Source organism: Gymnogyps californianus, chromosome 10, assembly GCF_018139145.2.
Source record: "Gymnogyps californianus isolate 813 chromosome 10, ASM1813914v2, whole genome shotgun sequence".
In the NCBI taxonomy this organism is placed as follows: Eukaryota; Metazoa; Chordata; class Aves; order Accipitriformes; family Cathartidae; genus Gymnogyps; species Gymnogyps californianus.
In genome coordinates this window covers 6,018,708-6,090,226 of record NC_059480.1, presented here as the reverse complement: position 1 = coordinate 6,090,226, position 71,519 = coordinate 6,018,708, and the positions used below count along the sequence as shown (strand labels likewise).

The 71,519-nt window shown below is 41.5% G+C and overlaps 1 protein-coding gene across 1 annotated transcript; it reads left to right on the top strand.

Annotated features, from left to right (window-relative positions):
* Positions 1-15,010: 15,010 nt before the first annotated feature.
* Positions 15,011-58,197, top strand: CAB39 (calcium binding protein 39). The gene is made up of 9 exons (XM_050902537.1): positions 15,011-15,085; positions 36,873-37,029; positions 44,562-44,726; positions 48,605-48,723; positions 51,431-51,599; positions 52,355-52,414; positions 53,654-53,719; positions 54,552-54,695; positions 55,577-58,197. Exons 2-9 carry the CDS (start codon positions 36,916-36,918, stop codon positions 55,763-55,765), a joined length of 1,026 nt encoding a protein of 341 aa, XP_050758494.1. The 5' UTR covers positions 15,011-15,085; positions 36,873-36,915; the 3' UTR covers positions 55,766-58,197.
* The last annotated feature ends 13,322 nt before the right edge of the window (positions 58,198-71,519 follow it).

The following is a 71,519-nucleotide window of genomic DNA, read 5'->3' as shown; positions in this document are numbered from 1 at the left end:
TGCCCGTCCCAGGCGCCGGGAGGATGGGGATGGGAAGGAGGCACTCGGGCAGTGGGTCGCTCCCTTTCCCGATGGGCTCTTTGCTGCTCCGCTGCTCCTCTGCTGTATTTATAACCCAGAATTAGCATGTGAAAGGGGACTTTCCTTGGCGGGACTTCTTTTCCCACACGAGGGGTCGAGCCCGGAGGTTTGTGGCCATCAATCAAAACTGACAGGACACTGCTTCTTTTCAATGACCACGCCGGCCCCCCCAAACGGCGACAGATGTCCAGCCTCCGACGCCGGGCTTTGGAGGGATCTTTTGTTAGGGAAGAAGGGAAGGAAAATGAGCGCGCTCTGAGCAGCTTGCATGGCTCCTCGCTCAATTTGCACAGATTCCCAGGGAGGGAAACAATAGCCGGGAAGCGGTTGAGTTACACCTGGGAAAATGCCTTCTACCCATCTTTCTTCCCCTCTATCTCCTTGAAGCAATGCCTCTTTTTACCTGCTAACCCAAGCCGCAACCATTTTACATCTTTGAAGCTGCCTCTTAATTTAATAATAGAGTACTTGAGCTAGGAGTTCCTGCTCCCAGGAATTATTATTACAAGGTAATGATGATCGATTAAAAACTGTTGACAGCAGACGCCTGTAGGAACATTGTTTCCATCACAGAAATCCTCTAGGGAAAACACAGGAACTGTATTTACCTCTTGGGAACGTGAATTCTCCGTTGCACGTGGCTGGATGTAGGAAAATACACAACTCTTCTAGTTTTTGGCTGCTGTGTAGAATTTAATATTAAACTTATAGGCGATTGTAGATGCAAATGAACGTAGAGGTGAGTTAGTTCTGTGGGATTTTTACTATGATTTTTTTCCCCCGTGCTGCAAGGAGGCTTGGGTGGCTTTGGGCGGAAGGGTGTTTTTCTGTTCGCTCTTCTGAAATGCTAGTGCAGAAGCAGACAGGCCTTTGGCGGAGACTTGGCACAGGATGAGAATGCACTTTTATGCTTCCTCACTTCTGCCTGGTCTGGGGGGGAGTATGAAGGTGTTTTTCATGACCATGCTTTTGCTTTCTGACGGTCGCTTTGCTAATGAGCAGGATTTGGCAGTGTGCTGTTGAGTCCCGCAGGTGAAGCCCTTTGGGTTGGTGTCGAATGTGTCACCTTATTGAAATGGAGAGGAAGAGGCCGCAGCGGTTCAGAAGCACCGCAAGCCATCCCGACCCACCAGTGGGATTTCCCAGCACCCGGCGTAGCGCGGTGGCTGCAGAGCCCTCTCCCCCGCCCTCCAGCCGTGGGTGGGGATGTACCCCAGCGATAAAAGCGAGGACATCGCGTCCCTTGCTTAAACGCCACATGGGTGTGTGTTTGCCTGTGTGTAATTGCAAACATACTTGCAGCATGTCTGTACGCCCTGCTGCCTGGGCTCATCATGAAGACATGTCTCCAGACATGGTATCTTGCAGGCTGAGGTTGTTTGTCAGTCAAATGCAGAGCTGGGGTGCAGTTACCCAGTTTTATAAGTGCCCTACTTGGCAAGGGCCCGAGACAGGCTTGTGTGGTTGTTGCGCTGGGAGAGGAGGGTTTGGGAGGGGAAGGTTAATAACTTGTTCTTTGTGCCAGGTAAAGGGAGCAGGGATGGGCTCCTTATCTCAGGTGCATCCCCCGCACAGACAGCGAAAGGAGGTCCCACCGCCCTGTGCGGGAGCCCCTCACGTCAGCCAGCCCTGGCTGCTCACAAGTGAAGATTCCCTTGGTTTTTCAAGCTTTTTCCAGCCCACCCAGGGAAGTGGAGTGTTGCCGGTGTTTATAAAAGGCATAGCTGAGGCATCCATATCGCCACACAACTCCAGCAGCTCGGTGTGGAAGATGCAGTGGGTGGGCTGGGGTGGGGCTCTGCCCTGCACATGGGTAGGGGGGCACAGAGCAGGCACACCCCTGGCTCTGGGCAGTTTGCTAGGGTGCTTGAGGCTGGAAGCGCCTGCCCGTCACCTGGGCACACAGCTTCTACCTGGGTTTGGCTCGGACAGTGGGTGGGGAAGAGGAGCAGTCCCGTCCCGTCCCCAAACACCCCTCCACCAGCACCTTGTGTGGAAAGAGGCACCTTCCCAAGGCGATCAGGGCAGCAGGGGGAAGCCTGAGACCATCTTGGCTGCTGGCCCAACTGAGCATGACAGAGGTGTCAGCAAATGCAGAATTGCCTAAAAACTTGTCCAGTGCCCACTGGCATCCCTCCCTGGCCAGGCATGCCTGCAAGGTGCTGTGTGTGCCCCCCGTGTTAGTGGCCCAGGGGCTGGCCAGCCCCAGCGCCACCAGGAAAGGTCTCTCCGGTCTCTGTGGTGGTAGCATCTCCTCCCTTGTCCTCCCTTTCCTCCTTGGCCTGGACTTGCTGCTTCTGCCTTACCCTCCCTCCCGCTTTCCTTGCCCTGCGAGGTGCCACTGAGCTCCCGGGCAAGGGGGATGCTCTGCGAGAGGGTCACACACAGGCTTCCCCTGCAAAGCGGCTTCCACGAAGCAAGCAGGCAGGGGGGTGCTGGTGACGAGGTGGTGGGTACCGGGGGCGGATGGGTGTGATGGGGGGGCCAAGAACAGTGCAGTGGCCCCTGGCACCCAGCCAGGGTCCGTGCCCAGCCCACGCAGCGCAGCTGAGCCTCCAGCCTTGGCGGGGTGAGACCCTTGGCTTGCCCGCTGGCATCTGCTCCGGGTGAGCTCATTTCAAGGTTCATTTGTAAGACAGCACCGCAGTGAAAAAGAAGAGCAGCTTTTGCTGTAAACAGTTATTTTACACCTCTCAGTCAGGGCAAAGGCCTTTATTTTGGAGGCACAGGGCATGCGGGCGGGAGAGCGGCCCTGGCTTTGGGGGAAGGCTGACATCTGTGCCGGGGATTGTAGGGACCCAACAGGCCAATGCAAATGAGCATTAAAGGGAGCTTTCTGCAAATTCCTGCTTTCCTTTTGCATTGCCCACTGCCAGGTTTCACTGAAAAGGGGATTCTCCTTCATAAACAAAGCCTCCCTTTTTTCCTGGGCTTTCCAAAAAAAAAAGGAAAGAGAAAGGGGTCAGGGCTGCTTGGAGTTTTCTTTTTTGCTATTTGTCTACATTTCACACCCTGGAGAAAGAAAACAACTTTTAACATCTGTTCCTGCACTTTTTAAGAGGGAAAGAAAGGCTCTTGAAAAGGGGGAAAGTGTGGCAGATGTTGGCAGGTTCCCTCCGACGCAGATGTCTTGCTCCGAAGAAAACTTTCTTTGGGGATTGGCAGCCAGGGCTCCTCTTTGACTCGGGACACGCGACTGCCTAGCGAACGAAGGGACGTGGGAAAGCGCTCGTGAACAAAAGGGCTTATTCAAACAAACCTGAGAGCCGTGAACAATCTAATAACCAGCAGAGAAATGGTCAGCGGCCCCCAGCCCTGCCGGGGAGGGGTTCAGGGCAGCCAGGGGCCGCAGGACAAGGGAATTTCACCGCGTCCCCAGGGCTGCGAGCAGGGTTTCTTCTCCTCGCCCCCCGACTGCTCCCTCTGGGGCATCCAATGCAGCACTTTGGCCAAGGACCATCTTTCTCGAGGTGCTAAATGGTCTCAGCTGGTCCAGCTGCGCGGGACCTGGCTGCTCCGTGGTGTCAGGCAGCAGAGGAGATGGAGGGCAGGTACCTGCCGGGCGGCTGGGCTGGGCTGTCCCACACGCACTGGCCAAGGCACAGCGACCTCCCGCCGGCCAAGGCAGCGGGAGAGGAGCAACTACGGGACAGCAAGGATGTGGCAAGACACAGCATCTTTGAACACATATTTAATTAAGCTTTTTAATAAGAGGTTCTGCCAAGATAATAATAATAAAAAAACCCAACTCTATTGATTAGGACCAGATGAAAGATCCTTGTGAAACTGCTTTGGAGGAAAGAAGATTTTTTTAGTGGAAAGCAAAAATACTGAGAGAAGAAAGTATTCTCTGTGAACCTTTTGTTCACCCTCTCCTCCTTCTCTCTGGCTGGTAAAATAAAATGATTTAAAGTAAGTTTTTGCCATGAGAGCTGGTAATATTTTAGTTTAGATGATAGGAAAAAAGTGAGAAGTAGAGAAAAGGGAGCAGAGCCAAGAAAATTCCCATAAGAAAGTAACTAATTCTGGTTTGCCGTTAAAGCTGAGGAGCTCCGTGATTATTCCTCTAATTCCTCCAAGTTTTTTTTGGCCTCATCTCTGTCCTGATCCGTTTTCCCTGGACTCTGGGCAGGGCAGAGCCGCTCCTGCCGGCTGGGGCAGCTGTGCCTCTTCCCTGCGTGGGGCTGGAGGGGAAAGCCTGGTGAGATGGAGCTGTGTTGCTTCTTTGGAGGTCAAGTGCTGGGGCGAGCAGCCCAAACCCCTGCTGTGGGTGTCCCCCATGTTTCTGCCATCAGCAGAGCCCTCCCTGCATGGCAGCTGGGAAGCAGGAGCCATTTCAGCCAGGCTGAGGATCCCCATGCTGCAGGAAGGATGCTGTATGTCACCAGAGACCTGCACGTCCACCCAGTCTGGTCCCTCCTGCCTCCTGCAACTCAGGGCGATGCTCTGGACACCAGTTCCCAACCTGGCAGGACTAACCAGAAGGCTTGTGCAGCACTGGGGTGGCCCCTGAGTCCAATCCAGGCCCCTGGCCAGCTAACGAAACAGCCTCATTAATGTGGCTGAGCCTTTTGCAGGGATGGAATTGCCATGGGAGAGTGGGAGGAGAGTGGGAGGAGAGATGAGCTGGTTGTCCTGAGAGCTGCCTGGTCTGCTGCATGTGGGCTCATGGCAGGACCACTCCATCCCTGCGTCTGTCCAGGCTGGGGACACATCTGGACTGGATTTTTCCCCAGTTAAGCGATTGCTTGTCCCTATTCTGAGGCGTCTCTGCTGGCTGGGTGTGCGAGCCTGGGTCCCTGGCCCTCAGGAGGTGCCGGTGGGCAGGCAGCCAGGCGCCAGAGGGGATGCTCAGGGTGTCCTGCCCCCTCCAGCCCTCCCAGCTGTGTGTGGTTTTGCTGGGTCTGCTTTTATCACAGGGGCTTTGCCTTTGGCACACGCAGTGGCATGGGGTTTGTGAAGCGAGGAGCAAAGTGCGGGTTCAGGAGCTGCAGGAGCAGGCAGGCAGCGGGCAGGGTAAGGGGGGGCAGCAGCCGCTGCCGGCACGGGGAGCGGGTCGGCCCTGATGTGCAACCTCAGCGCACCCTCCGCACCCTGCGCTCCCTCCCTCGGGGACGGGCTCCAGACCCGCCTTGCCATAAGCAAACACTCACTGAGGAGAGGCTGTTTTTACAGGGGCTTTAGTCATTATGAATAAAGAGGTTTTTGTCTGGGTTTTTCAGGTCAGTTCTGGTTCAAGGTTGAGTCTTAAAAATGAGGGGTAAAGCTCTCCTTTAAAAGGTTTAAATCTGGAGGTTTCTCGATAGCTGTAAATCCCAAGCAGCCTGTCCTGAAGCCCTGTGTCGCCCTGGGGTGGTTTGCTCCCAAAATGTTACAGCAAGAGAGGAATGTGAGGAGTAGCAGGACATGCCGGCGTGGTGACTGGATGCACCGGGTCTGGAGGGGGCAGGCAGTGCCTGGGCAGGCAGGCTGGCTCCCGGCGCGCAGGCACGTAAACCACAGCCGCTCAGAGATTACTCACTGCTGGATTGCCTGGGGGGACCAGGGCTACGTCTCCAGACTGGCCTCAGTTTGCGACGTTGTACCCGCCATGTCGCATCTCACGCTGGTGCAGCAGGGTCTGCAGGGGGACCACGTGTTCCGCAGCCTGGCCAGAACAGGATAGCGCTGGAAATAAGCTGGGGCAGAAGAGCAAAGGATGATATGTCTGTGCTTGGGGTGCGGAGAAGAGCATTTGCAGTCATTTGCTGTTACAAGGAGAGTCGGACAAGAGCACAGCCCCGATGCAGCAGATGCCATCCACAATGGGACACGGGACCAAAAGCACCATCAGAGCTTGCAGCGAGGGGAGCTGCGGCTGTGCTGGGGAAGGCTGCTCCAGACCTGCTTTGCGCTGGAAGGCTGTATCGGTTATATCCTTGGGGCTGGGGTGACACTGTCTGTACCAGGTCACTGGTTTTGGCTGAGGGCTGGGAGGTGATGGGGTTTGTGGCTGGGCGAGAGTTGTGTGCCAAGCGGCGAAAAGGCAGAGGGGATCTGGCAGATTAGTCTTGATGTCTGTGGTCAAGTGGTGGCCTGTCAAGGCAATGTCCTATGCAATTCACCATGGTGTAGACAGGGGTAGGCGCACAGCTGGAGGTTCACCTGCTCCAAAGACATTTACAGGTGGAGAGAGCGAGGACATATGTAGCATTGGACAGGGCTACATGCAGTATTTTCATCATAGAGGAAGTCCAGCTCCAGAAGTAGCATTGGACATCTTCTGGAAATTCTGTTGACATCTCTTGATCCAGCTCCTTTACCGAGTGCACCAAACCTCGCTAGCCCCAGCTCAGCTTCCTCAGTACCAGCTGGCTCTGCCATCTTCGGGAGTGGACTCCTGGGATAGGAAATAATTACAAGGCTGGTACCAGCTGAGTAATTCTCTGCTTTTCTTTCACACACCCCCATCCAGCCTTTGTGTTAAGGATCAGCTGATGCTCCTGCCATTGCTCAAGCCGTCTCCCGCTTGGCGGGTTAGCAGTGCTCCCAGCCCCGGAGGAAGTCTTATCTGCTGCTTTGCAGCCAGAAAGCTGCTGCTTGCAACACCGCTCCTAGGTGAAGAGCACTTTATAGGAAGAAAAAAAATCTGATAAGCTGTGTGGGTGGTGACAGGCTGATAAGGGTTAGCTCCTTGCCTGTGCCGAAGTGGTGGTATGAGGGGGAAGAGCCAAGCTTGGTGGAGAGGGTGTAGGGGGCTTCGAGGGAGCATTCACGGGGGTTCTTGAACTTTCCTCATGGGGCATCCCAGGAGCTGTTTCATTCAGGAGGGCAGCTCTGGGCTTTCTCACGCCCTCTGTGTGTGTGATGTTACCAGATGTCACCTGATAAGAAGCCTCATCTATAATGCAGCAAGTGCTTGGTTTATTCAGTAAGCTTCACTTTCACAGCAACATGGTTGCCTGGCTCCCCGAACATCAGAACCCGGGGCTCAGCACCCCATACCCAGCCCCTGCACACCCCGTATCTCAACCCCTGCACATCCCGCATTCCAGCCCCTGCACATCCCGCACAGCCTGTTTCTTCTTAGCTTCTCGGTTCCCAAGGCCGCAGAAGGATCTGGGTTAAGTTTCACCTTTGTGAGACAGATCTCTCTTCTGTGACTGTGAGTAAATGCGGCTTTCGTCCCGGCTTGGCCACGTGCCAATAGCAGCTTTCTTTTTATAGTACGTGTGTGTATGTGTACTGACACCACATCCTGACCCCCTGACACAAAATACCTTGTCAGCACGAACGAGGCAACGAGGCCGGTCACCATTAACGCTCTGCAGGGAGGGCGACTTGCAGCCCTCCTGCCAGCACGTTGTCCTGGGCGGTGGGCAGGTGGGCTGCTGCTGCGGGGGCAGCAGGACGGCCCGGCGGGCACCGGGCTTAGCAGCAGCATTTCCTACGTGCTGCAGGGCTGGGATTGCAGCACCCGAGGAAGTGGGGAAACACTCGCTTGGGTTTTTTGCGCTTGCTGGTTCAGTCGCGGCACACCCCGGCTGCTGCTGGGACAGCAGAAAACACAAGGGTTTAGGATGGGAGGGCATGAGCCGCAGGGTGTCTGGTCTTTGTGAGCCAAGTCCGTCCTGGATTGTACATAAAATCACATCCTGCTCTCTAAGAGAATTTTTTTGTATCCGTATTTTTATATCTAGATTTTTTACCGATTAAAGCAAAAAGTTTTATACTGCTTTTTGTTTTATAAATACTGTCCGGTTTTAACCATCTCTCTCTTCTTTAATTTCTTTAATTTTTTTCCCTCTTCAAATATATCTAGGAGACTGTCCTTTTTTATAGGGGTGAGGATTTCTTATTCCACTGGAGGAACCAAAGGGTGTAGGAAGTCCTGCTAGCTCTTGGGGCACAGTCGCTCGGTGGAAGGAAGACCAGAGCCCTGATGGGATGAAGAGCAGCCAGGAGCCACGAGAAGGTGGGTGATCCTCCATGGGCTGGTCTGTGAAGGGGAAAAGCAGAGCTTGCACTTGTTTCAGCTTCTCCATAATGAGGCATGTAAAAATAATAACAAAAACCCCACTGTCATAACCCTTTGTTTCTTTCTTGTCTATTTTTAAGATTAGGAGCTGTGCCCGGGTTCGCTCTGTCAAAAAGCGAAAGAGGCCACGACACATGTGAGCTCCCCAAGGAGTTTTCCAGAAGAATACCTGTGATCAGCTGGATGTTTTGTTGTGTTTCGAAGGTGATGTTTCCTCCCGTCTCCCCGTTCCTGGTGCATACATATACACACATGCAGACAGCGACTCACTTGCACACCTGCACACAGAAGATTTTCAGAAGATACAGATTTCACCGTAGAACGTAAATGAACTCTCTTTCAAAGGTGAATCCCGGTGAGCTGGGGGAAAGGGGCTCAGCACTTCCCCAAACTAGTGCCTGACTTTGAAGGTAGGGACAGGCAGAGCTTCAGAGTGCCCTCCTCCTCGGGAGCCAGGGATCACATCAGGAGGAAGAGGAGGAGGAGGAGAGGCACAGAAAAGCTTTGGAGAGTCTCAGGGAAGGTCCCTGCATGTATTTGCTGGAGTGGCTTGACGTAGATTTAAGTCTCAAGCGACATGGCAATGGCTCCTGCGTTAACTCAGCCCCATACCAGCTGAGACCGAATCCAGCTGAACAGCAGCACTAAACCCATGCCGTTCACTGCAGCAGTTTTCTGCTGTAAGAGCTAATTAGTTTCTGCAAAGTCCTTTGAAGGGGTAAAGCGCTAAGTAAGTGCGTAGCAGTGTTATCCAGAGGGTGCGGGCTTCAAAGCTTAACGGGCGCTACTTAAATACGAACCGAGTTAGTAAACTTGGCTCATAATGTCTTTAAAACATAAAAGAACAGGGAAAGCATCTGAAACCCCCCCCCAGTTGTTTTGGTAGTGCTGAGCCTGAGGAAGCGTCACTAAAAGAAGCCAGCTCCCCAGAGGATGAGCAATTGGCTTCCAGTTCCCCTTCCCTGGCTTTCAGCTTTAACTTACCAGCACAACCAAGAAAAACCTTTCTCCTTCAATAGTTTTCTATTTTAGAATTGATTCAGTAAAAGTGGGAGGATAAAAGTGCTGAGAAATAATAGAAGAAAAGCAGTCCTTTCAGAAAGATTGGTGGGTAAATTCAGGTTGGTAGAGAAAGTTCCTGCGGTACCTCTGCGGTAGCTCAGCCTCTCTTCTCCCAAAGCCTTGTGAAATTTTTACGTGGCAGCTAGCCCTTGCACGGACACGTGCAGCGAGGCTGGCTCGCGGGGATGATGGTCATTCAGGCATGTTGGGTGACCAGCGGAGCAAAACATCGCCCACTGAGAGCACCCGCGTGGGCTGCCCACCTGGGGGGCACCTGGACCTAGGCTGTCTTCTACCATTGCTTACAGTACAGGCGTTAAAAGGATGAAAACTAAAGGCTCCTGCCAATATATGGAACATCCTTTTTAATTGTTTCACCAGTGTTCACAGCCTCGTGTCTTTCCTGCATGATTTGGGATTCATAGATGTATTTGCTTCCAGTTCTATTGAATTAATGGATGCATTTGACTGTTTTTTTGCCTTTTCTTTTTTTAAACTCAGGAAATACATTCTTCTATGGTGCTGTTTTTCAGGGCAACTTCTGTTATTTCCTTTCATGTTTACCACACTGATGGGAATGTGGTTTTGGCTTTAGTAGTAGATTCTTGCTGGAATGGATGCTGCGCTTTATAGATAACTTTCAATTGTTCCACAGTAATAAAAAGTTTATTAAAAGGACATGGTTCTGCGGAATGACATACTGCCCTTCTTGCTGTCCAGGAAAGGAATTTGCAACAGATTTTTTTCCTACGATTCTTCTGGCAATTGTTTTTCTTTTCTGACAATCTTTACATGCTACCCTTAGTTCTTGTGATTTGCAATAATATTTTAAAAATGTGTTTTAATTCTGAAATGGAACCTTGAATTGAGGATAAATCATAGCATCCCTGTGAGAAAAAAAAAAACCACAACTGGTATGGATGAAAATTACATTTATTTGTGCTTTCTACTGTAAATAGGTTTTGGGGGGTGTGAGTTTGCTCATTATGTATTAATTGAATGAACTGAAAGGTAACAAAATGCTCACCCAGAGATGTTTCTTTGCGAAAAGCTTTGAGAGTCTGCAGTGAACATCCCCAGCCAGTAATGGGTGAAACACGGTTTCGGGAACAGTCACAGGCACTTGTGAAACCTGGGTGATTAAATTCAGCCACTTCAGCTTGGTCCAAAGTCCATGGAAAGACTCAGGATTCTTATTCTTCCAAACTTTAAGTAGAAGATATTCAGCATAACTGCAGTCGTCCCTACTCCTAATATTTCCTCCCCAAAGCCTTTTCCCTGAAACACTTTGTCAGGGACCAGGAACCCGGGCTCTGGTCTGTGAATCACACCAATGCATGCCCATGCCCAATTAAAACATAAACTGGATGTTGGTTATGTTCTTTCTTCTTTGTGCATTTCTCAAGGCAGCTGGCAAGAAGACCCAGATTATTTTTTCAAATGGTCTGTGTCGTGCCTATTGAGATGGCCATGTAGGTGGCAGAGGAACACCTCCATCCCATCCCATGGCGAGGTGGTGACATGCCTGAGGTACGGGCAGTTATTTCTGCCTCTGTGCTCCCTGCCCCACTTTCCTATGATGGTTTGGGCTCTGTGCAAATGGGGCTCGTGCTGGGGAGCTCTCACGTGCACCACTGCCAGTAAAATTCGGTGTGGGGCTTTTTGTAGGAGTGATATTTACCTTGCTTGGGATTGTGCCCATTTGGGCTATGGGCAGGGACATCCAAAAGCGTGTGGCAGGCTGCAAGACCTGGGGGGACGCCGTGCGGGACATGACAAGAGGCACCCAGGACCTGCCCCTGCAGCAGAGTAGTGGGGGAGAGGAGGAAACACCCTCCAAAGGGAAAGGGCACGTGTGTCCTACTGCATTACAGCCCTGGAAAAGATAAAAGATAAACCAGGCGATGAGTTACTTCCCCTGCGTGAAGTACTGAGGAAGAGAAGGGTGCACCAGAGGGATTAAGAAATAAGCCTTGATCCCTGGGGATGGGGTGGGACAGAGACCCTCGGGGCTGCTGGGGACCTACTTTAAAATCGTCTTTGAGAGGCAGTTGAGTCGCCGCTCTCTGAAGGAAGCCAGCCTGGCGTGAATGACATCCTGCAAGCGTGATGCTCTTGCAGGGACGCATTGGCCCAGCCTGGTTTTTGGCTGAACTGCAGGAGCCCGTGGTGCTCTCGGCAGCCTCCCTGCCTCCACTTGCTCTTGCCTCAAGGAGAGCCGAGGGAGGCTGGCCCTGGAGAGCTACCTGCTGCCATGCAGGACCTGGCATCCCACGTGGGGCATAGCGGCTCTGCGTAAGGTATGGTCAAAGAAAAGCAGTGAGCAAAACAGAGCTGCTTGAAGGAGGATTAATTTCACAGGATGACATATTATTTTTCGCCACTTTTACCATTTGTCAGTGTTGGACGGTGATTAGAGGAGCTGAAGCTGAGCTGCAGGGCTCCCTGGGCCTCAAACCAGCAGCAAAAACCCCTAGGATCCCATTCAGCTGTCTGTCCCTCCTGAGCAAAGCACCTGAGTACTTGCCTTTCTAACTACCTTTTTTTTTCCCAGTGAAATAACTTGGATTTTTTAATGTTTATTCACTTCCTAATTTGCAAGGATTAATTAATTCACAATGGATGTCTTAGTCATGGCTGTGAATTAGCGAATTGCTAGTGTACTAAGAGCTCTTTCACATGTTGAACTTAATTCCTGCTTCTAAGAGCTTAGAAAAATCATGCTCTCTCTGCTCAAGGATTTCCCTGCAGTATACTACACGGGAATGGTAATTGCTCTGAACACATTACTTGCATGATCTTTTTTCCAGTGGTCATTTGTAAAGCAGTAGTGTCTATTTTCCAGGAGTTGGTGTCGAATTCCTGTGCCAGCGCTTGCCTTTAATTCCTTCTTCTCTCTAGTCAGTACCCTGAATATTATCTGTTTAAACTTGAATGTTTTTAGCATAATTACAGGTTAACAATTTGAACTCAGACATACACACCCTTTCCACATTGGCTTTGAAAACAACTATTCCCAGCTCACAAGCGGGATATACGAACTGTCAACGTTTTGCCGACCGCACGCCATGGGCCCAGGCAAGCTTGGGAAGCCATTCCCCAAGGTTCCATCACCTCACGCAGGCAGCGTGTCCCCCTGCCTGCTCTGAGTCCAGAGCTGCTTCATCTCTTATATCTTTATATAAAAGCAAGTATATATTTGGGGGCTACAAGCAAGTATATATAAATATATATAAAAATATATATACACACACACTTGCTTTTATATTTTTTCATATAAATATATATATCTCTATATACTTGCTTATACCCCCATGTCCTGTCCGGTGAGGTGCTGAGCACAGCAGGGCTGGCTGGGGTAGCCCCCAGTGGCACTGGCACGCTGCCAGGCTGGACCCGGAGCCTGCAGTGCCGGTCCAGGGAAGCATCCCCACCGAACCAGCACTGCTGCAGCTGCCCAGCCACACCGCCCAGGGCAAATTCCTCTGTGCTTCCATGCTGTCGGACGCAGGGACGGCTGCAAGTGTGGTCAGAAACATTTTTCTGCGTCCGAGCTGTAGCACACAGCTGACTAAGCAGGCTGATTCAAGAAGACCTGTTGGCCGAGCATTTCACATGTTCTATGAGATCTTTCCACATCGGAGATGGCACCAGGAATCTCTTTTCTTCTGCTGTTAGGAGTTGTTTCCCGCAGGATGTTGCGGCCAAGCCCAAGGAGCCATCAGGGTGGGAACTGGAGGAGAACAAGGGGACTTTGAGCAGGGAAGCCAATGGGATGCTGCAGGCAGATGATGCGCAAAGGGTCCAGGAATGAAAATCCATCTCACAGGGGTGAGAAGTTGGACTGTGAAATACTAGAGGTTGCTGCCAGGCTGCTAAAAGACATAGCTAGTGCAGAGCACACAGGATATATATCTGAAAATGCAGCACACGGGGCAGCGCAATGGCCGAGCACGCTGCTTGGGCATGCCAGCCAAGCACCGCCGGACCACCGTGTTTTCTCAGAGAGCTGGGGATGGTATTTGTTGCCTGGGTATAAAGACTATTTTTGCTTATGTTTGAGTTTGGGGTTTTTTTAAAATTTGATAAACTTCCAGCTCGGGGGAAGGGAACGCCTGCCAGGCATGGGGGAAGAGAGGAGACCCTGCAGTCCCCAGGGGAGTGTGTAGGTCCAGCACGTTGTGCAAACCCCATTGCACTAATTCAGGTGTCGCTACAGAAATTGCTTTTGCTTTTCACCCACCCAGTCACCTTACCACAGCTAGAGTAAATTCTCACTCTGTATAATACAAGCTCACTTAGCTGTGAGTACAGTCTAAGCGAGAGGAGCTTCAGCCCCTCTGTGCCTGACTGCCCAAGCCACCCAGCAAGAGCTGCCGTGTCCAGCGCAGCGTCCTGGCAGGAGCCCGTGGGGCTGCAGGAGGCAGCTTTGCCTGCCAACGCCACTTGCTTTTTGTACGGCAGACAAGGCAGCCGCGACACGTGAAGTTCAGAGCAGCAACATGCTGCTGCAGGGACAAATTACAGAATCGAGAAGCCCGACCCAAACCCTCCCCAGCGATGTGACAGTGAAGTGCAGGAAAGGGATGTGGAGACACGTAATTAAAAAGAAGCTGAAGACAGAAGCCGTCAGCTGGAGTTGTACAGTGCAGCAGAACATGAGGAGCTTCAGGACGTTTCAGGAAACCAGGCCAGCAAGTCCCACACTGCTGCACGGCAGTAATGCATCAGACCCATGGGGGCAAGGTTTCACCTCATAGCTTGTAAGAAATTCATGACCTGTTCCATAAAAATATATTTTTCCACTTTAAAATCATGTTGTGTATTATACTGCACTAATGGACAATATCAACTTGATCTATGCTGGGAGACGTGGGCTTTTTCCGATTCAGGCTAATCTGCATTTGTCACGGCGAGATTAATATATGAATATTACCTACCAGGCCCACGGAAACAGCCCGAAGCCCTTCCATGCCGCGATGGGAACTAGCAGAAAACCTTTGGACTATAACGTACCGGCAACCTGACGCGCAGGGCCGGCTGAAGTCCAAGTCCAAGGCGCGATGCTGCGTCACAACCCCACATCAGAGCCCTGAGGTTCGCGACACGGAAAAAAGAGTTTTCTGACAGTGCAAAGGGTGCAAGGGGCCAGCAGGAGGTTAGGGCAAAGAGGAGAGGGGGGGAATAATAATAACTAATAATAAATAAAAATTATAAAACAATAAATACTAAATAGTAAAATATAAATAATTACATAATAAAAAGAATACTAAATTCTACTAAAGAGCAAAAGAATAATAAAAAGGAATAAGACGAATAATAAATAATAAAATTTAAATAACAATAAATAACAAAAGGAATAATAATAAATGTCCAATACTAATAACACATAACCACTGGGGCGGGGGTGCTTTGGCACCAACGCCCCGGCCCGGGGGCGACGGCGCAGGAGGTCTCCTACAAGCAGCCGCAGGGCTGCCTGACACCGGGTTTCCCGCGGCCGGGAGGTGCGGCCCCCGCGCACCCACCCGCGGGGGCGGGCACGGGGCTTCGCGGGGCTCCCGCGCCCCCCGCGGCCGCGGCGCGGGTCCCGCGTGGGCGCCGCCCTCGGCCCTCCGCGCCGGCAGGGGGCGGCGGCGGGCGGCGGCGGGCGGCGGCGGGCGGAAGCGTCGCCGCGCTCTGCCGCCCGCTGCCGCCGCCGCCGCCGCGCTCCGCCGCCGGGCGAGGGAAGGGCCGCTGCGACGCAGCAGAGCGCGGGGCGGGGGGGGGGGAGGGGGCCGGGCGAGCCGGGGCCGCGCCGCGCCTCTGCCTGCAGCCGCCGGAGCCGCGCCGCCAGCTGCCGGAGCCGGGGCGGTCGGGCCGCCAAGGGGCAGGCCCCGCCGGACACGCCGCCGAGGAGGCGCCAGGCCGCGCTCCGCACCCGAGGTACCGAGCCGGCGGCGGCGGGGCGGGGGGAGGCCGGCGGCGGGTCGGGCCCAGGCCAGGCGGGCGGTGCGTGAGCGAAGGCCGCTGGGCCCGACCCGCGTTGTCCGTCGCTGCCCCCGGCGCGGGGCCGGGTCGGGCCGGGAGGCGGCGCCGCCGGGGCCGGTGCGTGCGGGGCGGCCGCTCCGGGCAGGGCCGGGCCGTGCCCTGCGGGCCGCGGAGGCCGCCGGGGAGCGCGGCCTGGCCCGGCCGGTGCCCGGCGCGTTCCGGCCCCGTCTCCCCGCTCGGCGGCGGCCGCTGCTGGGAGGGACCGGCCGAGTCCTGCTGGCCAGATTGGCCTCGGAGGCGGCGCTGCCTCCGCGGGGCTCGCTGGCGGCCTGGGGAGGGGGGCAGTTCCCGGCTGGTAGTGACTTCACCGGGGGGGGTCTGTGCCGTTTGGGCCGGGGCGGGTGTCGGTACGTTTGTGTGTAAAAGCTGGAGGCAGTCTGAAGGGGAAGGGTCCAGACCAGTGTCTGTGTTTCGCTGGTGCGGCAGCGCCTTTTATCCCGAAGTTCCTCAAATGCCGTACCCGGGTAACGAATTGATACGCAGAACTGCGCAGGGTTTACCTCAGGCCGCAGAAACGGAGCCGCTTCTGGGGTGGGAGGCAGCCGCTGGTGCACGGCACCGCTTGGGATGGGCAGCGGAGGGGAATACGCTGTCCCCGCCAAGCAGCAGGGGGAAATGGGGGTGGGCAGTCGTCACCTGAGTTAGCCTTTCGGTCAGGAGAACACCCGGTTAAAACCTCTTCTTTGTTATGTGCTTTATTACATGACTTGACTGGAGGTGCGGAGCAGGCACTAACTTACGCAGTCCTCTCAATGTCCAGGTCTAAGGCCTCTTCCTACAATTGTTATTTATGTTCATAGTCCTAATAGGCCTCTGTACAGAAATAACTGTATGTGAGGGCTGTTAAGATCCTAATTGTTTTGCAAACTACCCCATAGAAAGCTAACACAGCGTGATCTCTGTGTTCCATAAAAGAAAAAAAGTTTTTTCATTGTTTTTTCTTACAAATCTGAAATACTACTAGTATTGAAACCAGGATGTATTCAGTATTTTGTTGGGGTTTTTTTTTGTTTGTTTGGGTTTTTTTAGTTGGTTTTTTTTTTTTTAAAGAAAATCTAATTTTTGGTAAGTGATCATATAGGTGCGTAGGATTTATTTAAAACCTATATGCTGTCTTATGAGAATGGTGTGATTTAATTTGCATGATGAGTCAAAGATTAAATTACATGACCTAGGCTCTTTAGTTTCAGTGAGGCAAGTAACGATGCTTGGAAGAACAGTTTAAATGTAGATCAGAAATAAAATTTTATTAGCATCAAAATATTGTAAAGTTTTGTGTGTGTGTTGCTTTTTTAAACTTACCTGTCAGAAACTCTAATTCAGGGCCCTGTGTTTTCCTTTCAGCAGCGTAGTTCATCACCAGGAAATGTGTCTTCCTTTTTAGCACGAAGAGCTCATGAAATCATGTACTATCAGAGGAAATTTAACATCCTGAGCTTGCGCCTTGGCATCTAAGCTTTTAAATAGTAGATTTTTACTGTTTAAGACACTGTGTACCTTTAGTTAATACCTATTACCTAATACCTGTTGATGTGGCACATGCCTTTAACTGCAGAGAAAAAAAAGGCCAAGAAATATTCTGTGAATCAGAATAAGCATGGTATCTGTTTTGGGGTCAAAAATAACTTGATATTTTTTTTTTTTTTCAGTTATCCTGTACAAATTGGCAGCTTATCTGATCTGTAAGAGTGGCATGATGCCCCATGGCACTGTGTCTTGGTAGGATTCTGTATGTCATGGACTCGCTGTTGTAAGAATATTGTATTTTACAATTAGTTTCGTGGTAGTCTTGTGATGTGAGAAACTATTGAGTCAGCCAGCTAGTATACGCTTGGCTTAAATTTACTTGTATTTAAACTGTAATCTCGATGGTAGAGTGATATACGTGTCGTTGGGGGACTTTCCTTGGTCAGACAGAAAAAGTACCTTAGTACAGGAGGAGATTGTGTCTGGTGGTGTTGGGACCAAGCAGAATAAAGGTCTTATAAGTTTGTATGTATGGACTAACATGCTGCTGAATATTTCTGAATGCTGATAGCATTGGTTTTTTTCAAGTTAATTGCGTTCTCTTATTTATGTTGACGCGGAGTTCTTAAACTTTGATGCGTTCTATAGGCATTTAATGCATGGTTGTAGATGGAGAATTATAAAACACTTCATATTTTTATATATGTATTTATACAAATAAAGGAGACTAAAAAGTGCCAGTTAAGTAATACTTTGTGACAGTATGTCTTTGAGAGATAATTATGCTCTTTGGGTATTATCAAGTGCAGACAAATGCGTATTCCTAGTGGCGTGTGATAATAGTAAGAAAACTCTACCTCTTGGAATTCCTTGATTGCTTTTATGAAACAGTTATTCAGGAGGGAATGGTATCTATTTTGCATTCTATCGTGGAAGCTAATGCGTTAGTCTCTTATTAATTAATGGATGATAGTTGAATGAGACCTTACTGTTGCGCTGTACATGCTGCACTGTCTAGGTTGTTTTATGGCATTTTTATGAATATTAGAATTACCGACCAGCGTCCTCCCTTCTGAGTCAATTCCGGATTGAGTTTTTACAGATTTTTTTAATGAGATGTTTGCAGCATTAATTTTTGTGTAAAATCTTCTGAAAGCTTTGATAATCTCTGTAATGCGCCTAGTGGCTTTAGACACTTGCTAAAATGATGTGGGTTTTTGTACTGCATGTAGAGTTTTGGAATGGCACTCTAATAGATGATGCTGGTTTGAAGCGGGGGGCAGGAAGGAGCCTAGATGACCTTTTGAATTCCCTTCTGGCCCTGGTTTTCTGTACTTCTGACACTTTATAATATGGTTTAATTACAAGAGCAGCTATTAAAGTGTAATTACTTTTGTCTAATTGGAGGCATTTTGCAGCTTTCTATCAAAAATAAGATTTAACTCATCTGCTCCTTCAAAATCAATAGTACCACAACAGCCTGTAGCTATTTATGTGAATAATGTGCAAAGCAAGAATAGTAGTTGAATTCCTAATATTTTCTACATTGTACAGTTGAAATCTTGTAAATTTAGCAATTTCTGGTAAGGAAACAGTGGGCTGCGTGCACTTTTACCACTTCTTCTTAGCTGCAAGTTGAAGCCAGATATTAATCACATTGGACAAAAACCTTTTGAGTTGTTCAGTGTTCACTGTAACTGTATTTTTGTAGCTGTAGATAAACCTCAAGCAAGATGAAAAATTCCTTTTGGTATTAGTGCTCAAGATTGTGCTGTTCTAACAGGAGAACTTTTAAAATGCTACTTCCCCAATTTGTTGTCTAATTTAGGGTGTTTATTAGTCTGAATTGTTTGCAAGTTCAGCTCTAATTCCCTTCCGTCTGGGCTCTCTCTTTCCCCATGTTTTCTCTCAATATCATGCTTCTTGCACCACAAGATGTAGAGTTGTGAGCCAGAAGGAAGCCAAATGTCTTTAGTTAGAAGGTGAAACTTTGTGCTGAGATCCCTCCCTCTTCCCCTCCCCACCCCCCCAAGTGCAAACACAAAGGTTAAATTAGAAGATGAGGCTGTCTTGAATTATTGTAACGGACTTTAGCTAGGCTTTTAAATGCATGTTTCAGGAGTACTTAAGGCTTAAACTGGTGTCACGTGAGTTTGGTCTTTCTTTATCCTGAGCAGATTTATGTGCTTTCGTTATTCCACCTTATCATAAAGTGGCACATTCATTTGTCCCTATTTAAATATTCTTTATAAAGGATTGAATTCAGGATTGATCCAAACTGGAAGCAGCCAAAATACTGTGTGTTTACAGGAATAACTGTGGTCGTTCCTTAGGAGCCTTCATGGCCTTTTTTTTTTTCAGACAACATTAATTTAGAAAGTAAATTGCTTAGGTTTAAATAAACAACTGCAATTTGCTTTCTAACTCCCTCGTTTTGAGTATTCTAGCTAATACTTCCTATAGTCAAAAGACACTATAAAAAGTTCCTGACTGTGGACTTCAAATACGCTAAAAGGAAGCAAATTTTAAGCCTATCCACAAGGGCATAAAATTCTGGGGGAAATCACTGAATGTTGTAGCTAATCTTTCTGTTTACTGGAAATCTGCTACTTCTAATGAAATACCTAGTTCCTTTCTAAAGATCCATTTGCTCTGTAATTCTTCCCTCCCCTTCAAACACTCAGAGAATTCATCGCTAAAAAGTTAAATATAGCAAGACAGTTCAAAAAATGAGAAGATATAATTAGTACAGAACTGTAGTAATAGTGTAACATGTTCTTCTAAGTTCAGAAACATCTTTGAATGAAGTTATTTAGGAGTTACTACTTGGAGTTATGTTAAAATGTTTGGGTATACTGTCAAGTGTTTCACAGTGAAATGCCTGCACCAGTGAAAAATTGCTGTGTGTTGCTTTTGATCCTTACCCTGTTGTGTATTTTTTTTATCAATTTGTATTGATAACAAATTCATTTTTCTTACTTAAAGAATGTAACTAAAAGTTCAACTGCAAACCCTGCAAGGTTTGAAACGTGACACTTAAAAATAGCTAAGATAGAACTTGGCTATAAATTAAGTTGAATTGATATGTCAGCTTTTCAGGGAGTTGAATATGCGTGATTGCGAGAGAAGTACTTATGTTCAGTCATTCGTGTGCACGAAATGCCTTATTTCCTTTGAAGTTATCTGTGTTAAAACATATAATGAAAAAATTGAGAAGTGTTCCCAGAAATGTGGATGCATAATCTTTTTCTGGGTGCTAGAGGTGCACAGGCAAACAGCTGACATCTGAAGAAATACCTTTCTGAAAAGTTTTTACTGACTTTTAAGTAAAGCATGCTAGTGCACAGAAATACAAAGAAAGCCGGTTGAACAGACAGTTGTGGAAGGCCCCTCCATCTCGCCAGCTAGCTCTCATGTCTGGTGCTGCTTTGGATTTTGGTGGGCAGAAGCTGACTGTGCGACTTTCCCTATCGTTTTTCTCTTTACTCCCCTGGCCAAGAGCTCACCTGGGAAGGCTTACTGTGGATGGATACCTTTTTTCCAAGTATTCGTTCAGAGCCATGCCAGCTTCCCAGCTCATCTGCTGAGGAGGTTGCTTTAAAAAAAAAATCTGTAGACATGGAATTATCAGTAGCATCTTGTATGGTGTGGTAGATGTGTATGCTGATAGCACACATTCAGAGCATCCTGCTGCAATGGAGTCTCTGATCTCTTTGTCTGGGTAAGCAGTTTCAAGAGTTTTTGCTACAGTTGTAGAAATGAGGCAAAAGTTACTTGTGTCATATTTTACTTTGACTGTTACATCTGAAGTATGCCCTTTACTGCTTTGGCAGATGATAATCCTTTTAATATATATCAAAAGATTTTTTTTTTTTTGCTTGATGTATTGTAATGGTTTATAAAATTAACCAGCATAGAACATTTTGACTTTATTGAATGTCGTATATAGACAAAGAAAAAGCAAAAGAAAAGTTTGTTCACAGAGAAGTAAGATTTTAGAAAAAAAAAATGTAGGGGGTTTTATTCTACCTAAATGAGACCTTAGTGATAGACATGCACTGAGAAGTCTCTCCCACACAGTTTATGAATGCATCGTTCTTTTATCCTGTAACACCTGCTATTCAAGTCCTAAATTCCTTCTGACCCAAGATTGGTAGTGATGGAGAAACTTCACAAGGGAATTAAAAAAAGGTACCTTGTAGGGGAGAGAGTTGAGGCACAGTTCTTGATAAAGACTTTGTGTATGCTCAGTACTATGTTAGAAAAATGTTGAGAAAGTGAAGTCAATCTCTCAAAAGTTAACAAATATTCAGAACCTCACTTTGCTTATACTGATTTGCTACAAAAAGTTTGATTACGTGATTGTTTTCAGGTTTTTTTCAGCAGGACCTTTTGTTCTGTCAGTGCACAAGCGAACGCTCAGTGAAGGGGCATCCTTTGCATGTACTTGTTTAGTCGCAATGTAGTATTTGGTCTTGTGCTTTATTGCATAAAACTCAGTTCTCTGAAGACAGGAGGTTTCAGGTCTTTGTGGGTTTTTCATTGGTTCACAGATACTAATGAAAGTACATTTCACAGTTTTCTTCAGCAGCGTGGTGATTCTCCCCCTTTTGTTCAGGCATCGACGCTTAAGCACAGAGAATTTTCTCCTGTGTTTGAGTGCATGAGGTTGTGTGTGTTGTCTGGTGGAGCACTTGAGAGCTTACACTTCCAAAGCTTTTTTCCAGTGGCATCCATTCGTGATGTGAGATTCAGTTGCTTAAACATAGATATCTAGTATTATTTTAGATGCTCCAAGGCATCTGCCCAAGAGAGGTAGGAGGTCTGGATTTTCTGAAGGGGTGGTTGGAGACCAGCTGTGCTGTTTTAGTGCATTTGCAGTGGCATTCGTCCTTCAGGCACCTGAATTGCTGCCATAGTATTAGTTGTTAGTCTCAGAATCTCATTTTGGGTCCCAGAAGAGGGTGGGTACTTAAGTAGTGACCACATGTTAGACACTTGGGTTATGTGTTGCCTAATGAGAAAGGAAGATTTGGGGTAGAATTCTGCTGTCCGGGGCAGCATACTCTCATACTTGAGAGTCTTGACTGAGGGACCTGGTTTTGCTGTCCTCTGCCTTGTTGCATGCTTTCCAACTTCAAAATCAAATAAGGAAAAGTTCCTATGGAAAATTTGTCTTTTTTGTAGTCTGGTATAGTTTGTCAGTGGAATGAATGAAGGCTTCTCTTAAAAAAAGTACAATTGAGGAAAACTAAAATAATCAAGATAATTAGAAAACCTTAAATCTTGAAGTGTTGGGTGTTGGACTTAAGGGCCTTGCTACTTGAACATGAGAAATGCAGCTTGTCTTAAAATATGGTCTGAAAGCACACAGGCTCCAGCGACCAGGTCAATAGTCTTTTTCCATGGATTTCACGTATCGTGATTGACAACGAAAGAAGCTTCTTGAAAATATTCTAAATTTTCTAAACAAGTGCTGTTCTGGATGTGATTGTTTAGATTTGTAATCTCTAAGAAAAGCAGTATGTTGACTCATCAGTATTGACTAACGTAGTTCCGTTTTACATCTATAATTGACATTGAGCAATATTTAAACTCTGCTAACTCTGTAATAGGGTGGAGCTGGAGTAAACAGTTTTTCTGTTAGGAACTGCATCCATTCACAGAGCATTTTGGGCAGAGTCCTGGCATAGCTGTGCAGTCTGACTGGTGTTACTCTTAACCCATGTGTTATGGTCAGGGGATTAACATCCTTGGATCCAAAAGAGCCTCTTTATTTCAGGGTTACGGAATGTTTTCCAAAAAAGTCACAAAAACTTCAGGGCATTTGTGTGTGATGACAAACTTAGGAATGTATTGAAGTTTTAAATTCTGTGAAGGAATTGCATGTCAGTTTTCTTCATTCCTTTAACTTGGAAAAAACAAACAGCCTCCAACCCCCCAGCTTTCTAACTGGTGATTGTAGTTATTCCTTCCTACATGTATATGTACATTTTTATCTGTCTTAAAGAGAAATGAACTCTGTTTAGTGAGCTTTCATTCTTGTTTGGGACCTTATATGTATATGTGCGTGTGTGCATATGTATAAATAAAAAAAGTTCATAGCTCTATAGGCATGGATTTATAGTGTACATCCAACAGAAGACGGATTATGTTTTTTCCTTTGAGACTGACCATGCAAGGCTTTTTACTTCCCTTAGGAATTGCACTGAGTAAGGTCTCAGCATTGCTGCAGTCGAGTTGTTGGAGTGGAGTCTGAAGAGTAGTTCTGCTCTCCCTGTGGCATTGGCAGTCGCCCCTCATGTGTTTACGCAGGCTGAGAACTTAACAGTATCAAATCTAGGAAGAAATGTCAAATCTGTGTTTCAGAATTAGCTGTTCTCAAGCTCTTTAGTGAACAAGGAGAAGGATTGTTGGCCAGAAATACAGAATCTTTCCTCTCTAAATGGGTTATTTTTAACTTTCAGAATTACTTACAAGCATTGAAAATTGTTAGTAAGTACAGCAGAAGTTTCTACAACTTGTCACTTCTATTTATTATGGTACTCTAACTTCCAGTGTTGTGAATTCATGCCTCTGAGATTTATACCAAAACTGAGAAAATACGGACTTCAAGTCCCTAAATTAGATAACCAAAGTAAACTAATTTTAAAATGATTGTGAATGGGAAAATCTATATTTTAGGAGCTAAAACGGAAATCTGGGTAGTTTGAAAGGCAATAAAGTTTAGTGTCTTTCACATTGTTTATTTAAATCTTGTTTGACTTCGTAGTGAAAAAAATTATTTTAATAGATATTTGAATTCTGAAGTCCTCTGATTTACTTCTGTATCTAATGGATGGTTGATCAGATTCCAGAATTGTCACTGCCTGCATTTTGGTTTTGTTATTTTCAGAAATTTTAAAGATACCATTACAGATAATCTTACAGAATTTATAACCAATAGTACATTTTGACTGTAGTCAAACCTTAGGTTGTAGTTTTAAACCAGAGTATTGAAAACATAACCTTACCTTCTTCTTAAATTTAGCATTTTCCTAATATGTTCATTACTTTTGTTGTTGAAAATGGAACTACAGTGTAAAAATTTTTTTGGAGAATTATGATTTCTTTTGGCTCACCTTTGTAATTAGAACAAGTCTTTTAGCATAGAACAGAATTTTTTTTTAAACAGTTAAAGCTTTTGAATCACTTCAGAGTTTACCAAGGCTGTGAATTTTGATAGCTGCAAATTTTTTTCTAGAGTGTTTGATTGTTTGATTTAAGGGCTCTTGTTTGATTGAAGCCTGTTGGTGATGTAGAAAGCAATGGCATACTGTTGTAAACTCCTATCAAAGTAATTTTTATAATCCCTTATTTAAATAAAATTAGTGTTAAGCTGGTGCACCAATTACCAATTTTAAAGGTTGTTTTTGTTTTTTGGCTTTTTTTTTTTTCTCCCACATAGCCCTAAGGAAGAGAAGGGGTTGACAGGATACTGACGTAGCTGAAATAACTAATAATACACAATGTAGGAGTTTAAGTATCAGCTAAAATGCAAGCTTTTCCACCTGAGCTTGGTGTAAGCCCTTTGGAAGGTCTGCTATCCTTTGGAACGATTTTTTCAGTAGTTACAGAGATGATGTGTGATCGTTCTTTGGGTAAACTTGTAGAGATGATAACTTCTTCTGGTACTGTTCAAGTTTCTCTTGGTAGCGTTACACAGTAATTGCATTAGAGGAAAGTTAGGAGCTCTTGATTTTAGCATTGCGAAACAATTCGATAGTTCCTTTTTCCAGTCCAACTCTTCTTAGCAGATCAGATAAGGGAACTGTCCCTCAGAGATGCCTCAGTTTTTCCATAGTGTTAGCTGGCCTAATATTAGTCGCTTTTTGTTACAAGCCTCATTTTTTACTTGCAGTCTCTAGACTGGTAGCTCTCAAGAATTTTTGGTTTGTGGACCTCTAGGTGTGTTGCAGGAGAGATGCTGACTCCTATGTAGAAAATAGCAACAGTGCTGGTTTGAGGTACATTTTGTGAACCCTCTGGGCTATTCTGCCCTGGAGAATCGCATCTACAACAGCTATTCCTAGCTGCTTTGAAGTAAAATCAGTTGGGAAGTCTTCCTTTTGGAAAGGTACCTTTCTGCTGTGGTATTCCCCCTGCCTCCCCTTTTTCTTAATGCAAAAATGCTTTTTGAAACTTCTGGGCAACTTGTTTTAGTTCTAGCAAGCAGGAACTCTAACACATTTTCTTGTGAGTTTTGGCTGGAATAAATTTGAATGTTAAACTTTTCATGAGGATCTTCTACCCGCCTGTCCCAAGGTTGTTATTTTCTGGTATTTGTTACTCTGATGGAAGCAGAGAGGTTCGCTTGCCATGATGGGGTCTACCTGGAAAGATAACTCAAGTGTCCCCAAAAGGGAAAGACAGGTGAAATGTAGCATGTATGTATATCTGATGGATCACCACAGGCACCTGGCACGTTGTTTCTATTCTGTTTCCATTTAATGTACAAGTAACTTTCAGTACCTGGAACTCTCAGGTGGTGTCAGGAGGGAAAAGGACTTTCACATGGTTTTTTCAGGAATATCTGGCTTTTCAGAGTGTGTATGCTGACGTATCCTGCTGTATCTCAGATCTTTGGAATGGCTTCTTTGAGTCATCAGAAGGGCTCTTAGGTTGGCATTGCAAGAGCTTGGACACATTTGGGGGAGCAATCTAGATCATTCCCCCTTCTTGATTCCTATGCTGCAGAGTGTTTCATAGCATGAAGTGGAGTTCAGGGTTAAGTTGAAACTCCTCTCTGCCTCAAAAGATTTGCTACAAAAGGAAAATACAATGGCATGGTGTTAAAAGTTCTGGCTCTTGCCTCATTTCTCCTGAAGGTTTGCGCCATGGATAGTTCTCCTAACCCTGATATGCATCATCTCTGCCCTTAAATACATCTTTCTATGCTCTGTGATCTGCCTTGCCCCAAAGGAACACACCTGTCTTGGCAGTTGAGGTGCGATGTGGTTTATGTATCAGAAATCGAATCCATTAGTGACTTTCAAGATTTAGACCAAACGTGAACTGGCAGGAGAAACAGAGGTGGTTTTGAGGGAACTGTGTGAAGGACACTTTTTTACGGCTGCTTTAGGTATATTGTGATCTTGAAATTATTTATGTGGAATTTTTGTATTGCTGTGGCTGGTTGTTTTCTTGGGAGAATGGAGTGAATTATCCTTTAAGGTTTTGTTTTGTTTGCTTGTTTGTTTATTTTTTTATTATCATGGCACACAGTTTGATCATCAATTCAGTAGTGACTTCTAGTTTAGTTGGAAAGGGAGATAGGATTATTAATGTTTTTTCTATTTCCTGAACCCATGACAGTTTTTTTTCAGGCTAAATTTCAGCCAGCTACTTCTCATAAGTTTATTTCTTACAAACACACTGGTGTCTTGGTAGCAATGAGATGTACATCTGAATATCACAGATGTGTTCTGGCCTATAATGTGTTGATTTTTTTTTTTTTCTTTGCTGTTTCAAGTGATGCCCATGAAACTAATTCTTGATCTTGAGTATTTAGGGAAATAGAGGTTTCTCCTGGCTAGCCTCTGGTTTTGCCGATCTTGGTGCTGTTTTCCCATCTGCCACGTTGTCCTGTACTCAAGAGGAAGTGGGGATTTTCATCTGAGGATAAGCTGGGTGAAAGTTCCATACTAAAAGATAACTCCACACAGGTAGCTTGGGAAAATGGGACACTTGATTTATGGTGGTACTTATGTTGGTTGGCAGTGTGAAGGGAAGTGCACTCTTTATAAAGGTACTTAACCAGTAAAGCCCTAGCACAGTTGCAGTTATCATGGTCAGAGGTTGTGTTTTTTACTAATATGAGCTGTATCTGCACTAGTAGGATTTACCAACAGGGCTGTGTCAGTAAACCCTTTGTGTAGTCATCAAAATTATGTTTTAAGTGCCAGAGACCATGGCAAAAAAATAGTTTGACAGAAAGCAAATTTGTCAAATGGATAATGACCTTGTGCATCAACTCAGATACTGCCTGTACATCAGCTCCTAGTACTAGGTAAGAGATAATTTAAGGAAAAAAAATAACTGAACAACTTTTTCCCTTTACTGAATGAGGATGTAATGAACTAGAAGGAAAGGATTCACAGTAGTGGTGGGGTCATGATTCTGAGTCGTTTATTGATTGCCCTCTCCTGCTTTCTCTGTGACTCAGTACGTAACTCCCATAGGTTATTTGTCAGGAACTCCCTTTCACAGAGGAGATATGTAATCGTTGAATAATATGCCAAGTTTTCTCTGTTTCGTGTAGCAAGAATCGGCTTGGATTCATGAGAGTTGATCTCAGAATAATTTACATTTTAATCTTTGTGTTATGCCAATGAGATCTTTCAATAGAGGTAAAAATGGCAGAATTGAGGAGTCATCCATGGTCTCAGAGTCACCTCTCAGGAGTTTGACCAATTGACTCGACATCTTTTTGCAGCGCAGCTTGCTGTGCCTGTTGGTTTTGGGTTTCAGCCCTAGTTATGTCAAGCTAACACACAAAAGTAAACCCAGAGACATTAAGCTATGCGTGATTGCATGTCATCTCACCTAGTTTGTAAAGGGCTGTTGGGACTGAGGTGAATTATACAGTAGTCTAACATAAATAGTCTTTAATTCTGAACTCCCAAATTGATTATTTTGGAAGGGAAGCCTTCACAGGTGTAACATGTCAAAGCAGAGACTGATGTAGTTTGTTATATTCTGCCTATGGCAGGGACCAGTAGTAATCAGTTAGGGAAGATGGATGCTCCTTGATATATCTTCCCAGTTCTTAAGTCAATGTTTTTAGGATGTTCCCGAGCTATGTTGGGGTCACTGTTTTATAGCCCATTAACTTCATGCTTTAATGTTGTCATTCCTTAAGTGATCTTGTTCCTTTGTAGCTTACGTTTATTAAAGATCTGTTGTTCTTCAGGTAAATTAGCTGAAGAGCTATGGTGTGTTGAATATAGATAAACTTAGTTTGAACATTAGAAGTTTCTAGGAGGCCACAGAATTTAGTCTCCAAAGGAAGTAAAGGAACCATGGGAAAAATATTGTTGATTTTCTTAAATGTTATTTTTAAAAGTAATACTATGACACAGTTCTTATTGAAACTACATTTGGGTAAATACTTTATCCATTTTGAATTTTTTTTCCTAGCTTTGTTACTTGTACTTCTAGAGAATGGCTTTACTGAATGTAGTTTTTTGTTTATTGAGAGAATATTCTCTAAAGAAAATTGTACCTTAGAGGATTACACCTGGAGCAATCCCAGGACCATTCTCGCAGTTTAATTGTTCTCAACTTCTCTTCAAAACAAAATGCCCAAAAAGCGCACAAGCATTTCCCTTCCTATCTTGTGCTAGTACTTATGATTCTCATCCTCCTTCCTTACATAACTAATTCATGTTTTAGATAATCTGTTTTTCCTCTGTCCATTGCACCGGCTTTCTGGTTAAAACTAAATGCTGATGTTGTGGTGCTAGTGGAGTTTCCTGTCCTTTGCCTGTGTGGTTTCTGATATTCGTACAGCCGTCTTTAGTTACTGAAACATGTTAACTGTAGAGCGTATTGCACTATGTGAAATGAAGTCAGATATTAAACTGCAGTGTACTTTCTGCCTCCCCTTTTGCCACTTCTTCACTTTCAAAATTAACCCTTAGATGTATATCAGAAATCTGATGCAAAGAGAAAACCTCTGGAAAGGAATGCGAATAAATATATGCCAAGGAATAGAAATAGTTACAAAGGAGACTCTTTTGCTTTGCATTTTTGCTTCCAAGGGTGGGTAGAATGGCACGTACATAATTGCAGCATTTTATGTCATGTAACAAATATTCTGGGTTTTGTGATGATGCGGTAAAAGCATCTGAGCCAACAGGGGATTGACTGTCATGCCAGGTTACGAGAAAATTATTTGAGCTTCAACCTGGCCAGAAGTGGGCATATCGTCTGACAACCTTTCTTGAAGCTTGAAGTATGTTCTTTTTTGTGCTCAGTGTGTTAGAGATAGTTACTTTTTGTGGTGAAACTTGTGATTATTATTTTAAAAAAAAAAATTTTTACCAAGGAATGGGTGAGGCATTTAAATGCTTGTCTGTATACCATATTGCAATATATCAGTAAGGTTTGTGTGGAAATGAATGGGTGGGGTAACTCTAAACAGTACACCAGGGAAAGAAGCTGAGTCATAAGATTTCCTTCAATATGGAGAAAGAGCTGGGATCTCAGATACTAAGCAATAGTATTAACAAGCTTTTGTGCTTATGCTGGATCTCTGAAGCCCCTTAAAAGCAGCAGCCTTATTTAAAACCAATTCCTACTTAAGTTTCTGCAAAAGCTCTGTAGCTGTGTGTTAAACTGCAATGAATACAATAATGTCCAAGTCACAAAGTATAACATAGTTTTAGGAGGCTGCAGTGAGCTAGTAGAGCCTAATGGCAATAGCTGCCCTTCTCTTCCCCCAGCATGGTGCAGGTGTCTGCTGGAGAAGTAGGCTCTTGAAGAGGCAGAAGGATCAGTAAAGTAATTGAACGGCAAGAGAGAAGCCTGCTTAATGAAAGGAATCAGCTGGCATTTGGTGCTAAAGAAACAAGCAGGGCTGTGAACTGCTGGGGACTTAATTGCTTTGAAATTTTCAGAAAGCGAGCAGCTCTCTCACATTATGTATTTCATTTTTACATAGAAATTTATTTTCCAATTTTCCTTTTTTCTGAATCCATTGAATTGATCTTTTGTTGTTCACTTAATTGTTCATCCGTGTTACAGCAGAGATTTTTTTCTTCATGATTTTAATTTTTCTCTGAATTAAGTTACCTTTCTTAGGGGATTTTTTTTTTTCCATTTTAGTCTTTAAGTGGGTCACACCACAAATAATTCTGTGATGCAGAGTTGTGAAACTGCTTTTGAATCAGATTAAAGCTTTTGTGTGCTGCAGACTTGATAGAACAAGTTAACAGTGAATTTTAAGGAAGATGCTAGTGTTCAGTGGTGGGCGGGACATACCAGGTATGAGATGAACATGCCTGTCTTGCAAGAAAACTTATATCTATAAATTATGTTCCTCACAAAGTATCACAACAGATCCAAACAGATCATTGATTGCTTTAGCCATTTAACATGTCAAAAGTTTTACTACTTTATGTGAGACAGTTGATGCAGTCCTTCTGTCCACGCTTTAAAGTTATGTTGAAAGAAATGCGGAAAAGATGTGCAGAGGTATTTAGAGGATAGCAAAAATGCCTTAGAGCTGGAGTATACTCTTAAATTTTGCCAGCTGGTAGTGCCAGTAATTACCACTTACAACCATAGCCATACTGTTAATGGCATGCTTATACAGGTAAAGCCATGGTTATACTAAATAGTTCATGCTAGAGCCCTGAAATAGATTGAGGTGTGTCTTCTGCTCTTTATCAGTCTCATTTCCTCCATGATAGGAAGGTTTTGTATGTGAGGTTGTATTAATAAACTACACTATAGACATGTATTTTGGATGAGAGGCTGGCATATTTGAATTTGTTTAGCATATCAAAAAGAAAATTGAAAAATTATTTTGGTACAATGGGCTCTAGAAAATTGTTTAATCTAGTGGGAAACCACGTATCCAGAACCAGGGTTCGGAAAGACGTAGTAGAAAACAGCACGTGAAAAATGTGGAAGAATGTTTTAATGACGAATGTGAGTACTCAATTTAAATAATATACTGAAGGAAGTGATGGATGCTGCCTTCGGTCAACTATGCTTCTGCAATTAGAAGTGGTAAGACCTTTCAGGAAGACGTGCTGTAGCCGGGAATTTGCAGTGATGAGCTGGCAGTGGCATTTCGGATGCTTCCCAGTGGCACCTGGCTGCTGTCCTGCCATGCCAGCTGCTGCATGTACCCTGGTGCTGTGCAGGGCAGCTGCTGCTCTTCTCACTAATGGTACTTACAAAAAGTACAGTCAGTAACTTAAGTCTGGCTAAATACTCTGATAACCACTAAAATTCTATGATCTTGTACAAGAGGGCTGAATAGCTAATCTGGTGTCTGCTTCTGGCTTTGAAGTACTTGAATATTCTTTTCCCAAGGAGCGTGGTAGCTTGCATAAAAAATGGTTCTTGGATCAAAGGAATGGCTGTCAGTCTTCCTTCTGGATGCTGGGCATGTCTGAGAGTGAGGCAGTGCTTTTAAAAATGCATAATTTCTTGATCTATTTCTGTTTTTATCATTCCAACCAGACTTCACAGCGGTGAATTCTAGCTGAACTAACAGCTGCTTGTAACAATAAGACCTGATGAAAACTAATTTACGTTATTGTTGTCAATACTGGCTTAATGATGCTTGTTAATCCAAGAGGTGTACAACAAAAGAACAGGTTCTGAGGGGAAATAAGTTCTATCAGGACAAACATCCACTTGCTGCGTTATATTTTTAATACAAACATGCCTCTCTAGCAAGATGCAGCATGTTTTGTCAGTAATAGACTGATAAATTGTCAATTAAAAATCCGTATACAGAGTAGACCCAACTGTTTATTGTGAATCTAGGTATTTTGCCTTTGTAGACTCATTAACTGTATTTGCTTAAGTCAATCTCCTATGTTATTAACACTGTTGAATGTAATCAATGCATGATATGATTTCAGGATAGAGGTTGGCAGCCTCCCTCTACCTGGAGGAGGAGGAGGTGGCATGCCCTTCCCTTCTGCCTGCCCCAGCCATCTCACCTCCTCCTCCCTTTCTTGGGCTGGCTCTGGCTCACAGCTGAGAGTGCCTTGTACTGGTTTGTCTTAACCTTTCAAAAATCTCCCCCCCCCATTTTTGTTGGGTTTGTCTTCTGCCGTTTTGGTGAGTTCAGTCAGCACACTGGGCATTCAAGTATCAGACCACTCAAAACAACTGATGGAGAGTGACTGTCCCCCTTCAGTCCTGCTGTTAATTCAGCTCCAGCCTTACCATGAAGTGCCCCTAAGGTGAGATCATGAGATGAGGGAGCGGATTCACAACTAGTTGCTGGTCAAAGGGATGTGTTTTCTGCATTCCCTACACTACTCATTGCTTACTTTCCTTTTATGCGTTAGTTTTCTGATAGCTTAGTGAGTTGAATCAGCTCATGGATGGGTCAGTTGGCCCTGACGTAAAAGCAGGGGAAGGAGTGTGGTGCTAGGAGCAGAGGGGGAATGTGACCTCCCCATCAGCGGCAGCCGGCTGTTGGGTTGGCTCATTTGTCTTGGGGAACCTTACCGTTAATTATTTGGCCTTATTAAAATTATGTTGATTTTGTTTGCTCTTCAGCAGTTTTCTTATGTACACATTAACTGGATGTTACATGTGCTTTTTCACTAGGCTTGGATTTTTTTAACATGTGCAATTGTAGCCAGGAAGTGGCTGAAGGGTTTTTTCCTCCTCTTTTCCTCGTTAGGAGCTTGCTAAAAGTGTTCACCTTAAACTCTTGGTGTGAAGGCAACAAGATCTAGCTGAAGACTTAATATAGTGCAATTAGACTGTGAGGCCTACAATAGAATAAGAAATTGAGTTTATTGTACCTGGTGGTTTCACAAAATTGGGAATATAAGTTTTTTTGTACGTTATTTAAGTAGCATTTTGCATGGGGGAAAGGCAGACAATTGCTCCCCTGAGCTGGAATAATGTGAATAATTGAATTCATTTTATGCTTGCTTTATGGATTATACTTCTATGCAGAGAAAAAAAGTTACAACTTTTTAATGTTGTGGTAATTCATGGTGTGTCATAAGTAGAAAGGCTGAGTTTGCTTTTGTGTCTTTGCTTATACAGCTACTATTTCTTTACCTTCATTATAGCTTTAAAAGCCTGCATCGGTGGGACTTCAGTGCCAGTAATTCATTTGTCTGTGGAGTAACTCTTTGCACATGTCACTGCAGTCATAAGCGTTAGTGTACTATTTCTTGTACCAGTGTTTTTCTTGAAAATAGGCATGCAGGCATCTTACAATATGCTTTATTTAAAAAAAAAAAAAAAACAACAACAAACCAACCCACACCACCTACAACAAAAAAAACCCTTCTACTGTAGAGTAATCAGGTTTTAAACTGTAGCACACATTTCTGTTACATAGGTAGCACGTTTTCTGACCCTTCAAATAAGAAAAAGTTAACAATTACAAGAGAGAGCACACTCCAGGCTAGTGAATATATTATTTAGAGAATTAAAATTTATTAAGAGAGAGGGATTTGTTTATCGTGCTTCTGTATTTGTTCTTGCAGCATTTTTTTGCTGCAAGAGGGCTGTCCTCATAGAGAAACACTTTTTAGTGTTGTCTGCTTAGTTAAAAAAACAATCTTATCTGTGGAACGCATTAGTTTTAAATTGGACATTAATTGATTCTGTAGTCAATGCAGTGAATAAAAAATATAAAGCCTTATATATAAACTGTGCACGGATGCATGCTGCATTGACAGAGCTGGAAATTATATACTATCTGAAACAGTGGGACTACTCTCTCTTGTTATCACAAAAGCCCAAATGTCCCAGTGTGCCTGAGTGTGTGTCAGTCGCTCTATGTCAGTCAAGCTTAAATCTCTGGGTATTTGGCTGCATGCCATGTTATTGTTTGACAGTCCATTTGGATTTATAACGTCATTTAAGATTTCTAAATGTGGCCATGACACCAATGCTTTGAGGACCTTAAATTTTGTTATGTTTGGCATACTTGAGTATTGGTGAAATAAAATGCATGCCTAAGAAAGCCTGAGTTTTGTATATCGTTCATGATCTTGTTTAACAAATGGATAAAAGCAGTGGGGTTTCTGGGAAGGTAAGATAAAACAAAGCAGCCCAGCAGAGCACAGAGCTGTCCATGTACTTGTTGCAGTTTAACTCTTCAGGAGTCCTGTGATCCCTTTCTTAATCCACAATCAAAATTTTATCATGAATTTGCAAGGCAAGCAGGTGCTAGTAATGTGAAACAGTTATCATTTGACATGATGTTAGGTCTGTTCTTATTTACAGAAAATGTCATTTGATGTTGTTTCCTTTTTTTTCTCGTTTTGCAGATGTGGGTGGTTGCAGTTCTTTCCGATCTCGCACAGATGTTGTCATTGTCTATTGTGCACAGAGTGCTGCTTGGGGTGGTTTTGCAGGGCTGAAAAGGGAACAGCCTGTCTATGTTCTCGGTGCTGCATGAAGTACAGCTCTGAGAGAGAAAGGACTGCTCCTGCTTTTTTTTTTTTTTTTTTTTTTTTTTTTGGCAGGATGTGGCGCAGGTTCTTCAGTAAGAGAGTTTTACTTCAGGGTTGGTGTGGTCTTCAGTCTTGAGGCCCCAAATGATGTTCCTGGCAGTGCCACTGCATTCCGTGCAGTGATCAAATTGAAATAGCAGAAACAATGTATTTATTCCATTTTATGTAATAAATGAAATGTCTTGAAGCAAAATGTCACCTTCAGTAATGAAGGATGTGGATTTCCTTCTTACTGGTGCTGGCAGTCTTTCCTGATTTTTTCTAAATTGCTTATGAGAAATTCATACAGGAACTTACCTGAATTGGGAAACAATACTTAGTATAAATATATGCTAGTGAACTGTTATTAATTGATTATTTTCCATTAGATATGCTACTACTTACAATAAAACTTGTGTGTGACTTGTGTATGCATGTAGGTGTATCTGATTTATGCAGAACCTGGAAGAACCTGATGTGAATAAGTCAAAGTGGTAGACTGTTTTTAATTGAAAGAAGAAATTGACCACTGTCTGGAGGGAAATCAAGTTTTGCAAACCTAGACATTGGGCACACCATGAGGACAGTTGTTTGTCATTATTCTATATTTCTATGCTATCTATGTTTTCCATGTAGTCTTTTAGTTTAAAGTAACCTAATTGTGATCCAGAAAATGAGTGTGCAGAGGCATTTTCTTGGTTTTGATTTCTTTTCTTTGTATATTGCGGTAATACCAGATTTTGTGATTCCATATAATATTTTTATTCTCTCAAAGAACTGTTTTGATTCCTACTAGATATTATTGTGTTTTAACACATAATCCAAGGAATTAAGACTAGCAACTTTTTGAGCCAGTCCTACTCTGTCACATGGGCATAGCCATCTTCCAGAATAAATATGCTGAGTAGTTGTTAAATACTATTATTATCAGTGATGATATGCAAGTGTGAAAGAATCCAGCTTTGTTTTCAGGGCTCACCTTAATTTGGCAGGAGTAGTAATCAAAGGGGGAGATAAAGGGAACATTTCAAATGTTGCTGTGATGCTCGAGGTATGTCATCTACGTTGTGGGGAAATTGTGCTTATTTTCACACCTGTCTCCTAGAAGAAAAATTCTTGTGTGAAAATACTGTAATTTTCATTAAACATTGTTTTAAATACCATTACATTTTCATTAAATAACAATGAATAGTCATGCTTTTCTTAAAGGTAGGTTTCTGTTCCACTACATGTGACAAAGTTGAGGCATAAAATTCTTGTCTAAGGAATGACCTGTGAGCACTTTTTTGTGTCTTAGGGTACCAGTCCTGCGTTTGTAATTTCAGTGTTACCACCCCTTCTTTGTGCAGATTATGAACAAGAGATTAGTATAATTGGGACAATTATTATACTACAAAATAAAAGCAACAGAAAGTCCTTGTGATCTGTTAAAGAATGGAAATGGCTGGTGGAACGTCTTGTTTCAATCTTCATGCTGATACTTTTATCTGAAAGTAATCTGATTAAAAACTACCTGCCTTATGCTTTTCATCAGCTGTGTTAGGTCAGTTGCAGGCATGGAACAGTGAAGGTATGATCTCTGTAGCTGGTTACCTGAAATACCTATTTATGGAAATTTTCTTGGCTAATCATCTGAGTGCTTCTGTTCTTCACCCTTAAATTGTTGCTCTTGGGCCAGCCCAACTTGTTTGTGTTAAAAATCAAAATAACTCAAAACCAGCATCAAATTGGTATTTTTAATCCTTGATCAAAACATGATTGAGTAAGATCAGGATTAACATTTTGGAGTTCATGGTGAATGAGCTGGTATTCTAATCAAGGATCAAATTGCATGGTATTAGATAAGAAACTTTAACATGTACTGCTTACAGTTGACTTGTTACTAACTTCACAGATATTGTATGGAGATAGAAATTACTAACTTTCAGGGTAATATCCCTTCTTTGTAATGACAGTGTAATCTCTGCTCTGTCAGCTTCAGCTGTCTTTTGTGTCTAGCAGAAGTAGCACTGTCAGCATTTTTTTAATGCAGGATTTCCTTTTCTGTCTAGATTAGAGTTAAAGAAGTATGCTTTATGGAATTCACTTGTAAGAATTTTTTATTATTGTGTAAATGGGAGTTTATGCATTTAGTAACAAAAGCTTTTGTATGCTTATTTATGCTACTAATACTTTCCTATTTTGTACACATAAGTGAATGTGTGTGTGTGTAAAACAAATATATGTAAATATACAGAAGAATGAATATATTTGGACTCAAGAGCCAAATATTTTTAGGGAAGGAAAATTGCTCCCGTAAGACAAGTTTTATCTTTTTGCAAAAGATACATATCGAGTGTTTGGTTTTAATGTTTTCCAGTGCCTTATTTATGTCTCTGTTACTGGTAACAAATTTTGTTTCCTGTAAAATGAGTGGAGGTGAGACTGTATTTCAGTATGAAGTTACAATAATACTGATACAAAAAAGCCAGGACATACCAAATGTTTTGACATAGGAATAAGTTGCCATCTGTAGCCTCGTCTGCATCGTGCTTGTAGCTCTGTGCTAAGGTGCAGGCTTTGTGGTCTACTTTGCATTTGTTATGGAATGAATATGGGTAAAATCATGTACCAGGACAGTCGTTGCAGATCCACTGAGACATGATGACTTGTGTGTCAAAGACCTAATGTAAGAAGGCATTTTGCTTGACAGCATTAATTGGAATAATTTATCCTTGTTAGTCTTGCCCATATGTGGCATTTGTACAGTATGTGGCTTTGGATATAATTAATGTACTCTTTAATTTGTTCCTGTAGCATAAGATGATGATCTTAATGTAAGTTCTTAGATTATGTATCTTGTGTTTTAAAAGAATTAGAAACACAAGCATTTGTTTGTCATAGCAAGCTCTAGTTCAGCTGTCAAGGGTGGTTATTCCACGTATGAATACCTTTGCTACTCTCTCTTCATCTTCGTGTGTGTTGTTATACTGACCTCATGTTTCTATTTTTGACATGCTTTTTTTCTTCTCCTTTTCCAGCTGAAGCAGGAGCTGTAGAAGGAAGACCTTGTGGCTCGCAATCATGCCATTCCCCTTTGGCAAGTCCCACAAGTCTCCTGCAGACATAGTGAAGAACCTGAAGGAAAGTATGGCAGTTCTAGAAAAGCAAGATATCTCTGACAAAAAGGCAGAAAAGGTACAGTTGGGACTTTCCAATTGCTAAACAGTAATTGAAAGAGGAAAAAAAAGAAATTTACAGCTGTTGAAACCGAATCAATTAGGAATTATTTTGGGGTTTTAAAGTCCGATAAAGGGTAAGTTATTATGTACCTCTGAACAGGTGTGTTTCATGTTGGTTGGCTTGGCATTTTTATGCCACTGGCAGCTGATATGATACTTAAAATTATTTGATTTGGAACTGTAGGACATTGCATTCTTTAATAAGCAGCTCACAACCATACAGTGTTCTGGTGCTTGTGTCCACCGTAGTGGCTTTACTACTGTACAGTAGTTCTGTCTGTGCTTGTCCATGCAGATGTTCACAGAGCAGAGTCTCTGTTACTGAAACCGAGGAACTTTGTGTCTCCATGGATGTCAGTAGAGGATACACTTTTACCTTTCCTTGCCTTTTCTTCAGCCCACAGGAAGAAGTGGTGAAAAGTTCCTGTGCTGGTGCAGTTTCCTTTAGATAGGATGGTTTGCTACTTCAGGATCTGTACCTGTCGACAATCATTTACTTTTCAGCTGGTAGTCTTGATAGCTTTACTAGAAGTTCAGCCTGTGTGCAGCTGCATCCCATCTAGTGACTCGTATGGCAGGGGTATTTACTGTTTAGATGAAGTTTTTCCTGATAAACTCAGCACAAGGGCATAGATTTCAATACTTCCAAAAAAACCCCAAAACCAAACCAAAAAACCAAGCAAATAAAACATCTCCCTCTCCAATCTGCCAGCTTTTGAAGCAGGCTATGATACTCTCCTTGGATCCTCTCCCAGCATTATTTAACTGTTCTGTGCCATTCTTGGCATCCTTACAGAGTCACGTGTAGGAGTTAGTCACAATCTTTTTCATGTTCACCAGTATTTTTAAGCAGAGTGTGGCCAGCTTCTCTACATCCAGTTTCACCTAGATTTGGCACTACTACTTTAAGTGCAGGAGAATCTGGGTCTTAACTGAATTGCCGTCTTTATCCTGATACTCTAAAATCAGCATCTTGTACTCCCATGCCAGCACGCAGTATGTTTCAGGTCTCTTGCAGTGTACCATAGTATTTTTCCCTGATGCTTTTTCTCTCTTGCTGGAGGGAAAAATGTTATGGCCTGTTATGCAGGCCTGTGTGGAGGCTGGGAGGATTTTCATTTGCTGCTGCTTTTCTTCTTTCTCTGATAAAGACATCTGTCAGGAGAGGAGGGGTAGGTGCATTCTGAAGAGTCTGTGATGAGACATGGCACTGCCTCCTTCATCTCAGCCTCATTATTAATTCCTGGAGATGTGGCTTGGTCTTAAACTCCATGCTCTTTTGTGTCATCTTTTTCTTTTTGCTTAGACCTTTAATGGGGAACAGACCAGCTTCATTCCATTGTGCATAGCTGTGTACAGTATCACATGCCTGTGTTCTTGATGCTGTAGCTGAAGATTATTATGTACCATTTGCTTCTTGCTGGCCTTTAATCCCATACCTCCATCTTCTTTAAAGACCTCGTTTATGTGAGGCTGCTGCTTTGACAAGAAGTAATATGCTAAGCCTGTAGAGTTGTTTCTCCTGTGTCATATAGAAAGCAACACATTCTGCTTGAAGGAGAAAAGAAGGCAACCCATGTTCACTACATTAAACGTGAGGAGGGTTATATACTGACATTCACAAGACTGGGCTGGGTATGGTAGTGCTGGCCTCTGTCATCCTTGTTGTTCACAAAGGAGACCAGTCGATGAATCTGAACATTCACACCACCAGTGTTCACATTTCCATACAGAGATTCTTCATTGGCAAGCCAAGACTTCCATGAAGGTGGCTGTGGTTGTGGCAGTTTATCTCAGATTCTCAGATTGTTTGCTGGTTTGATAGAGAAAGTTCTTCAATATCTTACGGACCAGTCATCATGTCTTTGAGGGTACAGCTCTGATTAAACACCCTGAATTCGTACCCTCTTCCTATCCAGTCTATAGAAGTGACTGGAGTAACTTTGGAGTTAAGACAGTAAGGGTCTGAGCAGTAGCCATTATTAAAAAAGAAGAAAAATTTCTACATACCCATATCTCAATATTTAGGCATCTTTTTATCTTTCACTGCTCCTTTTATTATGATGAACCTTTCTGCAATGTAACTTTTCAGCCTCCTTTGGAGAAGAATTCTGTGCTGATGAAAGGGTGAGTTCTGTGGCTAGTAGTGGAACAGAAATAGAGAAACTCACTGTACATAAAGCACAAAAATTATTACCCTTTAGGAAAAGGGGAGAAGAATGCCAGAGTTTTTCTTTTTTTGTAACTCCATTTTATTAGTGATTAGACTTGTATAAAATAGAATCTCTCTCCTCCCCTCCCCCCCCCCCATTGTTGCTTGTGTTGTGCAACTGCACACACAGTTGCGTATTTTCTTTACTCTTGATCATACGGAATTTGAAATGTGTATGTAGATTAGACTAAAAGAAATTTCAGCACATGTTGAAGTGAACTAAACATTTCAAAATTTAATCGTCGTTTTAAATATTTCTTCCACAAAATGAAATTAATTGTAAATGCCCTTTTGTTTTATACCTTATGGCTGGCTGAGGTTCCAAAGACAAATTAGTACTATTTCTACTGCAGTACCACAGTGGGTTTGTTTTTTAATATGTAGTTCACTGTAGTTCCTACCATGCAGTAGCAGCACAATGCTGTTATGAAAATATTGTTTGCTACTATTTAGAGGATGCTCTTTGACAGTTCCCTAACACACTTGGAAATACAGATTTATAAGAAAATGAGACAAATAATTTTCCCTAGAAATTACAAGTGTAATTAATCATGTTTCAACAGAATACCTCAGTTTTTTTCAGTGCTTAGGCTGAAATTTAAAACCTTTAATGTTTTGGGAGAGGAGGGAAAAGCAAAGGAGGTAAGAAAGATTTTTAAAGCTTGGACAGTGTGTGTTCCTGTACGTTCTTTATAATCAAAATGGAAGAGATTCTTCAAAGCAAAAGATGTAAAACAACAGTAGTGGTCCCGATGCATCTTGTTCAATTATGAAACATTCTGCCCTGTAATACTGGAAAATTTGTTTTATAAATAAAAATCTGAAATTCAAAAAGTGAATTCTATTTGCATGTTAATCTACCTTTTTTTTGAGCTTTGTGAATACTGGAGAAAAACTAACCAGGTAATTCTCCAGGTCATTTTGAAATGTTATTTAAGTTTGTGGTACCTGCTTAGGAACTGAGATCTGAAGTGGCTGTAAAAGCTGGACTGTGTCTTGTTGCTGACAGTCTGCCTCGTGTACCGTGGCTCTGGGTGCCTCTTGGCTGCAGTCTTGTACTTAGGATAGAGGCGATAGCTTGCTGTCTGTTAGTATTTTGGAAGGGAAACTTGAAATTTCAAGTGCTTTGTAACTGAAAACGTATTCATCACATATGCTGTTAGTTTTCCAGTACTTTTGTTTCTTCAGAAAGAGAGGCTAAAGGGAAGGGGAAGGAAAACTTTCATGTAAACGGAACCTACCCTTGATCTAGCCCTTAGTTAGTCTTTTATTTGCATCTCTTCCTCCTCTTTGGCTGACATCAGCATTTATTTTTATACTACCAGTTCACTTGGTTTGTGGCACACGTTTACTGTTGTGAAGGTAAATATTTACTCATGTCATAAACTTGTTCCTTCCTACCCTCTGACCTTGGGTTAACCTACTCATAACAGCTCCGGTTTTGGCTTTTGGATAATTGTTTCAGCCATGTTGTTAACCCATGCAGGTTGACTGCTGCAGGCATGTTGGTCTCTCTTCTTTAAGTTACCAGCTCTATACAATGGACAGTATACTATACGTATGGGACAATGCAATATGCTATTTTGATTCAGCTGTCCGAATGTAATATTATGACATGTTGCCATAGATCAGATTTCATTCAGTGAGTTAACGCTGTCATTTACAAAGCAGTAAAATTTTAAATTTGTTATGCATGTGTGTACAATTAATTCATGGTTGAAAGAAGGCTAAAGGTTAAGTTATCTGCCTTGCCTATGGTATGGGGCTGCTACTCAAACGGTAAAGATAGGGCTTCTTTTGGAAGTAATGGGTGAGAAGACATGCCTCTCTTCTAGTTGAACGTAGCTCTTTAATGATATCTGCATGCTAAATGTTGGCTGAAAAATAACGTAATCTAAAATAAACTAGTGACACTGATGTAGATAATCATATATTTACAGAATTGTATGTTTTTTAAGTGTTTTGAAATGCAGTCAATTTAAATAGAATTACTAAAATGGTGTTTGTTACTTATGATAGATACTGCTCTAGACTAGTAAAAATATTCACCAGGTACAGGCTCAAAACTATTGCTAGTTTACCTTTTTGATGGATGTTTTCATTAATAGCGCAATTTATGTAACTGCATTATTGATGTGGATAGAACCCCTAGCCATAGACCCAGAGCCTGCTGAGCTCATCTTAAATACTTCAGGACTGACCATGTGTTCTTTATCTTTTTCTACTGTTTCTCTAAGTAAAGGCAAGTGTTGGTTCATAAAACTCAAATACTCCAGCTGTACAAGTCTAAATGAAGTATTTGGTATTTGCACTGCTTAGCATTTAAGGAAATAGTAAATTTTGGAAATATCAGTGAAATACCTTAGAGACTGGAATAAACCATAATGGTTCATAGCTAAAAAGACACGCAGCTATTCTGGTGTGACAGTCATACATGTGACTTCATGGTGTCTGTTTTTATTTTTAAATAATATCTTCCTGTCTTTGATAAAAACAGAGAAATAAGTACTTTCTTTATTTTCCTTACTTTACATTTTACTTTTATAGTTTGACTTGTCCTCAAATGGTATTTAATGTCTGGCACCATTGAATTTCAAATGTCACTTGTCACAGAGTTTTTCTCTAAAACTCTCGTTGTTCCATAGTTGCTCCTTCTCAGTGTTGAGAATAGATGTGTAAATTTTAATATCTATATAATATATATAATTTTAATATATAAAATATACAATTTATTTATAGACTATAATATGTAGAATATATATAATATATATTCTATGTATATATATTCTGTATATGTAAAATACACCCTATTTATTGTATTAAGAGATATATATTTTTTTATTTATATATATGGTGTCTGATTGTTAACTCCACTTTTGATCATGGGTTTTTGGATGAACTTCATTGTGCATTTTGATTTTTCTCTAGAGATTTTTTTTTTTCCTGTTAAAGCAGCACATTAGGTAACTATTTAGATCTCGTTATCTTAGGAAATCTTGCAAGTAGTGCTAGGTAGCCTTCTCTTGTCTTTCTTGAATTTTTTTACTAGTTTGTCACTTAGCTTTTAACATTGATATTTAATGTAGCATTATATTTTTCGGTGTAGCTATCTAAATTGCATTCTGCATCTGAAATGGCAAAAATAGATCTGCACATCATGTATTTGGAATATGTTTGAGAGTTCATGGAATATAGAAGAGTAGAGAGATTCTAGAACAAGTTTGTAAGAGTATTTTAGTCCTTTTGATGTTGAGTTTTAGAGTAGAAGAGAATGGAATATAGAATTTTTTTAAATTTTTAAATTTTTTTTAAAAAGGCACTTGGTGTTTGGAAACACTGTGTTTTTTTTCTGTCTGGTTCGTAAGCATTTCCATTACTAGCGTCTTTCTTGGGGTGGTGGTGAGGGAAAGCCTTCAAGTGTGATTATTAAAGTTTTGGGAGGCTTGTTCTGTTTTCCGGGGTTTTGGTATGAAAAACTCTCCACTGGCATTCTCTTTAATTGCAGACATGCCCTCAGTTTTGCCACCATCTTACTTAAAATAGGTAGTTACTTGAACTTCTGTGTTTCTTCCTCTTTCATCTTGCTTTCTAAATTAGTGTGCAGGACAAACTGCAATAGAATTTTTATTGCTGCTTCCTCTTTTCTTGGTAGCCGTGCATCAAAGGCATCTCTTCATATCTTCACGTTTGACATGTTCCTGTTCTTTGCCTAGTAGAGAGATATTTCTTCTGAATTTTAAAGAAATAGAACAGTTGTGTGGCGTAATACTACTACAATATGGTGAGCTGGCTTTCTCATTTTACGTCTTCAGGAGCTGTCATGAAGCTAAGCAGTCTTATTGAGCACCTGCTTCTTGCTGTCTTACTAACAGTGCACAGAAAATCCTTTGGAATTTCGATTAAGGAGGAGACAACTGGGACTAGGAACTGCAATTAGCAAGAAGAGGGAAGCAGCGGGGAGTGGAAAGTTGTGGAGGAGCTAAAAATGATATGGAGCCTCCTTAAAGGTCATGGAATCCTTACTTGCCTACCTAGCAAAGCTGGAATGGCTTTGGCTTGAATAGTGCATAGGTCATGCTGATCTTAAGCCTCTCTAGATACAATGCACAAACGAGAAGTCTTTTTACATACCCCTTATAAGACAGGTAATATCCAGAAGGTGATCAGTTTTCCGCTTCATTAATTTTCCACGTGCTACCAAGCATAAGTATTTTACACTAAAGTGTATGCATACCTTGTTGGCAGGTTCATCTAATTACTAAAAATTGGTGCACTTACAAACCATTCATACTTTTTAGGCACATGAAGAACTAATACAATATAATTAATCCAGCTATTTATGATGATAATGTTCAACATTTTGCCCCCAAGCTACTTAAGCATATATATTGAAAGGAGTAGTTCTTTTTTCTCCAAGATAACTGTGTTTTAAGATTCAGAAGTGGGTGTTCAGAAGTGTTCTTGTTGATGTTTTTTTAGTTTTACTCATGAGATAACTCTGCTTCCACTGCTGCTCTGCTCCAGCCCATCACGGCAAATTAGGAATTCCTTACGTTGGCTTCCCTAAGTGAGAGGTCAGACCTGTCTGTCTTCTGTAAGATGGACTTCAAATGGGAAGCATCTTAGACTTTTAATTGTCTCCTGTATCACTGTGTTCTTCTGAGTGCACCTCTTTATGGGTCTGTTTGCCAGTTTGTTCTTGTATACTGAGATAACCTGAAAATTAAAGGAGGTTCTCTTTGAGGTTTTGTTAGTTGGAAAGGAAAAATTTCATCCCCGCTGACGGGAATGGGAGCCTAATACTTGACAAAACCTGATGAGTGCAAAGTCTGTAGGAGGGATACATTTGGTCTCTCTGAGCAGTTCACTAGAGACAGGCATGTGTCGCCATGTCATGTTTTCCAATCTGATCCTGCATACCTCTGTTTTACAGAACGGAAATTTTGTTGGGTTCTTTTCATCCCATTGCTATTCTTTAGGGGATTTTTGAATGGGAAGTTTAAAGGCAGTAAAAAGGAAGAGATTTTTACTTTTGGTAACTTGTCAAATTGCGTGTGTCTTGCCTCTGCTTTTTTCTTTTTTTTTTTTTTATAACATAGTCGCATTTGCAGAAAGTCATTTGTCTGTTGTTTTTTTAACAGGTTGTCATTTCCTGATTCTGGGCCCCCCCGCCCCCCCCCCCCCCCAAGTTTGCAGATGTTAGGAATAATAGAGTGTGCAGTTACAAAGACAAATGACGCTGTGCTCTAACTGCATTCTTTTCCCATTTTCTCTAGGCCACTGAGGAGGTCTCAAAAAACCTTGTTGCCATGAAAGAAATCTTGTATGGCACAAATGAAAAAGAACCACAGACAGAAGCTGTGGCACAGCTTGCTCAAGAGCTGTACAACAGTGGTCTTCTTAGTACCCTAGTAGCCGACTTGCAGCTAATTGATTTTGAGGTAAGAAGAGAAGTTTGACATTTCTTATATTGTATATGTTAAAATAAGCACATCTGAATTCCTGCCACTTTAATTGGTTAAGACATCTTTCGATCTTCAGCTTTTTTTTCCTGGCTGCGACAAAACCATTAGAAAGAGAACTTATTGTTCCAAACTACCTAGAAAATTAAGCAAATGTAGAATATGAAATCTGTAAATTTAGGCACATAAACCACACAAAATTGAAGTAGATAAACCTCTAATCCTGATGATACAGTTCTGCTAAAATTATGGAATAGTTTTAATTGTTGTGTACACAGAAGGGTTAATCTCTTAGTAGTAATACCATAGTGAACAGAAGCTATAATACTACAAGGCATGTCTATATTCTCATCTCGTTAAATTAAATTACTTAGAAAAGTAAGAGAATTATTGTAACATTTATGAAGAATTTTAAATATTTAAGTTAAAGCTGTTAGTTTTATTAACAGTTCAGTATTTCTCTCTCTCTTTAGAAACAAGTGATGCAACCTTTTTTCTGTTTTCCTCGTCTTTTTTCTGTTTATTAAAAAACCCAACAAACTCAAGTTTTTATTGATTACTTCAAAATAGCAATACTTATATTCAAACGTATCTCTATACAAACTTCTGTCTGGCATTTAGCACCACATCACATGGAATAATTTAGCTTCCTAGTGTCATAGTGAAAAATCACCCTATTTAGTTATAAGAAATTGCAGTACAATTGGATTTTCCTGTTTTCCCTGAGGTCTCGCAAGAAGCGTGTGGTTGTCTCGGAAAGGAGCCAAAACCCACATATCTCACTCCACAGCCTTGACCATAAAGACCATCCCACTTAAGGTTCCTTAAAAACGGGATTGTTGATACACAAGTTGTTCACGATGCAAACACAACAGTTTAAAGTCCTATTGTAGTATGACATTCCAAAAACAATGGCTTTCTTCCCTATTCTTTCTTCTCTCCACTCCACCCATAACTCCCTCTGATTTGTGTTTAATTGTAACACGGTGGTATTTTTTCCCTACCCACGCAACTGTTTATACCAAACATAAAACATTCAGGTTGTTAAATAAGCAACGAGACCTGGGAAAGCTGAGAGGGAATGCTGAAATGTGATGGCCTTTAATTGCTGAAGAAAGGAAATCATGAAACGTCATCTGGATTGTGCTGACCTCTAGATTCTTATCAGCTTGGTGTTTACTCAGCCCGGTTATTAGCGAAGGAAACCTTCATTATCTCCTGGTAATGAAGAATGATAACAATTTGTACAGGCTTGCTCTCATTAAGGAGAACTATTCATTTTATTCTAAGGGGACTTGAAAAGATTGCGAGTAGTTTCCTGCTTGTGGACTTTCTGCTGTTTTGTTACACAAGGATATGATGGTTCCCCCTTGAGAGAGAACGAGTCACGCCGCTTTCTAGGCTGGACCATGTCTGCTTGTTAAGGATGGGATCTGGCAGGCTGTCCAGCTATTGTTGTTACCTAGGATTAATGTCAACACACCTGTGCTCCAAACTTCTAGCTAGTGGGAAGCACTAGCTTCCCAGCTGTTAGAAAGTCAATCAGACGTTGGCTTTGATACCCCAAATCCCTATGGTTGGGGGTTTACTGCATTGGAAATGATTTCTCCATTACTGATGGAGAGATGAACTTGATTTCCTGTTGGTTCTTAAACTTGAAGAGTAGGTCCAGCGTTTAGTCCTTCTGGTGCCCCACCACAGCTTGAGGTCATTCAACAATGAAGTAAACATCATCAAAACTTCACTTTCATTCCTGAAGAAGGTTTCCTTGTAGAACAGGAATAGACAGCTAACTAATAGACAGGGACTGTTCATTCTGACTCTTAAACTCTCAAATGTATTTGAATCTGAATAGTATGGTAAAACCCCCCAGAAAAGCAACAAATTTAATGTTTTAATTAAGAAACTGACTGACTGTCCAGATGTTGCTGTATGTAAAGGCCTGTTTAAAATGATATCCTTATCTGGAAGCTTTCTTTCCAAGTAAAGCAGTCAACACAACCATCTACTTACCAGTCTTATAAACTTACCGGTTATCTCCCTGCTGATTTGTGCTACTGTGTCTGTAGGAGAGACAGTATCCCTTGTGGAACTGGGTTTTTTTTTTGTTCTTGTTTTTTTAAATGAAGGGAAAAAAACCCCGAAAAAACAAAAATGCCTTTTGCATAAGGGAGCCTGAATCCTTCTGCTCGGAAGACAATACTAGCACAGTCTCCCTCTCACCTCTCGCAGTCGTGACTATTGGCACAGGGTTCGGTGTCTGTTTGCCCTTGTTAGGCCATGAGATCACTTAGTAATACATCCTTCTAACAATAACTAGCTTTGGTATTACTGTGTACCACTATCAGTTCAATTATGTGCATAATAAGGAAATGCTGTTCTTGCTGGTGAATCCAAAGCAAATTGTGAGATCCAGCGCAAAATTGGCAATGTTAGTGAATGAGAGTTGATGACTATATTATGTGGAGTTTGAGTAAAGCAATTTCTGGAAACACTGCTCTACTCATTTCAGAACAAAGAGTTCTGGTGTTGCTTTGGGCTAGCTTTCAATGGAATTGTAATTGAGAAAACAAGCATTTACAAACAAACTCTTATATCCTGAAAACAACACTCTAACAAAACTGTCCATGGTAATTCACAAACATGCCATTTGTACAACTGCAGTCCTCCTATAATTTTATAAACATTTGCTTTTTTTCTTATGCAATCTTCTTGATGTTGTTTAGAAAACTGAAATAAATTTGAATAACTGCTGTTGTTTTTAAAATTCTTGCTAATTAAATATGTACTGCATTTTACTCAAAAGCTTGATGATGTTACGCAGGGCATTTACAGTACAGCTAGAGATTGTCAAGAAACATTATCTGCATATGGTTTTTGTGTATAACATTCAGGGAACCTTCAGGTGGAGTTGCTTAGCAGGCCTTTATTTGCAAGTCCAGGCTTAGTACAAGTTTGCCTAGGCTTTTTTTGGATTAGATCTGATAACACATTGTCCTGAACTTGTCTTTATGGCAGTCCAAAATGGAAATTTAATTGCAGAAATCTGGCTTTTAAATGGTGCATGTGAATGACAATGAAAAGTGCTTATATTTTATAATCAGCTTTTTGTTAGATGTCCATACAAATTTGTCATCTTTAGCTATGGTCTGACAGAAGAAATAAATAGGAGATGTGTATATATTCAACAAAGAGAACGTTCCCAGCTCCTTTTATACTGTCCGGTGCTATCCTTGTGCATTTTTTTGTGTATAATCTGTGCTGAATTCCAGCATGCTGGTCTTACTTATACTTCTTTTGTCCACTGAAAAATGTGAGACTTGCATTTTAGATCAGTGGATGATTTCTCTTTGTAGTTCTTATTTATTTTTTTTAACTTCCATAAGTTATAGTTTTAAGTTGGATGTTAACACTGCAGTCAGAAATGCTCTGCTCACTCTTAATGGTGGCATTATGTGTTCCTAGACAAGGGGAGAGGATAATGGAATATTGAAGAAACACACTTTCAGGCACCAGCACAGTTAAAAACTAGTATGTTATCAGCAAAAACAACAATAAAACAAGCCCAGGAGATTGATGCTACATAGAAGTATCTGATGAAACATCAGATGGCTTTACTTCTTAATGTAAATTACCCGTGATCTGGCTGCAACATGATGTAATGTTTTGAGTGCTTTGACGTGTTTGAAATGGGTATAAAGAAACAGAATATTTGATCTGTTTAAGATCAGAGTATAGAGGCTAAGTGAACTGCAGAACTTACACGTTATGAATGCATGAGATGATGATGATGTTTAATTGTTAACTTGCCTAGTGGACTTGAATATTATATGTTTAACTGCTAATGTTTTTAACAGGGCAAAAAAGATGTTGCGCAAATTTTCAACAACATTCTCAGAAGGCAGATTGGTACAAGAACTCCCACAGTTGAATACATCTGCACTCAACAGAATATATTGTTCATGCTATTAAAAGGGTATGTACACTGTGAAGCATAAATACGCTTTTACATGAAGTAAGAAGTTTTTAAATTCATGGAGAAGCAGTGAGTTCTGAAATGTTTTTTCTTCCTTTGCAGTATGCTTGATTTTTTTGGGTGGGTTTTTTTCTTTGTTTTTTTTTGTCTTGGGGCCTGTAATTCCCCTAAGTAAAGTAAAATTTGAGTAATAAAGCACCAAAAATAAACTTTTGCATGAAATATGACTGAAAATTGAGAACTGTTAGTAACCTAAAATATTCTTACTGGAGTAGTGCAGACATTTTCTTTCAGTATACTATTTGATCCTATTAAACTGTTTCCTTGTGAACTTATTCATCAAGAGTTAAAGGCTGTTTTTTCCCTTTAACCACTGTCATTTCCAGTTTGCTGTCCTATCCCCTGGTCTTAGTTTGGTCTTAGACTTTTTATTCATTGTGATTTATATTCCTGTAGTGACACATATGCACCAACTCAAACTCGACCAAAGAAAGAATGATTTGGGGCATATGGTGCATGCCTGTTTCTTCCTCTACTCTTATATTATCTGGTGTGCTGGATATTGGAGAATCATGCCATACTGAATATGTGGTTGCACATGTAGAGCTGTGGATCTCAAACATGAAAGCAGAAAGGTGGTGTTAACACTTTCATGTTAAAATAAGATTTTTTAAAAAAATTGAGAATATGCTCTCTCCATTTAAAAGATACTTGCCTGTGTTATGTTGGTAGCATTGAGAGGTGAGGATAATCAAGTATATTTTTAACATCTAAACAGGAAGCTTTATTATGTTTTTCCTTTTCCCTTCTCCTAGTTCATAGTGGTCATTAGAGATGCTGACTAACCTGCCACATACATGGCACGTTAGGCTATTTTATTGTAACATCTCTACATTTACCTAATCTTGGCCATTTGTGTAAACCACTGGAAAATGGATCATATAAGAAGTTTTACATCTTTTAGTTCCATGCTAACTCCAAAAGTTTAGCACTGGAAGCAGTATGGAATATTTGCTTCAGTTCATACGAGTGTAAGGTCTACACTCATCTGCCAGAAGTGCTTTGTTGTTTTTTTTTTTCCTCTGCATTACAGCCCTGATTTTGGGGGGAAGCGAGATTTAGGTGTTAGAGGGACAAAAGGATTATTAACTGGGGCATAACACAAAAGAAAATACTGATTCAGTACTTCTTCAAAATAATTTACAAAAGAAGGCAAAGACATTTGAGGTGCAGAGAGACGAAACTACTTTGTCAGCGTGCTCTCATTGATATGTCACTGAAGGAAGGGCTGTAACACATTTGTCCTAATTTTTAGTCTGTGTTGTCACTCTGAAGAGAGCATTATTCTGACAGGGATTGTTGAAACACATATTCATAAGTCAGGATGTTTGAAATGGGCATTTAGTTAGCTTTAGTGACTTAAATGTTACATCTGGTATCCAACTGAGTCAAAATTATGTAAATTTAAACCATGAGATGAGTTGCAAAAAGTTCAGTAGATTTCAAATCTCCATGACAGGTTAAATGGGAAAGTATTGCAGGATTTAATATGAAAATTAATTCATAAGAAAATATTTTTGTATGGTGATACAGTTAATGCTTAGTATGCACAATGATACTTTGCTCCTGAATTATTCTGGTGAGTTTAAATTAGCTTCCAGTGGTATAGGATGAAGGATTCTTTAGGTGGGAGGCAGGAAGGTATATAAAAGGCTGTGACTGCTCCAGAACCAGTTAGGTAACAACAGACAACTTCTCTGTAGACTGGGATGGCTTATATTGCAACATGCTGAGATGAGTTCTTGGTTTGGAAAGGCAGTTCCATCTTCATATAGGGTCCTACTGCTAGCTTGCTTAGGAAAACAAGGAGCTAGTAGCAAGTACAAAGGTGTCTTTCTATCAAATGTCTTAAACACTCTGTTGTGAGATTTTGACGGCTGCTGTTGGCGTATGCTAAAATCAGCTGAGAGAACCCTGTAGTATTTGAGCAAGAAAGCCTGCCAAAGAAGTGTAGCAACAATTTCTAAATGAAGCCATCCCTGATGGCTTCATTACTTCTGTCAAATCAGTGATGGACACGTTCCAGAGGTCTCTTGTAAGAAGATGCAGATACTTTGCTAGAGGCAATAAAGACTCAGGTGCAGAGAAGGTGTTCAATATTGTCCTTGCAATCAGAGGACACTGTTGCCAGCATTTCAAGCCTGAAGCCTGTGACGTGTAGAGTAGCCAGTGATGCTGAAAAATGGTTTAATGAAAGAGGAGACATGGATTTATGTCCAGTATTATTAACCCTTCATGCTCATATCATGGATAGTTTTATGTAAATTGCTGTCATGTTTAAGCAAGCAGCTTTCAAGACAGAAATCACTTACTGCTTTTCCAGATGTCTGCAATCCGATCAACACGAAAAAAGAAAACTGGTTTTGAGTATGAAGAAAGTATTTTTATTTAGTCTTGTTTCTCGGTTTGTGAAAGTCATTTATATTGGCTGTAATTTGGCATTTAACTGGCAATGATTTCAGCAGTATTTCAAAGAAGTATTTAAAAGTGGAGTTTAATGCAGAAACAAGTGCCTCTAACTTTTTGAATTTTTGTTTACTTGATACCACTGAAAACTGTAATTAGCAGTGTGGTGTTGCAGTGCTAACTTGTGAAAGTATTTGTAAAGAATCTTTGTTTTGGTTTTGGTTTTGTTTTTTTTAAATAGGTACGAATCTCCAGAAATTGCTCTCAATTGTGGAATAATGCTTAGAGAATGTATCAGGCATGAACCACTTGCTAAAATAATCTTGTGGTCAGAACAATTCTATGATTTCTTCAGATACGTGGAAATGTCAACATTTGACATTGCTTCGGATGCATTTGCCACATTCAAGGTAATTTACATACAACATTTGAATTATTATTTCTGTAGTTCTCTGCTATGTGAACCCAGATGATGTGTGTTACATTCTTTGGCAAAACAAGCCTAGGGAGGGGGAAAAAAATAGGTGTGATGCAAATGGGTAAGCTGGACACTGTTCTTCTTTATCTCTCAGAATGCAAGACATACCTTTAAATATGTATGTATATACTATGTTCCCGATAACTTTTATTCTAGAAAGCAAGATTTAAACTATTATGCATTAGCTGAATACATGTGCACTTCCATGCCAGGGGCTTTTAAATCTGTGTCTCCCACTCCTCAAGTGAGCAAACTCCTTTTTACTCTGTTACGAACCTGAGTATATTTGATGCTGATGCTTTGTCTGGGGAAATTTTTTGTTGTCCTAAAACCACCGGTTATGGGACTATAAGCATAATATTGATCAGTATTAAATAGTGGGTCTTAACCTTGATTGTGTATAGTTCTGTGCAGAACATAGCCTTGATCCATAAATGGCATTCTTCAGTGATAATTCCACAGGCTATTTACCTGTGTGAGTTAACATAATACATCACAGACCCTTCCTAAGTGATGCCAAGATCCTTAGCAATGTCCAGGTAACTGCATTCACGTCCTAAATTTCTTCATTTAATGAAATAGCAAAATTTTCTATTGGATGTCTTATGTGTACTCACTGTTTAATGAGAATGTGTATGTACTGTTTAAATATTTTAGTGACAATATCGGTTTTGTGCTTTTTTACAGGATTTGCTTACAAGACACAAGTTGCTAAGTGCAGAATTTTTGGAACAGCATTATGATAGGGTGAGCAGATAGGTTTTAATATTCAGAATTTTCTAGTGCTGTGTATCTTATTTGAAGTCAGTATTTTCATTCCTTGTTTAGCTTTGTTTTTGGAAATTTACACACGCTATTAAACCAATTGAACTTACAGTAATTTATGCCAAGCAGTAAAATTAAGATCAAGACCTTATTGTTGAATGTAGAAAGGGGTAAAAAGAAGAGAAGGTGGCAGAAATCTGTCTGTGAAAACTAGATCTGATTTTTCCACTAGAGGGAACCCTTTCCTTGTCTTTTTCTTTTGTCTGTATTAACCCATAACAACCAAAGAATACAAGATAGCCCTCCTCCACCTGCTGGGGGCTCCTGAAATTAATGAACAGTGTTCAGTACCAGGAACTATTATAGTTTAAGAAATAATGAGATAATTACTTCCACCGCATTGCAATCTAAACATTAAAGGCTCCTGTCGTGATTTAACCCCAGCCAGCAACTAAGCACAATGCAGCCACTCCCCCCTCCCAGTGGGATGGGGAGGAGGATCGGGGGGGGGGGGAAAGTAAAACTCGTGGGTTAAGAACAGTTTAATAACTAAAGTAAAATAAAATATAATACTAACTAATACTAATACAAATATAATAATAATAATTATTGTAATGAAAAGGAATATAACAAAAAAAGAAGAGGGGAAAAGAAAGGAAAAAAACCCAGTGATGCACAATGCAATTGCTCACCACCCGCTGACCGATGCCTGAGCAGCAATCTGCCCCTCCCAGCCAACACCCCCCCATTTATATACTGAGCATGATGTTCTATGGTATGGAATATCCCTTTGGCTGGTTCAGGTCAGCTGCCCTGGCCATGCTCCCTCCCAGCTTCTTGCACACCTGCTTGCTGGCAGAGCATGGGAAACTGAACAGTCCTCAACTTAAGATAAGCGCTACTTAGCAACAACTAAAACATCAGTGTGGTATCAACATTATTCTCACACTAAATCCAAAACACAGCACTGTACCAGCTACTAAGAAGAAAATGAACTCTATCCCAGCCGAAACCAGGACAGCTCCTAAAAGAGTAAATAAATTTTTTTAAAGCATATGCAATGTTTAAACAGTAGTGACTTACAGGAACCTACTGAGATGTCAGATTTTGTTTACATTTTTGTTATGGATTTACATCTCCTCCAGTTTGTTATAATCATTTGGAAGAAGAGTGCTTATGACATTGGAAAGGTCCTAACCCTTCTCTTCATTCTGTGTTTAGTTCTTCAGTGAATATGAGAAGTTACTTCATTCAGAAAATTATGTGACAAAGAGACAGTCACTTAAGGTAAGGCAATTTTATTTTCTTCTTAAATGCAAAGTTAGAGAATTCCTTTAATTTCAAGATGGGTTGACTTTAATTGAAATGGCTTCAGTAACTGCCTTGGATAGTGTTTATTTTAATTTTTCATATGTTTTAATTCTTAGGATCAGCTACTTTTCTTTAGTCCAGTTCTTCCATTATTTAGTGTCCAGCACACACCAAGTCATTTCTTTCCCTGTGTAGAAATGGCTATATGCAAGTATGTTTATTTTCATTCTTTTTTTTCCTTCAACAAATCTGGACACATAAATAATTTAATAAAGATTCACATGATGTGACTAGAGCAATACTAATCTTACATTCAAGTAGGTAAGAAATAGTGAACGTAAATATAATACATAACGTATAGCAAGGGTGGTACTTGTGGGGAATATCCTTTTACTCCCTTCTGGATAAAGAAGGTAGCAAAAGAAGTGTAAATATTTCTCATTTGAAGTATTAACTTTTTTTTTAAAAAAACCACATTCTTATTGGTGATGTATAGCTTCTGTATAAATGAAAAAAATAATGAAATCGTGGTGAAAAAAGAATGAAAGACTTTTCTTTCAATTCCAGTTCATAACAAGGGGGGAACAAAAGGTGATTTTTCACTTGTTGAGGAAAAGGAGAAACTGCATCATCAAAATGAGAGGCGAATACATCCTGCACTTAGAAATTCAGGACATTTGAGTTCTATTGTTGCTATATTTACAGACCTGTGTCAACTACTCAGTGTGTTTGAAAGCAGTTATGGAAAAGTTGTTTCTTATGTCCAGTGTCAGTCATTTTTTCATTCGGGCTTGTTTTCCGCTTTTAGCTTCTTGGTGAATTGTTATTGGACAGACACAACTTCACAATTATGACGAAGTACATCAGTAAACCTGAAAATCTCAAACTAATGATGAACCTTCTACGAGACAAGAGTCGTAACATTCAGTTTGAGGCCTTTCATGTGTTTAAGGTATGTTTAAGAAACCCCACAGTAAAACACACAACAAAAGAACCCCACCAGGAGTTGTTTAGTTGAGTAAACTCCTTAGCTGAGCCTAAATGGAGCTTATCTTAATGTCTGCTAAGTGGTTAAATAAAGAGAGAGCTAATGTTTGTCTTTATTACGATCCATCTTCACAAATAGCTATCTTTGTATCTTTGGAAAACTGTTTAGAAGCCACTTAGGGACTTTCATATGATTGTCAGTGTAATCTCTCTTAGAAAATTTTGGAATTAAGAAAGATGAAGTGCAGTAAGATAAGGAGGAATGCATGATTTCATGTGAAGTCATGAAGCATCCTGGAGTTCAAAAATGTTTTCATCATGCTGCATGATCTATGAAGGATAGCAGTAGTCGTTACCTAGATTTCAAAGCCTAAATTGTAATTTGCACATTATAATAGATACCTTCTGATTTGCAGTAGACAAGCAAATAGGTAAGAGCTTGGGGATGTAACTTGAGGTATAAAGGTTTTCAGTGAACCTTAAGATAAACCCATCAAGATAAACCCATCTGATGCTGTATATAATATGAAACCATTCATTTGCTACAGAATTTAACCATGAGGTGTCTTCAGTGGTTTCTGCAGAGGGTATTGTGGCTGGTCACCTCCAACAGATTTAATTTACTTTGGTACTGGTGTTCAGCTTCTATTCTAATAAAAAAAAGTGGAGTAATTTATTATAAAATTCGCATTTACTCCATTATTTTTTCTGTACAGATACTGGAATACGGAATAATTAAAACGTCATCTTAAGTTATTGTCATCACTGTTTTGTTGGCTAGGTTTGTTTTTTAACTTAGCCTTCCATTTCCTACTATTATGCTAAATACCTTTTATTTTCTTGCAGGTGTTTGTAGCCAATCCTAACAAGACACAGCCTATATTAGACATCCTTCTAAAGAACCAGACCAAACTTATTGAGTTCCTCAGCAAGTTTCAGAATGACAGGACCGAGGATGAACAATTTAATGATGAGAAGACCTATTTAGTTAAACAGATCAGGGATTTGAAGAGACCAGCACAGCAAGAAGCTTAATCTCCAATAAACCCTTAAAATATTAAACCCAAATTCAGCATTTGCTGTTAGATATTCAGCATCAGGCACTCTTATCGATTCATGAGGAACATTACTGCTAATCTGCTGTTCAGTGAACGGTTTTTGTTTTTCTCTTTTCTTTTTTAGTCCAAGTTGAAAAACATAGCTGCTGCTTTCTTGCACAATGTGGACTTTCTTGATATTTGTGTCATTTCAGAATTCAAAGACACTGCTTGTTTTAGGAGTCCTGAAAAGAAAGATTCTAGGTTCGTGAAAGCAAACATATAGATACTAGTATGGTTTAGGAGAGAAGGTATTAATGTAGTTAAGTAACAGGTTGCATGCTTGCAAATCTGAATAAATCTGTATGTTTGCACTTACCTTGTTTGAGATACGAGCACAATGTGACCTGTGCATACCTGGCACCATAGTATAAGATTATATGCCTTGATTAAAAAAAAAAAATGTGCAGTGCTTTATTTGTAATCAAGGGGAAATGTATCTAAGATGTGAGCTTATTGGGATAAACAGTTGTCTTGCAAATAAACTGATACTGAAACTTAGCAACTTTTAAAAGAGTGAATTCTCAAGGTTCATAAGGAAAATGTATATATGCCTTTCACTGCTTTATAGAAATTTTTTTTGACATGATTTGATTTTTCTGAGAATTGACTTGTAAACTTAGAAATATGTTCTAAGGGTTTTTGTTAATTTTACTTTAAAGGTATTTCAGACAGTAGACCTAGCAGTGACATTTTGCATTTCATTTCAACAATGCTTGCTGGTTTCTTTTGTATATAACTCCTAGGCTGCTCATTTCTTTAAAATATGATTTAATTTGTACAGCAGAGGAATGTTATTGTATTAGTCTGTAACTATTACCTAATATTGAGTTTTGCAAAGTGAATGCTCATATGTAATTGAATACTTCAGATCACATGGAAATGCTGACTTAACAATCTTAAGTACTGCAGCATTAAAAGGGAAAAAAAAAAAACCCCAAACATATTCTTTGTATTCACTTATCTAATGGGGTGCCATCAATTAGGGTAGGCTGAAATAGAGAACTGGAACCCTTTATACTACGTTCTTACTGGATAATATTGGCCTTATTCAATTAAACTAGCATTGTGCTCACCAGCTCTGCAAATGGCAAAGATTATGCTAAATTAATATCGATTCCTCTTACTTCTGGGGAGCCTGCAGTGCATCATTTCTTTCTTACAGTAACTAACTCAGTACAGTAGTTGTGTAAGTGAATGATTTAATTCCCTCCGACTTCAAGAAACAAATTTCATAGATGTCCTAGGGTAACAAAATGATTTAATTTTGTTGATTTTGTTCTTTAATGCTGCAAACTATCAGTATTTATAAAAAAAAAAAACCCAACTGATTTTGCACCATGTTTTTGTTACTGTGACCATACAAAAGGAATCTACTAAATATAGCTAAATGATGTTATTAAAATTGTATCTATCCATCATATAGTACCGCTAAGATCACAACCAAGCAAACTTACGGATTGGAGTCTGGAAGTTCAAATTCTGCATGGCTGAATCTGATTGCGAATGCTATAGAAAATGTTTGTTGCTTCCTATCCTCTTCCTAATTAAAATACTTCGCAATCAGCAAGATGAAACTCCTAAGTGATGTTTAAGCTGATTTGAAAGCCTTCACAAGGGAAGTCAGATAGCTCCAGAAAATAGAGTGTTTTCACTCAGTTGTTTAAAATTGCTCTTAACATTATAATTGGTCTTTTAAAGGTTTGTAACGTGTCCTTTGCAAACCGATTCATTTTGCCTACAGGAAAGAAAATAGTTTACTCTTACCGAAGATCACAGGCAGGCAGAATTGGCCATGAGATGGTGTTATAGTTCAGTACTAACAGTCTATTATATTTTGGTTTATCATAGCTGAGTGGAGGAAAACATTATTTGCCAAGTTACTCACCATAACATATAAGGCTTCCTCTTTAGAAAAATGTAGACGTGCTAAAGATTTATATATGTAAAGAAGTGAAAACATTTGGACTGGGATAGAAGTTACTCTATATTAGGCCTTGGAAACAATGGCTATGGTGACTTTTTTAATATGTGGAAACATTTGAATGTTGGCTTTCGAAAAGAAGTTGTATTTAAATTAAAGCTCATTTGACGTGCTCTTCGTATTAAAAAACTGTTGTTCTGGAAGTGGTTTCTTATCTGCTTGAAGGCTTAAGGGTATTACTAAAAGTTATTTAAATGTGAGTGGTTTTTGGTTTGGCTTTTGGGGTTTTTGGGGGGGTTTTTGTTTGTTTGTTTTTTTTTAAATAAGAGATGTATACAATTGTAATTCTACTTCCGTGGTAGCATTTCATTTCTCCTGAGGAAAATGCATTTCTTATCCAAAAAATCTGGCTGGCCCCATAATTTAAATTGAAATAAAATTTTGAAGAAAAATGTGTGTTCTTTACTGTGTTACTGAAGAGGATGAGTTTCTTGTGGATGTGTATCTGTTCTCCTTTATTGCATTAGAGGGGTTCAGCTTTCTCCCTTTTAGATGTGAAATAATTTTAAGTCATGAAAAACTCTGTCTTGCAAAAACATTTTTAAGGAATTAAGTCAAAGTGCTGTATTAGAGATGTGATCAATTTTAATTAATTGTTGGTAGCCTCTCTTGCCTGTGTGTAGCATTATTTGCTGATCCTATTCCTTTTTTGCATGACCAAGGGCAAAGAGAGGAGATGCTATTTCCTGTGTCACGTCTACAGACAGGACCTGATAGGATTAGTGGAATTGAATCCGCAATAATTTTTGGCCCTTCCCTTCTCTCTAAATTTCAGGAGCCGAAAGTGTGTGCAATTGGTAACTGTTTCCTTAGGAAATCCTGTGGTCTTTTTGCCTTTGAAGCTGTCTGCCTCTGTCCATTTTTCACAGGTAACACCCCAAGTTACGCAGGGTGGCAAACATCAAGAGAGTGTTACATTTAAAAAAAAAAAAAAAAAAAACCCAAACAAAAAACATTCAGGATTTTTTGAGGTAGATTCTTCAGATGGTTTTGTTTAGCAAAATTATTGAAAACTCTGGTTTCCTGCCAGGAACATATTTACCTTGCAGACAAAAATATTTGGTCTTTTATAGCCCCCACTAGAGGCTATGCCTGTTTGAGCCTTTATGTAAAACATTAGTATTTTTCTCCCTCACTGGCAGTAAGATCACAGGTTACAAGGGGAAGGAGTAATTTATACTTGTAGTCAAGCAAATTGCAGATTTTAATTAAAAGACAGAGTGGTCAAGTTGGGTACTTGACTGGGTGTTTGGATGAAACGGCCCCAGCAGGAGGAGGCATGGGAAATGCAAGGAGATGTTGCACTGACTTAAAATTTATTTTCCCCGCAGAGCTGATCAGCAGGACCTGCCTTATGAGCTGCCATCTCTGGGAACCAGAGTAAAAGTTGCCCTTGGAGCCCATGGGAGCAGGTCATGGACAAAGCTGCCTTCAGTAAGTTCGCTTCTGTTTGTGGCCTGCCAAGTCATACCTAGCAGGCAACTTCATCGGTTTTCCTTTTGCTGCTACACTTTTTTTTTCCCCCCTTTATTCTAGATCTTTGCTGGCTGCTTTGTTGAATAATTTTCCTGTCCATATTGCTTTCCCTTACATGGCTGTTCACTTGAGCTGGTGCCATCTCGTTGGGTGCAGTACCTTTATGTTCTGTCATTTTGGTTATTTCTCATGATACATCTGTATTCCTTTCTCCAAAGGTTTTGGCCTTTGTAAAGCTTTTTTAAGTGCTGTTTCTTCTAACTTTTCAGCATATTGTAATTCAAGTTGATGGTTAGTATCATAATGAGGAAAAAATAACCCTGTTCTTTTGCATGTTATCTCTTTTTAAATCAGTGTTCAACTTAATCTGAGCACATTGAACTTGTGGAAGAGTTCTTTCCAGTGTATATAATCTGTATTTACAAGTGTACCTGGGTAGATCCAGTTTAAATCCCATGTGCCTAGAGGCAGGTCGAAATATCAAAAAAAATCAAAATATGGAAAGAAGTTAGGAGGGAGGAGAGGGACACTTCAATATATTGCATTCTTTGAAGGAAATTGGCTGTTTCATGAGAGGAAAGACCTATTCTGCTTCTTATTTAAAGATATCTGTTAACTCACCTCTATTTAAAAAAACACTACCATAAACCCCTGAGTTATACAGCCAACATATAATTGGATTTTTGGTAAGCGTGTTGTATTCACAACAAAATATAAAGGCAAACTCTTTTTTTAGACGGCTCGTATTGGAGATTCTAGTTTACAGAACAAAAGTAAGGATATTTTGTTTTCTTGCTCAGAATGCCCTGGCCGGAACTGGCGCTCTATCACTTTTCATAAATGGTCCCTTCATACTAAAGATTTTCTCACCGTCTGTTACAGGAGAGTTTTCCAGCTGTGGTGGGGCTAAGTGTAACTCCAGTACGCAGGATTACATCTGCCAAGGGAGAGTGTGAGATGTCTGGAAGTGACACTAGCCCAATTGCCTTGTGTGTTCCTAATAGGAGTAACACTAAAGGATTGATCAAGAGGGCATGTTGGGAGTGAAGGAAGATAAACAATGTGCTGTAATATAAAGATATAGTTTAGGCATGTTTTAGGGGGGCTGGATCCATTTGGAAAAAACAAGCGATAAATATATATGCTACTTTTAATATCTATTGGAACAGCTATGTATGTACTGTTTAAGCTAAACGATTACGACTGGAGTTGTCTGCTCTCCTTGCCTAAAATTAAATCAACAGTAGGTGTTTTTCCATTTCTTCCCCAGCAAATTCCTTGTACTGAGCTGTCATGGAGGATCCTGTTACAGTTCTTGTTTCGTCCTCTTGTGGCAGCCTTCGGCAATGCCTTGCATCCCACCATGAAGAAACTTGGGGTGATAAAAATGTGAGTGTTGCTTAACAAGGTTCTACTATTAAAACAGATGTTGAACTGAATTTAATATTGCTTAGTGTTATTTAGAGACTTGCAGGAGAGGATTAGGTTTGCATTTAATTTGAGCAAAAAACAAGAATAGAAGCTGTATAGATTTTTAGGGCTGTTTTGGCAAGTTTAAGAATGTTATGTATTGTAACATTAATAAATAAGCCTTCGTAACTATAATTTGGGGCATCTAAATAAGGCATGCAGTACATGTAGTACAGTGTTTAAACAACTGAGGTGTGAGCAAGCCAAGTTTTTGGCCTCAGCTCTTTAACAGCCTCTACAGATTGTACGGAATTGAAAGAAAATGTGTCACTAAGAGAAATCAGACTGTATTGCAGGCTTCTAGGCATCTAGACAGGTTGTGAAATACAGTCTGGAGAGACTAAAAGGTGCAAAGGTTCACCTGGCTGTAAAACTTAGCTTGCAGCAGCTGAATTTCCTCATCTTTTTCCGTCTCTGGAATTACAGAGTGCTGGGTCATGCCAGCTAATATCCAATTACATGAAAACAGCATTTAAGGATTTACAGTAATATTACATTTTTACATAAAACGTTTTTGCCCTAGAAGTTGTTTCTTGAAGAAGTAGGAGAACGATCTCACAAACAAAGCCAGTGTATTGGCAAAGCTAGGTTTTTGTAGTGTTTCTTCAGGCTATTAGAACAGTAGGGAAATGCCTTAGGCTTAACTTTGTGATGGTGCACATGCTTCATGTTTGAGGAGCCCTTACAAAACACAGACATGCAGTTTAGGGTTGAATCTTAGTTTTAAGTCATATCAGAGCAATGATCTAGAAAGAAAAAAAGCACAGATAAAGCTAACATAGCAGGAACAGTTACAAACCTACAGAGAAGTGTAAGATGAGTTCATTGGAGGTTGTGAATAGCTTGTAAATATGTTGTTTAATTTAAAAGATTAAATGGTTTGCCATACTAGGTTGTAGGCCATCAGAGTGCAATATAAGTAATATGGTACACACTATACAGACAGGATTGGAATTTTGGCTTCAGTTTATCTAATGTAAGAAACAGATACTTTACAAAGAACAAGGAGTGAAAAAGCTGTGATGGACAGTGGCTGAAAGTATTCTTGCTTCTTGGCGTTACTTGGGAAGCTGGAGCCCAGCTCTCCAATTTCTAATGCCAGTCCTCCCTTCTCTTGGGTATTCACCCAGTTTGGGTGAAACCTGCAGGTGGAAGGGGAGAGGCATGTTAACAAAACCAAAATTATTAAAATATCAGGGAAAAGCACGTCTCATTCCTTACTACTACTTTAGAATTTTAAAATGTTTCCTCTTTATATCGTTGATATGAGAATAAACGGAAAGCTAGCATGGGGTAATTTAAACTTTTGTACAGAAACTTTTAAAAGACTATTAAGTTGCAAGTTCATTTCTTTTAGCTGAATGTTTCTTCTGAGCTATGTTTTTTCCTTTAGCCTTGACTGGTGTAAATTAAATTTCCCTTTACTACACATTGCACTTTTGGTCATTAGTAACACGTGATAGCTGTGCACAGGTGATGTTACAGTTTGTAGTGTGCTCTGGTATAAGGTTCATATGGGGAAAAAGCAAGTAGGCTAAATTCATGAGTACAGTGAGTTACTGACCGTTTTAGACATCCCAGTTCCAAAAAGAAAGTCCTTCTTATTTTACTAATAAAGATGTGCAAAACCTAGGAATTGCTGATAATTGTATTGATGTTTATGTTGGCTGATGGCTCTTCAGAATGAGCGGTAAACCACAATCTAGTTTTGAAAAACATCTGCTAGGCAGGTAACACCTAAGGTGAAATACTACTGGTGTGGCTTGTGGTTTCAACTCGTTTCCACCAGCTGTATAGGCTCTGCTGCCAGCTCCTGGGCAGGAGAGGGTTGGCACTGCTGCTCGTACAGCTGCCCCTTGCTGTGGAGTCAGCTTTCTGCAGTCTCCTGGCTGACCTGGCTGTTGCCTTATCCTGCAGACTTCTTTCACATTAGATAAAAACCTCCAGGAAAAAGAACATGGAGCAAGATATGGCAGTGAAGCAAAGGGTCAGAAAAGATCCAGTTTTGCAGCAGAGCTGTCGGCATTCTCTTAACACAGCACTGCAGTGTGAACAGCAGTTTTGTGTTGCCTGTCTTTGACTCAGATAACTGTGTTTTGTCAGCCACATGAGCTGAACTGTTTCTGGTCTGGGGATATGATGGTTTGTAAATCTTCTTTATCTCTTCTGGTGCTCCCACTCCTTGCTTCTGAACTTCTAAGTCCATAAAGGATATTTTCTGCAGCTCTGTTTTCTGTTAGTTACTCCCGCTCTTACCGAGTCTGATTCTTCACTTATAAAATCCCAATCCTCCTGGCAAATCACTTCTTTCCACTCTTGTCCTTCCCTTCCAATTTCTGCCATTTGTCTTTTCAGTCCTTTTTCCAAGGGGCTCTTCTGGATATTTTGGGAAACGTTCTGTAATTGCTGAATCTCATTTAAGAAGTGCAGTTATTTATGTCTAATAGTTTTTTTCTCCAGTTGTGAAGAGTTTATCATCCAGAGAGTATCATCCATGTAGGCAGCGTGGTTTCCTATAGGCCACTATTTGTACATAATTAGAAAATAGCACATAGGCAAAGCGAGAGTAGATTATGAGTACAGCACATAGAGGGCTCAGAGCACTATGTCAGGCACACGAGAATTTTGATGGTGATGTGGAGAGGGATGGGAGCAGCACTAGCATAGTTTGGCCACAGTGAACCTTACTAATGGTTGAGGTGCCACAGGTTTGGCATGGGGGGTTGGTTGACCAGATAATGTTAGGAAGCCGGGTGCTGTCAACACCCACACACAGCTGTGTGGGGCACTAAATACCTGGAGTTGATAACAGATTTATAAAGCAGCCAGTGTTTTACCTCTGCTTTCAAAATGGTGCCCTGTTTGTATAAACCCTTATATTTGGGTTTCTGGTGTCAATGATGGGCTCTGTCAGTGAGTGAGCTTTTGCAATCTTTCGTGTCACTTCTGTGCTGTAGGTAGGTGACTGGGACAGTCTCCTGATCTCAAGCTAGCTGGCAGGGTGTTATTAGAGGTGAACCTTGCTCTCCAAACAGTCAAATGGTATCTGTATCATCCTGTGACTAGACAGCAGTCTGCACTGAATTTTCTGAACTCAGCAGAGCGGATCAGATCTTTGATTTCCTATTCTCTTGGTCCATTAGTCCTAAAAAGACTGTTTCTGCTGCAGCAGTTTGATTTGCTGTGCCGCTATCAGAAGTGACAGGTTTAAGGACTAATCTATGCTCCTAGTGCCCAGGTTCAGACTGACCCTTGCAATTTGCACGCAGCGTCAATCTCTTAACCAGACCCTGTTTCCCTCCACTGCTGTCTATCTTATTCATTAGCACTCTCAGGATAAGAAAAGGCAATTGCAAATCAAACAGTGTTTAAATTGGTACACCAAAGGGACAAATGAGCTCAAAACAGTGCCCAGACAACAGCTTCATGGCCTGACATGAGGGCTGTTCTCAGGACTGGCCTGCAGCCTCTCCTGGAGAGCACTGGGTGATGATACCCATGTCACTGTTATTTGTTGCTTGAGTGAAACTGCTTTTTGTGCCAACATTTCCACACCTCTCCAACCTTTTCCTCTGGCACAGTTTAGAGCTGTTTGAAGGCTGCTGGAAATAATGCTGTCTGGAGCACTCTGCTGGAGTGAGGGCCTTCGGCCTGTAGCTGCTGAACTTCTGGATGTGTGTGGTCTGCTTCTGAGAGATCTGCAATGTCTACAGGTTTACACTCACTGTACAGGGAGATTTTGCTTTATTTGGAGGGAAAAAAAAGTCCACAGATCAAGGGTGTCAGTACTGTGACTGCCAGGAGATGGTTTTAATTTGATTGTCCTTACCTTGCAGTGTGGCCTTCAACTTCAGGAGGCAGAAGGTAAGTGAGAAAGTGTCTCTACCCAGATGGAGTACTGGCAGTTCTGATCTGAGGTTCTCCACACCTCAAAGAAAATTCCTGTGCCAAAGTGGGTAGTTTTCTGTCCCTTTTTGCCTCCACCGCAGTGGAGGGCACAGAAGGGGATCCGGGCCAGACACTGGTTGTTCATGGTGACATCAGTTTCAGGCTTTGGATCTGGCTTCCTTGATGTTTCTGTGCATATTGTGGCCTGATCCAGAGCCTGCTGAAACGTAAAAGATTACTGGTGGCTTGGAGGGCTTTAGAGCTGGCCTCTAGGACAGTCCAGGTCTCAAGGCATTCCTGATCAGTACTCAGTGGGCAGAGGAGGGCCTCCTTTTAGCCAAGTACAAGAGGTCAGGCGGTTTTGTTTATAATGTGAAAAGAAATGTATTAAAACCAAGCCTTGGGAGCATTCCCAGCTGTAGGAGAAACTTCTGCTCTATGAGCAAAGGACTGGAGGGAGTCTGTTTTCCAATGGATTTGTCTCCCATTCATGTTCCCTGTGACAGGCTTACAGGTGGGAAGCAGCATGGAGGTGGCCACTGTGGCTCTACATGTGTGCATTGCCCAGTTTACTGGTGCCAAGCAGAGTTTGTGCGTTTGCGCGGGGTGAAGGCAGCCAGCAAAGGAAGTGGGATGGCGAGGAGGAGACATACAACTATTCCCAGTGTCAGTGTGGAGCTGCTGAGTGGCAGCAGCCAGCAGGTATGTTACTCTGGAGTGCGAGTCAGTGTATGAGGGGTGAGGGAGTGGGGATGGGAGCTGAGAGGGGAAGGGGATGGGAGAGATGAGGATGCTCTCCTCTCCAGTGGAGGAGGTGGTTCCACCAGGGAGGAAAGGACATAGAGAAAGAAATGCTACTTCAGAAGTCATCTGGGGATTACTGGGAAGTGCCTCCTCCCTCACTGGAAAACTTGTATCTGGGCCCGTGTCTTGCAGGTGGCGATCCCTGCACAGGGCTGCTGTAACCTTCTACCCCGCTCTGTAACTGGGGAGGATTATTGAACACCAGCCCCTGCCCTGCCCAGCCCAGCAGGCACCTGTGACACTCGCGGCCGTGGCTGTCAGAAATGAGGCAGTCACACAGGGCCATCTGAAAACTGTAGTCGCAGCCCTCGCTTTGTCTGAAGCTGGGCTCTCTGGCTGGACTGTCTCCATCTGAAAGTATCCAAAATTCATGTGGATCCTCTGGGGCATTGCGCAGTTTGGTTAGTCCAAGTCAATTAAAAATGAAATACTGTGTTTCGATCCTCTTTACAAAGCAACCTTTTTAAAATAGTTTTGGCAGAAACAACCTTTTTCCCCTCATGGAAAATTTCTATTTTCTCAGAAACAGAATTCTCTTTCAGAAGATGTCCCCTATGGAAAATTCCCAACCAGCTCCAATTCTAAAACTTGATGCCAGAAAACATCTAGCAGGCATTAGCAGAGGGTGACTCAGGGTGTAATGTATCATTTAATCCTAGCTAGGGCAACATAGCCACATGAATTTGAGAACACGAGCAGGTGCTCAGCATCCCTAACTCCACATGCAGTAGGCAATCCACCAAAAACACGCATGCAGAACAGGGAAAAAGAGTTAAATCATTTTTCAGTTTTGAAAGCTCCATTCTACCCTGAGAAAGAAACTGGCTGAATGTCATCAGATGCGCCATATCTGCTTCCTCTTACTGACCTCCAAATCCAAGCTGTTAATTTTAGAAATAAGAAGGTGCTTTTTTTTTTTTTTTTTTAGCAGCAGCTAGTTTCACCAACAACCAGTCTGAGAGAGAAAAAGGTTTCCTCCTCCTATAAGAAGTATGCTGGTGAGAAAATGATCTGGCATGTTTGCAGGCACAACAGATTTAAATGTTGAAGTTGGTTCTGTTGATGCACAAGAAATAATAGTCTCCAGTCCTTCTCCCACAGCTCTGCTGCTTTTTTCCTCAGAAAAGAGACCAGCTGACTGTGGAAGTACCGTTCCCTTCAGCAGAAAAAGGATCAAGTATCTCAAACTTGGGTCCCAAACATGGACTTTAGTGTATGTTAAGCCTATCCAGACACTGGAGAACTCTTCCTTCTCTAGCTTCAGTGTAAACTGCCAGCTTGCGTGCCCAGCTTTGATATGAATTGAGCAAAAGGAGCGGCTCTGGTTCAGGTTTGAGTATGTGGTGTCATGGGCCAGCACTTGGTCTTTAGCAGCAGCCCAGCACTGCTCCATCAGCACAGCTTAGGGGCAGAACTCTATTTTGAAACATACGTGAATGCAAGTTAGCTTAAAGCATTTCTTGGAGCCTGAGAACAGACCAAGCCGTTAAGCAGTCACTATCCCACTGCTGCTTGCTGAAAGTCCCAGTAGCACAGGAGATCTTACTGGATGAACAAATTGATTACTACTTTTCCTTAAGAGGGACTTCTTCCAGATGCACCTAGAGAGACTGTCTACAGACCAAACTGCAATAAATATCCAGCCACAGACCCATCAATACAAATTTTTGTCAAAGGCAATGAAAAGGCATTTTATTTATCACTCATTTCACTTCAAGTATGAAGGACAGGTTTCCTTTGCCCAAAGATAGCTGTGAATTTTTGGAGGGCATTATTTTTTTTAAAGCTAAACCATTAGCAATTTAAAGATGTTAATGTTTTGCCCTTTTAAAAATACTTGTTGTAGCTGAACTAAATTTGGTTTTTGAGTCTTCAAATTTGTTGACTTTCATCTGCAGCCTTGAGAACCCAATGCAAGATGGGCACTAACCAAATGTCCTTACCAATGTGCTTGATTCTGACTTATGTATGTCTCTGCCGTTTCCCTCAGAGCCTTCTATTCAAGGCAAGACTTGAATTTTTAATGTAAAAGAGAAGCAGGAGCAAAGAATTCCTTTTAGAATAAGAAAGAACTACCGAAAAAACCCCTTTCATGTCATCTGTGCATTATAAAAAGGGAAAAAAAGAGTACTCCAAAGGTTGTGCCCCCTTCCTTTGAAGGTCTCCTTTCATGATTTGCTCAAGCAGTTCTGTCCTGGTTTTTGGGTTTTCTCTAGTGTGAGCCTTCCCCCCAAAGAAACAGATGAATAATGTTTCTCTTGTTTGTCATTATGTAAAATATGAAGCTTTACACTACTGCCTTTCAAGTGCCGTCATGAGCTGCTCTTGCGCTTTGAAACAGCAGGCAAAATCCTACTGGCTTTTCCTGTTGTTGCATCTTGGTTTTGAGAGTGATAAAAATGAAAGTCAAAATGACATGACAGCATTTAGGACCCATTTTGTCTCTCAGAGTTACAGAGTTAGAAGCACTCAGCATTTCACTGCTCCTGCAGGAAAGACCAACCAAACGCTTAATGAACGAAGTCTTGTTTCTGAAGAGTTGAGCATGGTTGCAGTCTCATAATGGCAAGATTGCCACCTGAGCAGCTGTTGGCAGTTCTGAAATGTTCAGTTAACCTGTTATCTCTTCTAAATATATAACTAGAAATATGTATTTAAAAAGAAAAAGGTAGAAAGTAATAGGAAGTTAAGTCATGCAGGGTGATATGCAAACCCCAAATGTACCTTGTTTAGTGCAGTATTGCATAATGTCACAAGTGCTGAATATTTTCTCTAGCGAAGTGATGCATTTTAATTAAATTCACTGTTTAAAGTTCAGTTATTCATTAAAGGTACCCAGTTGCCCAGAAAGACGTGCTGACCTTGGATATGCAGTCCTCTGAAGAGGACTGTTAGGGATATGAACTAGAAAAACATTATTTCATGTAATTCACACACAAAAAACCACAGAGAGTTTCTTGGCCAGTTAACGACATAGATGTATACCGTTCATCTGACAGTTTCACAGTGAGACTGTTTGCTGTCTGATATCAGCAAATCAGGGAGTGCGTGTCCTTCAGTTTCTCTCTCACGGAATCTGGACTGAGCCTCAGCCCCCCAGACAGCTCCAGCCTCTCCTTTGACCGGGCTGGGAGCCCTTGGGTGTTCCTGGTTAGTGGCTCACCTCTGAAGGGCGTTTTCATGATGGAAGCAAGCAGATACAAAAGCTTGGCAAAATTCAAGCTGCATTTATCCACAACAAGGAATGTACAGTTCTCAGCAGACAATAAAACATTTATTCATTTGCATGCTTTTATTTTTTTTGTTTTCCACTGCTCAAGTGTTCTCTGTGTTGAGGTCGAATCTTTCAGGGTCCAGTAGCCCTCTGCCAGCAGATGTCGTCTTTTCTGAAACAAAGAGGGCCTGTTTTCTCCTAGGATCTTTTGCCCTTGTCTAGCCTCAGTGTAAAATATCCTTTGCTGTAGAAACGTGTTTCTTATTTCTCTCATCTGCCCAAGGTTCCTTTCTCTCTGAATTTTGTCTTTTATCTTCTCAGATCCAGCACTGGTTTGATCTTGTTTTCCTCTGCTGGTCTTATCCCATCATCAGCCAGTGACAGACAGACAAGAAAACTGGCTTTATCAGAAACAGTTACTCTTTTGTTCTGTAGAATTATGAAGGGCTTGGCTTCTAATGGTCTTTGCTCAACCTATGCATGGATAAGCAAGTAAAAGACACCATGGTCTTTACTCAGCATAAGGAACATGGGGCAATAGGCAGTGAAAGATGGTCAAAAGATAAGGAAGCAAACACTTAGGTTTCAAACAAATAAATTTGGTTCGGGAGGTTTCCTTACCTACTGAAGTGTCAGTGAAACTGTAACAGCTCACTCTACTTGTGAAAATTTAAACTGCAGCACAAAATATGAGTGTGCTTCAATAAGGGTAAAGGCTTGCAAAGGTATGGCATATTTTTTTGGTTCTGTCAAGACAATGTAATCTCCTACTATCTAGGAAAGCCTGATCAAAGAAACACTGTCTTTGGGGGTTGCAAGTATCTGCTGGGCAAGTAACGTAAGTGATGTTTAAAGGTCAGAGCACTCTGTTGATAAGAGAGATGTATTGAAAGGGCAAAAGAACCACAGAGGACTTCCTGCGTCATTACAGCAGGTGCTGTATGAAGTTGAGAGAATAGCTGAGCAAAGCAAACCACAACGATGACAGGATATTTAAAGCAAAATGGGGAAATAATGAGTCATTCCCATTTATTAAAGTGGAGGGAAAGAGATTTCTGCCTCAGTTAATTTCTCTATGGGATATAAAGGCAGCCTTTAACAAAAGGGGGAAAAAATCCCAATTCCATTTCATTCGCTTTAACCCAACCAACCAAAATCCCTTTAGACTGTGGAAGTTACCAATTATGTAATGTTGTTACCAAAAAATCAGTATTTTTCAGGAGTCTTGGGTTTAATCTTTCTTTGTAATCAAAGTGGTATGTTGCTTGCTTGTAAACAAACACGAGTGTTTCTCAGATACCCAGAGTTGAACAGCATTAGTGAAACCATGTAGTTGAAGGCATGTCCTCAAGCACATGCAGTGCTGTATGAAGGCACCCCGACTCTCTCTTGAGTTACATCACCAGTCTGATTACCTTGTGCAGCTCTCCTGGTCTGTCGCCCAGCTAGTGGTTCAGGGCAAGCTCATGAACTGCTCTGCTGTGTTGTGCCGTGAAGACTGGCTTGCAAGGCTTTAAACAGATAGCACAGGTTTATTTGGAATAGGTCATCCCCATGTAATAGATAATGTATTGATTTGGGAATTTATTTTATTGGATTTGGTGTTCCTTAGTGAAAGTTTGATTTCCCAAAAGGAATGCTTATTTGGGCGAAGACCTTGCCAATGCATTTTCCAAGACATTCCTGCTGTTTTTTGCGGATTTATACTTCAGACCCTCTGGTATGTTAAGTGACCTCTTTGTCCATCAGAAGCTTTTCCGAAGAGCTTTTATGCAAGTTCTGTTGCTACTTATTACTCGGGTAGTAAATCAGGTTGCACATGTTGGGTGCCTAAGGTACCCAGCTCTTGCACAGGTGATGCCCTCTGAAACAATCCTCCTTAACAAGGCAGGCTGATGCTGTCAGGAAGGCTCAGTCCTCATGGAGACTGTCCATAAGGTCTGTTACTGTCTGTCTGTTGGTATGAAGACAAACATCTTGCAAGAAATGAAAGTCTGATAATGTGCACAGTGTGAGAGTGTGTGTAGGGATAGGTTTATGTTGACATCATTAGTGCTTGGTCACCTAGGTGATAGATCTTGCTGCTATAGTAACCTGGAGGCTATATTACTCATCAAATATGAATTTTAACAAACACGAATATTTTAAGGGGTTTGTATCTTGTGTCCCCTGTAACTGTCTGTTGCCCTTTTAAAATATTTACAAGAATTGTAAAATGAGACTTTAAGTAAAGGTTTTATTCCCCATTTTTTTCTTGGAAGTGTCCTGGAAAAGACATGATGTTTATGCCCAAGCATCGAACTTAGGATAGAGATTTTTGAAGAAAAGTAATGCTATTGCTTATCGCCTTCTGAACTCTTGCCTCTTAGGACTGTCTCTCACTAGGGAAGCTGATATTTTGACTTGTATCCAGAGGAGTTTGAGCCAACTCAACGTATATATCCTTAGGCATCCGCATGGACTTTTCATATACTTGTGCCATCATGCAAATCTGCAGCCACGTGCTGTTCCAGGGTCATGTTTGGAACATGGATATTCTGTGTATGGCTTGTGGTAGATTGTGGGACACTAACCTCTCTTTCTTGATCCAGAAAAGTAGTGATTTTAATACATGAGGTGCTTTCAGCTCATTAACAGTGTAGTATGTTCCTTCAGGGATGCAACCTTATATGCTGCTGGGTAAGCGATTTTCTTGGATTCAGACACCAGCATGTTTTGGTGTGTCTCACTGAGATCTGTGAAAGATGATTCAGAAGTCACAAGAGCACAGAGTGGGAGATCAGCTCATAAGACTACTGATTTTTCTTTTTGATGACTATATAAAAATTGGCTGTGTGTTTTCAGGAGTCCCACAGT

Excerpts from the sequence above, each read along its gene's own strand:
- CAB39 (XM_050902537.1), top strand. The coding sequence starts at position 36,916 with ATGCCATTCCCCTTTGGCAAGTCCCACAAGTCTCCTGCAGACATAGTG. Across the intron at positions 51,600-52,354 it reads ATGCATTTGCCACATTCAAG|GATTTGCTTACAAGACACAA; the intron begins GTAATTTACATA and ends GCTTTTTTACAG. Across the intron at positions 52,415-53,653 it reads TGGAACAGCATTATGATAGG|TTCTTCAGTGAATATGAGAA; the intron begins GTGAGCAGATAG and ends TTCTGTGTTTAG.